Here is a 72,089-nt window from a genome sequence, read left to right as displayed (position 1 = left end):
TGAAGGATCGACGAGTCAGCACAAGTTACATTATCCGACATGTTTCACTTTCTCATGTTGAATGCAGTATTTTTGAAGAATCATTATTCACCATGAAAAAATGTTACGCTTTGATGATTCTAGAAACATTGCACAGGTGTTTGTCAACTTTTGTTATTTTTCCCCTTAGTAGGGGAACAAGATAAGTGCCTCCACGTATGGGAGGTGCTGCTAAGAGTTCACATATGCAATTTATTGCGGGAGTTTCAGATTATTATGTTGATATTGGATCTCTTTTAGTCAAACTCAATAATACCAGAAGGCGGGAGAGGAGAAGGAAAAGGACAAAGAAAGATTACAGGGATAACATGGCCCAACTTTAGGTCTCCCCGATCCCCATCTTCCCCTCCAGTCCGCCAAATGCATAGACAGAACACGTTGGTAAGCAATTGTTTCATCAAACCTCGTTTATAATCTGAGACTAACATGCTAATTTTCACTGACATCACTTGTGTTGTTATTGTGTGGTATGCCGGTTCCCCTGCCCTCCCCTGTCCATGGTACTGTGGCTTCTGTGTGGTTAAACTACTTGTGTGGCTCATTTTGGAGGTCGTGTAATGTAGTGTCCCAGTTAGTGGTGATAGGTATCTTTCAAAGCCCCATGGTGTCTTCCTTGTGTAGTGCAATCAGGAGTGGCCCGTGCAGGTAAGAGCGATGGGGCTGGGCGGGGGGGATTCGACAGATGACGCCAAGGGAAAATGAAATAAATAATTAATTTCCCCTTGTCGCCGTCTATCGAAATCCTTCCCCACCTCGTACCACTGCCCCCACCGCTCTTACCCGCACAGGCCACAGCTGAGTGCAATGCTCTCGGCTTTGGTCCATACCAACATCAGTTGTCTCCAGGCCACCAGTGGGGGAGGCGCTGGCAATTTCCACTTCCTAGTGATTAGATGTTTTGCCACCGGCATGCCCAGGTCTAAGAAGCGGGTTGTGACCTTTAGTTGTTTACTTCTATGGAAGAGGCCAAAGATGCATACCTCCCAAGGGTGTGTTACTGTACGTTCCGTGCTGTAGGATAGCTGGGTCATGACTCCTCGCCAATAAGGGATGAGGCGTGGGCAGGCCCATATCATGTGTAGGCGGTCATCATCTGGTGTGTGGCATCTGGGGCAAGTGGTGTCTGAATGGTGTGTTCGAAAGTGGGTTATTAGTAGTGATAAATATTTGTCTACCACTGGCAATAAGACCACTAACACAATATAGGGCTCAGTATAGGTCTCTGAAAACAATTCCCTTGCTCAACCCTTGGTAGCTTTGCTGCGAGCAGACAGGCTTAACTACAAAGACAGGTATGTAAAGCATTTAAAAACACCGATTCAGTAAATAGTAAAGACCCAGCACACAGTAAAAAACCAACACCAATTTATAAAAATGGGAAATATATTTATCGTGAAATTGACCCCAAAACGAAAAGAATCCAATGTAGGGAACTAGAGATATGAATTTTTAAAGATTAAACACTTTTTAGTGCTTAGAAACCAATATTGCCACTTCTGGACATTTGGTAGCCTCTGACTGGGACAAAGTCAAAGTTTGATGCCGACCACGATGGAGCCCTGGTCAGACACACTTAGCGAGAAGCCCAGGTCAAGATTTTTCCTTCACACTTAGAAACGTTTCTGGAGGTTTTTTCACCAGACGTCGTGTAGCCTCTTTCAGCAGGCCTTATTCTTTTCCCTGCGCAAGGGCTCTCTCTTTTGCTACGGCAGTTTGAACCGCTGTCAGAATTTTTTCTGTTGAAGTGAATTTCATTACAGCTTGTGCGTACAAGTATAATTTGTAAGCTATTGGTACCTTTTCACCTTCATTAAATGTTAGGTATGTGAATTTGCCTCTCCATGGGATGATTCGGATTACAAGGTTGCATTCGTTTACGCGTGTCTACAGATGTGTTGTTGCTAACATGTCTGTTTGCACTGAAAGCAAAATTTCTGTGTGTTTTTTAGTCCAATTAGTTGGTTTGAAATCAGGTTTGATTAATTCGTAGAGAGGTTTAACCCTTTCTGCGTAGTTTAGAATGTAAGTTCTTCTGAAATTCAGGAAACCTAGAATTGACTGTAAGTTTTTCAGCGTTTTTGAAGGTTGGAGCAGCGCACATTTTTCTAAAAAGTTTGCTGCCAGGCTTTTGCCTTCACTTGAAAGTTCGTATCCCAAGAATAGGACGTTGAGGTGGGCAATTCTTGATTTCTTAAAATTGAATTTGTACCCTTCAGAGGCGAAACCAAGTATTATGGTGTTCACCCTGTTCAAGTGCCTGTCCAAGTCATCGTCTGTAAGATAGATGTCATCGACATATGATAATGCCTCATCATCATACATTTGTAGTAACTCTGTTACTCTGGCTGAAAATAATCCTGGACTAGTCGACAGAAGTGATGCTGTATCCCCATAATTGAGAAAGCGGTCAAGTACCTGCTTTCAGGTGCGATATTTTGACAGAAAAACCGTTTGAAATATCTAATGTAGTTTTATATTTTTTGCGCACGATGTTGTTCATCAGTGCTGCACTATGTGCATTTTGTGCTGCAAAGGTTTCGCACAAGAATTTAAATGTCTGTAGTCCAAAACTAGACGATATATTTTTTTTTCATTCTGGATGGGGAACATGGCGGCAGCAGGCTAGCTGCCGCGATACCCCGCTCTGGGCTCTCGCGGAGCGTTTGGCTTTTCTTTTCCTGATGAGGGCTTTATTCATGCACCAGCTTGTTTAATATGCTGTCGTTTTTCTATGGCCTCCTTTTTCTAAAAAATCTACTTTTGAGCCGAAGGTATTTACCAAGCTTTGGAGCCATTAGGCTCGTTCTCCTTCCACCTTTCATGCTCGTGATTGCTGGGGGCGTGTTTCACTCTGACTCGGCGTTTGCTATCCTGGACGCCACTCTCCCGCTGCCGGCTCGCTCTATACTGCAGGCACAGATCCTCTCGTTGACGGTGCCTTGGAAGTGGCACCGGGCCGCCCTGTAGCATCGTCGCGGGAGGCAAGCCCGCTCCCTCTGCAGAGACATTCTTCCTGCGGTCGCTGGCGGAGAAGGACGGGCGGCGGTGGCGGAAGTGGTGGCGGAAAGCAGGACCACGAACGTGAACACCTTGGCGTCGGCTCCCGCTCCGCTGGAGGTAGCAGGAGACTCCGTGGTATCTGATCTGAAGACAAACGAGGTGAAGGGGGGCCAAGGGGTGTAGGAGGCAGTGGCTGCTCAATTTTTGCAAGAGCCGCGTGAGACTCGGTTTGTGGGTCAGTTTGTGGGTCCCGCAGTGGGTCCTGCTGGACTCAAGCAAGATTTAAACCCTGCGGCAGGGACCTCAAAGCAGAGTATTAGCACTGTTAAAATCCCATATTCACTAAGAAGTCAAAACTCGACTCAACCTGAGTCAACTGTAAAATCGACCCCAGTAATATTTAGAAAGGGTCGTAGAGGAAGGAAAACAGTTAAGACAGGGAGTGTATATCATAACTGTGGGGGGGAAGTCAAATTTAGATAAACCTAACTTGTTTTCCGCCTCAGTTCCCACGCAGGTTACTGGACAGGACTGTGATAATACTGTTGGAGGTCCCAAATTAGTCAATTCTATCAGTGGAGTATCCACTAAATCCAGTGGTGTTATCTGTGGTTCTAATAACACGCCCGTTAAGCCCTCTTCTTACCTCTCTGCAGAGGCTAAGCCTAAACGTTCTAAGAAATCCAAGACAATAAAATCAGTTTTGGATTCGGGCTCCAAGATAACACCCTCTCTGCGATCTTACTTTAAGGCAATACCTCAGGTACTGAGCCTTGCACATAGTAGTCATTACTCCATCAGAGTACCCTCAGAGTACCCTCAGAGACAATCTCTGGTCCAACAATTACTGCTGGTATGGCCTCTGTATCTCTAAACTTGGAAGGGGGGACTTGTAATGTCAATCAAACAGATGAGAAGGGAAGAGGTAAACCCATGGAAAACATGCAGCCAGGTACTATACCAGAAAATGCTGACATTAACGGCAGTGATAGTGTGAACACCTCTTTAAACCTCGATAAGATTCTTGCCGTCCCTTACAGTATCACAGGATTGGAGGACTCTAGTCTCCCTGGTAGATGCATCAATTTTGAAGCTAACGCAAGTCTGGAATTGATAAATTCAGAGTCAGAAAATCAACTTCAACTACTTGAGGTTTCTTTAATTCCAGACCAGAATACTCAGAGTACTATACCTTAATTAGCTCAGACCCCTCTGCTTCTTAGTTCTGATACACAACTGCCACCAGACACCACTGTTTCTACCTCACCTTTAGATCTCTCTTTGGTTCTAACTATGTTTTCCAACTTGACAGCTGACATTAAATGAGGTTTTGAGGAGTCATCTGAAATCCAGAGAGAGATTAGGTCATACTGTGAATCACTGGATAGCAAAATTGACGGGCTTTTTTCAAGAACGGGTGCCTTGGAAGAAACAACAGCGGTAATGTCTATAGAGCTAGACAATGCTAAAGAGGAAATAGGGAAACTTAGAAGAGAGGATACTTTATTGGCTGAAAGAATGGAGGTCCTGGAGAATAATGCGAGGCGCTGTAATATTCGCATCCTGAATGTACCAGAAGCAAATGAAGGTTCCAACATTAAGGCCTATATTATCCAACTCCTAATAAAATCTTTAAACTTAAAATATACAGAGGAGGAGCTCAATCTAGACATTCAACTGATCCATAGGGATCCCTTCAGGCGTAATCCGCAGCGTGCAAAGCCCCACAAGATTTTAGTGAATTTTCAAACGTTCTAACTGAAGGATCAGATTCTAAATCTGGCCCTAAAACAAAATCTCTGACTGGTGAAGGCTTTTCCTTTCAAGTACGTTCTGACCTGTCAAGGGCGACCCTTGATAGATAGTGGGAGCTGGGTCGTAGAATGGAGGCATTCAGAAACTTGGGAGCATCAGTCCAGCTGAGTTTTCCTGCAGCACTGAAGATCATGTTTAACAACAAAATGTTTAATGTACGCACAGTCAAAGCTGCAGATGAACTATTGTTAAGTATCGGCACCTCCAAAAACTGATGGTAGTTTAGTTCCAGGCCGAGAAGTTTGTGGGTTATCCTTATAGGGTTGCCTATAGAGTTTATCTATGAATGAATATACAAAATCTTAGCTCGGCACAACCTTTCCTAGTAGAAGACAAATAAAATAGAAAGTTAGTCAATTTAGAAAAAAATAAAAAATACATTTGGAAGTATATAAAACAAGAAAACACTTTAATTTCACATAAATTTCTGCTAAAGAAAAAAAAAACAATAATAATAAAACTGCAATAGTAAATCACAAAGAGCACGAATACACGCATACTACCTCTAAAAAACCTCTACAGAGATATCAGTTAATGTTACTTAATCAATTTGGAGCATGACCATAAAGGGCTTGTCTGTAATTAGATATTTTTAGCCCTCCAATACTCTAGTCATTAGCGCCTCGCCTGAGCCTGGACAGAGTATCAGGGGTATCACAATCGGACCTGCTCCGGCTGATTAATCAGGGGTTCCTCAGGGGGGGGGGGTTGTTTCACGTGGGGAAGGGTTAGGGTAAAAAATAAAATGTTTCTCATCTCTAAAATGGCGGTCGATAACTTTATAAATGAACAAAGGACGAATTTTGCTTTTTTTAGTAGTACTAAGGGGTGTGAGTTAGCTGGACTCTATATCTTTATCATTAGATATGTCATTAGATATGTCAACTATGACTATCATTAAGATTCTCTCCTGGAATGTTAATGGCCTGGGCACCAAACCTAGATCCAACACAATTTTAGAAATACATCCGTGACTTTGATGCGCAGGTCATTATTCTCCAGGAGACACACCTGGTTGAAGCTGAAGTATTGGACCTGGTAAAAAAGAACAGATGGATAGATTTAACAGTCACTACCTCTCAAACAGCTAACACTAGAGGGGTTGCCATTCTTTTAAAAAAAAACATCGCAACAAGACTTTTGAAGCAGAAGGTTGATCCTTTTGGTAGGTGGGCAATTGCGGCTGTCATGATTGGGGGAACATGCGTTACGTTGGTTGGTTATTATGGGCCTAACCGCGATGACCCATCTGCCCTGGCTACGCTGTTCTCCGAGCTTTTACATTTCCCAGAACCTATGATAATAGCGGGTGATTTTAATATTGTACTCAATCCGCTGCTGGATAAGTCTTCTTTTGGTCGACAACTTGCACACTCTAAATCTAGAGATCTTCTAATCAAATACATGTATCAATATGGATTTATTGATATTTGGAGGGCAAGGTCGGGTCAGAAAACTGGCTTTTCCTTCAGAAACTACAAGTACCGCCATAGATCCAGGATAGATTTTATTTTGGTAAACAAAGGTTTGGATAAATCGGTTAGGAGTGTAACTTATCTACCATCTCACCTGTCCGATCATTCGGCGATACTCTTAGACTTCGAATTGCAGTCTGAACGCCCAACCAGGTCTTGGTCAATCGACAGATCTTTTCTTACATCTCCCGAAGATTTGGAGTATGTTAAATTGGAGACTCAAGAATTTTTTTAAATTAACATCGGTTCTGCATGTTCTAGCACAATATGGGACGCTTTTAAATGTTCTTTGAGAGGGGTTATTAAGAATAAGACTTTGTTTCGTAAGAAACAGTATACCCAAGCGGTTACACTGATAGAGGCCAATATATCATCAGCCCAATCAGAATTAGAAAATCTCAACAATCCCCCAGATCATGCCATACATGGTAAACAGGAGGAGCTGATTAAGCTTAAAGGGCAACTGGCTTCGGTATTAAACCAAAGTATTTTGCAAAGGTGGGAAGCCAGTAAATTAGCCAATTTTGAATTTGGTGAAGGGGCGGGCAAATTACTGGCCTGGAAGTCTAGAACAGACCAGACACGAAATAACATTGACTCTATAATTACTGGCTCCGGTACAGTATCTTCGGACCCAGAAATAAGGTCAGCCTTCAAAGATTTCTTCCAGGCTATATATCGAGAGGACAATAACATCACCCCTATTGATGTAGGAAATTGGCTTAATAAAATTTCACTACCAGTACTCTCTACAGAACAAGTGGCTTTGTTAGATCACCCTATAACGGTTGAAGAGGTATCAACTGCCATACTAAATAGTAAATCTGGAAAGGCGGCGGGCCCGGATGGCCTACCGGCGGAGATATACAAACATATTGCAGCTGATATCGCTCCCTTTCTCACCAAGTTATTTAATCAAGTTCTGATAGATGGCGATCTACCCCCCACATCATGGAACAAAGCTTCCATCACGCTTATTCTGAAACCAGGTAAGGCGTCCACCGCCTGCGTCTCCTATCGCCCAATTTCAGTTCTTAACGCTGACTATAAGATCTTCGCATCACTACTAGCCAAGAGATTGAGGCAGGTAGCCCCCTCAGTCCTACATTCTAACCAAAAGGGCTTTGTCAAAGGTCGCCAACTTTATGAGCTGATATATGACCTAATAGGAGCGATTGATATGGCAACTAGCTCATCACTACCCTTGGCTATTCTCACCTTGGACGCAGACAAGGCCTTCGACAGGGTTAATTGGGTATACTTGTCGGGGGCCTTGGAAAAATTCGGTGTAGGCCGGGCCTTTCGCAGAGCGGTGGAATTACTGTACCATAATCCTTCGGCCTCGGTCTTGGTTAATGGCGGACTGTCGGAACCATTTACCATCACAAGGGGCACTCGGCAGGGTTGCCCGCTTTCCCCCCTACTCTTCGATATCTATATAGAGCCATTTGCTCAAACAATTCGTGAGGATATTAACATGTTCCATTTAGATATAGAGATTGGGAAAAAAAGTATCTTTGTATGCTGATGATCTTATGATCATAACTTCAGATATCAGCACAGCGTTTCCGACAGTTATAAATTTAGCACAACAATTTGGTAACATTTCAGGCTACGAAGTTAACGCCACAAAGTCCGAGAATATGGCATGGAACAGTATAACAGCGCGACTTCCAGTACAACCCTGTGATAGCATGAGATATCTAGGCATAAAAATTGTAAAGGATATTAATCTGAACGCCCACTTAAATTTTACATTGGTGGCTAAAGAATGTAGGAAACTAATGAGTTCTTGGAGTCACCTTCCATTAACGCTCCTAGGTCGATCAAACTTAGTTAAGATGTCTATCTTACCTAGGCTGACCTTTATTTTTAACAGCTTACCACTTTACTTTGACAAAAAATTGATAGCTAAAATGCAGAGCGACATCACCTCATTTGTATGGAGGAACAAGACTGCAAGAATTTCTTGGAATAAATTAAGGCGTCGTAGGGAGAAGGGTGGTTTGGCCGGCCCTGACATTCAGATGTATGCTTGGGCCTTTCAGCTGACACACGTCTGAATGCTACTTAAAACTCCATCAGATCAGGGTATTGGTTTAATGTTTTCAACATTACTACAATGTGAAGGTCTAAATCAGTTGGGATTTCTATTTAAGTTTGGAGACCCCAAATTTTTTAAGAAAATCAAGCTGAAGGTATTGCAGGGCCTAGCAAGAACTTGGTATAATCTTAGAACCATTACCAAAATAGGCTACCACTCTAACGGTTCTCCTATATGGGATCTTCCTGCTCCTCCGGGCTGGACTAAAGATGCATTGACAAGCCCACTAAAAGACGCTGGAATTTTATCATGGGGAGATCTGTTTTTCGAAGGGGAAATGCTTTCCTGGGAACATCTAGTGAGTAAGGTAGGCCCCAATCTCTCCAGACTTAAATTCTTGCAAATCTCTAGTTGGGCACAAGCACAAAAATCTGGTCCCACACGCCGTCAACAACGACCTTTGGGAGGAAGTAGCCAACTAGAATCTTGCTTACTTGACAACGCACCAAAGTCTAAAGAGGTTTCTTACTTTTACAATTTAATCTTAGAGGAGATTGACGGAGTATTCAACCTTCCGGACCAGCTGTGGGGTTCTCTATTGCCTGCAGCAAATGTCAATGAACTTTGGATAACATCTTGTAACGTCCTCTGGGATATTGTTAAACCTGCCTGGCTACGCAGAAACCATTTCTTCACCCTTCGTAGGGCTTACTATTCTCCCCAGAGGTTGTCTAAATTTTCAACAGGTACACCAGTGGCTTGTCCCCGATGTGGTCAAGTCGCAGCCTCAGATGCTCATATGTTTTATTATTGCCCACACTTATCATCTTTCTGGCACTCAATAGGCTATAAATTAACATCATCAATAGGCTCTACTGTGAATATAGATCTCTGCCTGGTAAATTTTGGAGTAATGGACAAAAAACGCAGTACTAATAACAACCTCTTGTTCTACTCAATGCTGGTGGCCAGACGTGAGATCTGTAGGCGCTGGAAGGAGGCCTCTCCTCCGATGTTGCACGATTGGAGTTCTTCCATGCTTCATATATCGAAATTGGATCTTTCCAGGGCTGGAAAATCTGACAAAAGAGCTTTTTGGTTGAAACTCGATTGGTCTCTATTGGTCTCAATAACTAGAGCTGGGTCCCCCCCCCCCCAGTTCCAATGATTATGATGCCATGACGCACTCCCTTCGCTCTATCACTTTCGTCCTTTCTTTAAGGTCAATTTGTGGTAACAGCAATGGTGGAATCTGGCTAATGGCAAGCACCATCCAAATAGTACACAAGGGTTTGTGATTGACTGTGAATCTGACATGGCTGTAGGGTCCTGGCGCTTCTTCACTACGATCGACCCCTACCAGTCTTGCACTGATACAGTATGTCTTTTTCTCAAATCACATTTTTCCCAGTCCTCGGTACTTATGGGCCAGCCATGGTTGAGATGAGGAACAAAAAAAAAAAAAAGAATGTCTGTAGTCCAAAACTAGACGATATGTATTGTCTGGTTTGGAGACAGGAAACAAAGGATTGTTCATGGACGAGGTGCATGTTTCAATCACCCCTTGGTATTCAAGTTGATCTAGGATCTCCCTGACCTGTTTTTTAGATTCTTGTTTAACTGGATACTGCTTCTGAGCAGTTGGTTGATTTTTTAACTGGATCTTATAGTGAGGAGAATCCTCATCCCATCCCACATGTTTTTTATATAATGCTGGAGCCTGGGCTACAGCCCATTTTCTGGCATAGGTTTTTATGAATAGGAATATGATTTGAGAAGGCCAGCATAATGATCTCTTAACCATGTTGGCACTCCCTGACAAATTCAGGTGGCCAGTCTTTTTCAGCCAGAAGAATGTCATAACCCTTAGATATTTTTTCCCAAAAGAGTGCTTTTTTCCTAGTTATGTCCCCTCTATTCGGAGTGTTACTTCATATAACTTATGGGGTACACTAACCCTGGTATCTGCAGTTTCAACCTGAATAACTTCATTCAGGTCCACTGTCTCCAGATGATCCTTCAGGATCTTGCGAGTTATGGTAACTTCTGCTGCGCTGTCCAGCATTGTCTGGGCCCACTCCCCGTTCTTGAGTTGTGTCCTCAAGATCATCGGCATGTCTGATTATAACACTTGCTAACTTCTTTTTGGTGAATTGAGTTTTCTTATTTTTCTGAACGTGTTGATCATCTTTGGACTTCACGCGTTCTTCCTTGTGTTCTGATCGTCCTCTTCTTTCGGATTTCTGCAAGGAAGTCTGAAAGGTACGAGATGAACGTGTATCAGTATCTTGATATCTATCAGGTTTTCTCAAATTATCCCTGTTTCTGAGGTTAAACCTTTTTTCAGAGGGCTCCTTTTGAGGAGACCTACCGCTAGATTGAGGATGCTTTTCTTTAGGAAGTGTCTGTCTAGTATTTTCCCACTTTTTCCTAGGAGAAGTGAGTGTGGTTTTAATAAAAACTTTTTCATGATTTTCTGTTAGTTTGGGTTTTACTGGTTTCCCTCCCAAACTATCTCTTCCTAGTTCTTCATAGGATTTTTCTATTATTCTGGCCAGTTCATATGGTTGCTCAGTTACATCAAGTTCTTTTAGTTTTAGGCGGATTGCCACGGATGCTGCTTCACCTTTAATATTAGCTAATATTATAGCTGAGACCTGTTTTCAATCTTTCATTAACTTCATACTGAGATTTAAACCAGGCTCTGGCCCGTATTCATTTTGGATCTGTTTCAGGGCGTCTGGTATTACCGTCATAGACGGAACACCATGTGTTTTTGTGTAGATTGCAGCAAAGACTGTTCCCCAAGTGTCACAGTCCTCCAGGTGTGGTGCTATCCCCATTGGTAAACAGATTGTAAGAATCCTGTGTTTCTCATGAGGTGTACTATCGGGAAATACTGCCTCGCTCTGAGTAATTTTTTGAGCTAACCAGAATGGAATGTGTTCCCTTTTTGTGGGTAATCTACCAATGACCGATTGTATGGTCTGTGGTGTTATTTTGTTTGTGTTCCCTTGAGGAAGGGTAGGCTGTGGAATTCTTATAGCAGGTTGGACTGTTAGAGTCCGCATGACATATTGTACCAATTGTCTATGTATTTTAATTGATTGTTTTAGCAGAGCTAACAGTTCTACGTCTGTCATTCTTTCAATGTCAGGATGTGGTGTAAAGCTGGCTAGTACCGCCCATGTTGCTCCTGGTCTGCCTAGTGGACCGAGCCTGGTAATGTGATTTTGATGTTGTAGGGCGCCTTTAAACCAGAGCTGATGCTCATGGTACGTTAGTGGAATTTCAATGTCCTCGAAAGGAACGTATTCTGCTGGATGTTCCTCTATCTTATAGAAGTGTTGTTGGATTTGCTTGTGGAAAGATAATCCATGAATAGAATACCTCTGTCTGTGGATACTCATGTGCCTCTATGACAAATATAACCCTACCACCTCTCGGTGATAGGCCATTTTCTATGAGCTTTATAGCAATGGTTTTCCTTACATTTTCCGGGATGATTATAGCATCCGGGTCATTTTGTTGGAAACCTGTAACGTCTAAACCCGGTCGGGTTGTAGATGCTGCAGTTCCACTGGCCCCGGGATTATCATCGTCGGCCATTTTGTTAAAAAGTTTTGTAGAGCAAGTTTCAAGGAGACAAAGATAAGGTGTACAATATTTTGGAACACTGTATCCTTCAACATTGAACAAAACCAAAAACGAATACAGAGGAATTTTCGTCCTACTCAGTTATGGCGGATATTTTATCCTTTTACCCACTCCAGACATCTATTGGAGTATTTTACGGGAAAAAGGGGTCTCTGTGAAAAGCACGACTGAGTTACTCTAGTATCTAGCGTTAAATTAGTGCCTTACCAAATGTTGGGCGCCATGTAGTTTAGTTCCTTTATTCCCAATAGGCTTTGCGCATTGGAATAATATATCCTATAGATGTGACATAGGACTTATGTCTACTAGGTCTCTATCAAATATATTAGACTTAATTGTGAGTGCCAGCTAGCTCAGAGGTCACTAGAAACTTTCTCGAATTCACAAGAAGGGATTTCATTTCTGACAACCGCATAAACATGTATCACAAGGTGAAGGACTAGGGGCAAGTTTAACGAGGTCCAGCGTACGTACCCCGGTTGGCTGTATTCTCACAATTGGTACGGAGTTCCTCTGAAGCAGTAAAGAATTAGGTTATAAGAACCAATGGAGAGGTCCCAAATGAGACCGAAGGTGTGTGTAGGAAGGAGGGGGGAGGAGGGGGAATCCTCCTTGTGGAACTAGTACTCTCACACACCTAGCAAGCTAGGTGTCATGCTTCATCATTTGAGTATGCCCCTCGTCAAGTCGGCGCTGCAATACCTGACGGGCACCCGGAACCGGGCTCTTTGTCGGGGATCTTCTGTTCCTGCTGGTTGGTGCAGTGGGGGTGAGGGGCCTAGTATGTGTAGATGTAAGGGGAAGTGAGTTAAAATAGGTCAGTTTTTCCTATCCAAACTTTATTCCGTAGGTAAACTGCCTAGTTAAAAGTGGGTGGAGAGGGGCCTTGCCTAGTCGCAATGTGTCTAGTTGTGAGGGCCCTACTCTCAAAGGATTAACATGTTTCGTGTCTGTATAGTCAAAGAGATCTGGACACTTCTTCAGGATCAGAATGTCATACTATCTACACTGGTAGGTAAGTGTAAAACTACATACCCCCTTGTTTTCATAGTAGACCTATAAGTGAGATAAAAAACAAGATATAAAACAGGATGTAAGGGAGTGTCTAGTACATTTCATGGAAATACCCTTAACTGAGGTCACCAGTGGTATCTTGTGTGACATAAATCTATTCGTTCATGTATAGGATCTATTAAATTAAATATTCCTTCAAGCATACACCCAGGTGGATTCCTTTAGACAACGTATATTACTGCAGCTCTATAATTATAGCTCGAAACCGCATAAACATGACAACTTTTTTTCCCCGAGATAAAACTGATCTTCAGAGTCGTGGAAACAATAGATAGATATTTTACTCAGTCATTCGTGCATGCTTCGTTTTACCAGAGGTGTAGAGAAATAGAGAGACGGGCATTTTCAATAAAAAGTATTTATTGAACAGTCTTCTTTCTCATGCAGAAGAAATGAACTGCTACAATCGTAAGACTGGCTGTAAAGTATAATGCGTACAGCAGGAAGAGTATTATAAAATAGTTCTGTAAAAGCATGGTGTGGTTTTTAATCCATAAAATACATACATAAATAAATAAAGACTAAAAAGTACTCAACTGGTGCTTCTAAAATACGCCTACCCAGATGTACCTAACCTCAGTCTAGTACGAGGGAAGAAGTAAGTGTGGTGTAGCATAAGTTTAGTGTTTTGTTTGCCAAGAATCTATCCAAGATTTCTCTTAGGGTCTAATCAGCTCCGTACCTTGGTTTAGAATGAAGGAGGTCAGCCTCAGGATTCGATTTCCCAACACCCCGCAAGGGGAGTTTGGAAACACCGGAGCTGGATTTCTCGGCAAGAGAAAAGACAGCGTCTCTCTCAGTGGGTCAGCTTCCTTCGGCACTTGCTTTAGCAGGATGCGTCGGGCAAGTAGATAGTCGAACTGCTCCAAACCACTGTGTGTTTGCTATGGCAAGTGTGGGCATATTTATACCTTGAAGGTGCCGAGTTTGACGTAAAGGTGGACATAATAACGTCATCAAAGAGTCTCAGTTCTTTGAAAACTCCATGAGTTCTTGGACAAATCAATATTCATGCAAGGGCAAGTCCCTAACTGCAGAAGCCGAGTTTTCCAAGAAATCATTGTGGATTTTCGGAACTAGTGGAACTAGCCATGCCGTATTTGGGCTGCATGAGCTATGTCTAAACATGGTTATGATTGGTATGCCTATATAAGGACAAGGTGATTTATACCTATATATGGGCATGAATCTGGAAAATGACACTAGGGTCCTAAAATGCTAAACAACACCACTAGGGCCTAATTTATAAATAGGGGGTTGCAATATGCCACTACTTATAACACCGCAGCAGACCAGCTGCACACGATACCCAGTGTTATATGTCACAAACAGCATTCTTATGATACACGAAATAACACACTCTTCATTTGGGCAGCCCACTTAGGTCTTAATTGATAAATATGGGATTGCAATACACTACTGCTTATAACACCTGAGCAGACCAGCTGCACATGATACCCAATGTTATATGTCACAAGCAGAATTCTTATGGCACACAAAATAATACACTTTTTCATTTGGGCAGCCCATGAATCGTATTTGGAAATGTATATGAATATCAAAAGTATGCTCTATGATTGTTGTTTTATTAAAGGGCTTAATACTAAAAGAATGTTAAAGTACATATGTAACTTTTTCTCTGAGATGGCACACATATTTTTTGCTTCACAAATCCTTTTTTATTTCAATGTTTTAGTATAAATGTACGTATAGCACAAAGACACTCTTTACACGTAATAAAGGCTGTATGCTTTGTGGGTTGGAGTGGCACAGAATAGACAACACCGCTTGTTAGTTCCTGAGTGAGCGTGAGCATTTATAACTTTGAGATGAGCGATTTGACAGCCGTCAACTCTGATCCAACAATGAGCTACACACCTGCATGGTATTAGGTATTACAGCAGAATGGGGAGGAGTACGTTTTAAAAAATAAATTAAATATTAAAATAACTTATGTTAACATTATTTCTTATGGTGTGTTAAATCCCTGTTTCCTTTATTGTCTATGGGAGTATATTGCAGTACTTGTGGGTGCCCATGTGTGGTGCTGGACTTATTCCAAGACTGAGCTGAAGTACATTTATACCTATTTTCAGTCTTTTTGACTGCAGTTATTTTAGAAGAGTACTTTGTAAATAGCAAAACTTACTCTTTTGTGGGTGTGTATTTGTATTTACTTATCCCACACTAAACCCCTTCTTACCGTTCCCTAATATTATTATTATTATTATTATTATTTGGAATCTTATATAGCGCGTGGTTACCCTCGGGCATCCCAGCGCTCGTTCATAGCTCAGAGGGATGGAACTGAGAGAAAGACATCATTAGGCGGGGAATAGGTGAGTTTTTAGCAGCTTTCGGAACCGAATGATACCGGTCTCTGTCCGCAGATTCAAGGGCAACGCGTTCCATAACTTGGCCACATTCACCGAGAATCTTCTCCCGCCCGTCCGGGCTCTTTTAACTCTGGCCACTTTTACCAGGGATTTATGGTCCGAGCGAAGTGCTCTAGTAGCCTTGTAGGGGAGAACCATATTGTGCAGGATGGGAGGGCCTTCCCCTCTTAGGATTTTATGAGCCGTGCAGAGCGATTTGAATTTTATCCTCTCCCGTACTGGGAGCCAATGCAGCGCTCTTAATGCTGGTTTTGCCGATTGTCTCCTAGGAATATTCAACAACAGTCTTGCTGCCGCGTTCTGCACTTGTTGAAGTTTAGTGAGCGTTGCCTCCGGGGCACCCAAAAAAAGCACATTGCTGTAGTCCAGCCTCGAGACTATCAGCCCCTGAATAAGGAGTTTCCTGGAGGTCGGAGGGAGAAGGGGTAAGATCTTGCGGGCCGATCGAAGCAAGGAAAAGCAGACTCCGGCAGTTTTCTTTGCATGAGTTTTAAATGACAAATTTTGTTCCAGCCACACACCCAAACGTTTAATCTCTTTTTTGGGAGTTGGAGGATGGCCAAGGCAAGTCGGCCAGCTACCAGGCGGTAACAAAGGCCCCGCCTGTCCCAGCAACATCAGCTCTGTTGTAGCGCCGTTCAATTTTAATGCTGAGTTGCCCATCCAAGTATACACCTTGGACAGGCAGGAGTGCAAAGGGTCAGGGTGGTCCCCCAATTGGGAGAGGGCCACCACCAACTGAGTATCATCAGCATAGCTGATTATTTTGATGCCCAGTAGTGCCACCACATCCTCTAACGGAGCCATATAGACATTAAACAATGTGGGGCTCAGGGAGGAGCCCTGAGGCACACCACATTGAAGGGGAAGGGGGACAGATTGAGCACTACCTTCCCAGACTTGAAAGGTTCGTTGGTGAAGGAACGACGCGAGCCACTTCAAGGCCGTTCCAGTCAGACCCACGTCAGACAGTCGTTGGAGCAGTACCTGATACCTAATACCTTACCATTTAGTATTAAGTATTTCCCATTTTCCAGCCACTTCCCCAAGTTCCTTCTCCACTTAATACCAAAATTATTCCACTGCTTGAAGAGACCGACACTATCAGAGCAGATATCTCTGCATTGAAAAGGAAGGAAAAGCAGAGGCAGAGGTCTCCACACATAGATTTGTGTAGTATGTGCACAGAACTAGTACTACTAAACGTACTACAAGGTACAGTTTCTGAATAGGCCAGAAAAGTGAGTGCTTCAAACAGGGCACAGTCCTTCATAAACCCCACTTGGCAGTCAGCAAAGAAATGATTTTGGCTTGCCTGATTCTCAAGCTTTCCTTGTTGCATGGTCCTGTATACTGTATGAAGAATGAAGGCACTTTATATGAAAATTAAGTTCTGCAAGATTGAACAGTTAGATGGCCCATGATAAATTGATGCTCTTACACAGAGATCGAGAATACCATTCACTAAGTGGACTAATGCATTTTTAAAGGCAGAGCCATAAGAGTTTAGGGCCATATGCATGAATACATTTTACCATCGACACAGAATAGGCAAAACCCTTTGATGCATCTGACCCTTAGTATTTATCATTACGTGCAATGTATTTATATTTATGGATGTATTGTAATAGACTAGTAAGACCAAAAACAATCTTTTTTAAAAACGTTCTCAGGTCTTTATGTGTGTGTTTAAAAAAGGAAGTTAGATTAATTGTCCGAAAATTGTAGAATGAAGGCTGTCTGCTAGGGCTTTGACTCAAGATTGTCATCAAGATATTACTTTTCCAAGACCCAGGCTTCTTCTACATGAAAAGATGGATTGTATAGCTGAGGTACAAGTTGATTCTACCAGAGCATTTGAGATATCCTAGATTAGGATCAATTTATAGACCTTAATTTCTACAATATTGTGGCACGTTTTGAATATTTATATTTATGCCATTGATTGCTGAATGACCAGAACTTTACTCCCGTTTTACCCGTGATGCAAAGAGTTTTGGAGTATGTCAAGAACATTCATAATGCAGGATCACTAAGGCTCTCTTAAGGAGGCAAGTGCACAGATCCTTGTTCTCCAAGTACCAAAAATGACCGGGGTCTTTTATTTTATTTTTACTGTCTCTAAGAATTCCGTTATGTGCATTGCTCAAATATGATATTATATAAAACCCTCAAATGGCAAAGGAAGTTTCCCCAGCAATCAATAACTGAGACACAATCTCAAACAATAGACAGTGCTTTAAAAGTGCACAGAGGCTGACACAGTAAATCACGTAAATCCCACATAAGCTGAGAATTACAAATCCTCTGAGAGGGACAGTTACATTTGACTGAATGTAATTATAGGAATGAGTGTGCAAATTATTGTAGCTGTTTTGAGTCTAAATGGTGAAACAAAGTTTTGAAATGCTGCTTTCGGGAACCTCCAGTTGCATTAGAGGACCAAGCAGCCTCATCACACTGCTGCAAATAAAGTAGGGTTTATAGTTCAACGGAAAGCACATCACAGTCCTCCAGCTATTTGGTCAGAAAGAGTATATGTTATATGGGAAATTGGCATTAATCTTAACATACACAATGTACATTTGGACAAACTTGAACACTGACTATAAACACAATGAGACTCAACTTCTATCAAGAAATATATGGCTCTGTCTCTGGTTTGACAGAATGCAGCTGCAAGACTACGACTCCTACATGCTGCAATACAAAGATTCTCATAGAGGAGACCAGAAATCAAGGGAAGTGATCCCCTGCAAATCGTTGTTTTTGGGTGCTCAACATGGTTAGTGAATGAGCACTCATTCATGGCATGGATGTCAATTCACCCCTATGTCAGCAGTAGCAGAAGTGACATCAAACACCCTTTGACTACCCCACACAATGACATCCCAGGAAGTGATGTGATATGACCATTGACCATGATGACATTAATAGTGTTTTAAAAATATACAATAAGTATCAGAGAAACAAAATAGCAGGAAAGTTAACAACATAGATAAAATCTAGTTTAGTTACCACCCATATATTACTAGAGTACGTCTATGATATGTTTTGGTGCACCCATTACCTGGTGATGCTTTTAACACACAGGGCAGATAGATATAAGAATAAATATGTGTATGTGAATTGTGAATATAGCTGTGGTATATTTATAAGAAAACAGATTGTCAAAGCAGCAAAATAATTGTTTAAAACATAAACTCTACTAGCTACATAAACGGTACTTATTCTTTTGATCTCACTAGGTCTGACTCACATGTGCAAATAACTTTAACAATGAAGTACAAAATCTTTCCTACATGGGTGGATGTTCATGTTATTTGGAAATGTAGCGCCTTGCTGGCTAAGTGTTTTAAATTGGGAGGGGATTTATTCCACACCAGACTGCAGTAGGACCTTCTTTTTTATAATCCTTTTTTATTTTTGCTTTACTATAAGTTACTATGTACAGAGCTCTACTACATAGCCCTGACTAGATAGTAACTTTCAGTGAGTCCTATTTCTTCGTGTTTTGCGGTGTCATATTTCATAACTCTCATCTCCTGGTCGGGTTGCCATCTGGCCGGTTTGTTTACCAGGATGACCAGTATTTTAATGTCTCAGCCCGTCCGAAAATTAGGAAAATCACTTAAAGCTTGTATTTTTTTCATTATTAGTGCATACTTAAAACAGTAAATATATAGAAGAAAACATTTTATAATGGTCTATAGATCAACCTTTCTTATCACTGACTGATAATTAAATTAAACTGACAGACAGGCCATGTTAAAAATGCAAACAGTTCTACTTGAGTATAATGTCTGGGCCTTTGTTGTCTTTTAAAACATGAACATGTGGCTGATATTTTCCTCTAGGAAAGGAGTCAATCCTTCCTCCTAGACTAACCCTTAACTGCTCCACCCCACCATAGAGCTAAGCGGAAAATCTGGCACCTCATTGTGAAGTACAATAGTACAATATCACACAGGACACTTAGAGCCTGACTTAGACTTTGGCAGATGGGATACTACGTCACAAATGTGACGGTTTCCCTCCAACTTTATTACCAGTGATATAGGATATAGTGAACTTGTAATACAGCCCACAGGATCAATGTCACGTTTTTGATGGAATGTCCCATCTGCAAAACTGTACATCAAGCCCTTAGATAGAAGAACTAAACTAAGTTGCCACTGACCTCGCCAGGAACTGAATAGGAAGCCTTGCACGGATCCAAATAGTCAGCCATTCTACGACACCTCTTGTAACTCAGAACTGGGGCTCACACAATGCTCACCTTACACTTTAATATTTAATTGTAACACTTTTAAACACTGGGAGCACATAACTTTACAAATGCCCTTCTAGAGTTAAAATATGATTCCATGTCAAAAGGACACTTTGACCCAGATGTACTAACAATTTGAGTGTGGTTTGCATCACAAAAGTGACACAAACTTAGCACAAATCGTAGTTAGATTTATGTTCCAACGTAACAAAAAGTAGTGCAACTTCATCTCAAAGGGGCATACTGTGTGTGATAAATGGGCATTACCATTAATCCACCCATAGGGTTTGATGAACATCACTATCTCCTAACATTTGTGAATGGATTTGTGTACAAACAAAATTACACCTCCTAGAGGCAGGTGTAGTAATGAAGTAACTTTTAAAAGTCACCACATTTCTCCAGCATTTCATGTGAGCTACATTGTTTAGCACATATAAAAAGTGTGAAAAGTATTAAAGCATATTTGTTGTACTGTACAGTACAAAATCTGTGCTTGACAGAGCGCACAAGCCCTTGCACTATGTTGCAAGGGTGTGTGCAGTGATGCATGGCATTGTAAAGTTTACTAGCGCTGGAGAGAGAAAAGCAACACCATATTTTAATAATTATGGCGCCGTTTTCCTTTCGCCCTTTGTTGCAACGCTGCACAGCAACTTTGGTTGCTTCACTGCACCAAAACATAATACATTTCCCCCTTGCCTCCAGTCCTGAGCTTTCGTTTACTACTATATTACACTCTGTGGCATACAACATTAGTATCAAGTTCAAGTGATCACATTAAACTGTCACTGTTAGGACACAATGATTTATGGAAAGAAAATCCAGGGCTGGAGAAGTTATGTATTTGCAACTTGGAATCACTTGATTACCCTATGCAACTTATTCCTGGTCTCCCTCACTTACACAGGACAGAGCCTTAATGGGGTTGATTCTGTCCTAACCCATTGCTTTTCCTTATGTTCTGGAACTGAGGACCTCACATAGCTCTGCTCTCCCACTTTAGTTTGGAGCATATTTATATTTACAAATGTAAATATCCCTGAAATCACCACTTACCTTTCCCATTGGCTCAGTAAAATAGATGTCACTCCTGCAACACATTCACTTCAGGTGTTGAGCGCGTTGGATGCCTTTCTAATCAGAAATGTATATAATGTAACACAAGGGGTCTAAAACACATCCCATTGGAGCCTGGAAAACATGTTTTCTTCAGATCCTGGGAAAAGCTGATCATGGTTAGTCATACCTAGGCCTACCCTGTTAAAAATGTTGTTTATGATAAACAACTTCTTCCTGGCATTTACAAGTCAAACGGGTCGCCAGCGGGCCCAAATCTGCTGATGCTCAGTCGGTAGGCCGGGTCAGACACACAGCTCCTTATGCCGACTTCAGCTGTGGGGAGAAGCTGCGCTGCAGTGCCAGAGAGGAGGTGGGGCGGCAGGCTGCCTGAACCTGACGGAGTATCGGTGGAGGCCTTCATTGCAGTAGGTGCCCCCCAGTGTTAGGCGCTCCCAGATTACTGCCCTCTGCAATAGAGGGACCGCCACGATGCCGAGAGGAGAAGGGTGGAGCTGACGTGCCGACCCAGGCCAGAGGACAGTAAGGCTTCAGAAGCCCGTGCAGTGCTAGTCCTAGCCGAAGTGTGACAACTGGTAACATGTGGCCTGGTGGCCTGGTGGAGGAGGAGGCAAGGCCTGCATAGACCAGCAGCCTAGCTACAAAGGTGGGCCAGCAAAGCTTTCTTAATGGAGCAGACAGAGGCCTGCTTGATGAGAGATTCTCCTCCCGTTCTCTTCCTTATATACAAACAATATCACTGGTACTTCATCCCCTTCCCCCACACAATAGAAGGAGCACACACATTACGGGGGGACCCCCCACAAGACTAGATCCTCGATGGAGGTGGTGGACTCCTTGTATCCTGAGTACTCTGGGGCCCTCTTTGGTCGCACTGAAGACTGTGTAGGGTCCTGTTGGAAACAATGTGGAGCCCGCAGTTGGTAGACACTGCAACAGTCTGAAATAGAAGGTTGATGGTGATTTGAAGAAGAAAGCACAACTACGGAGGGATCTGGTGGCGGATTCTACCTATGCTCCAATATGGCACGAGATAAGCTCACACCGGCTGCTGTTAAGCAAAAAATTAACAAATATGCCAAACATAAAGCCCCTGCAGGAAAGGCCAAGGTGGTAGGAGAGGAACCTGTGAAGAAGGAAAGTGCCCAGATGTCAACCATATTGCAAGCTATTCAAGACCTCAACATTACCATGGAGGGAACAATGAGGAAATTGGAGGTGCACCTGGCACTGATCCGCCAAAATCTCTGCAATACAACACAACTCACAGAGTCACTGAAGTGGAAAATTGGCTCTCAGAAATGGAGGACACTGTCAAGACCCATGGATAATGTCCGGCGATGCTGCAATGACTGGTGAATCATTTGAAGGCAGGATAGCCTAAGAGTGGTGGGCATTCCTCAGGGAGGGAAGGGAGCTACACCTATCAAGTTCATGTGGGACTTGGCTGGTGAGCTGGGTTCCCAAAGATGAAATATCAGTGTGTTTCATTGTTGAACTGGTCCACAGGGCTCTGACTGTGAAGCCACCAATGAGGGCCCCACCTAGACCATTCTTGGGGCTGATGCTTAACTATGCTGACAGAGACGTGATACTAAGGGCGGCCCGGAAGATGGACCGTGTGATGTACCAATCTACCCCAGTTCTTATTTTCCCTGACTACACTTTGAGGGTGCAGCAACAATGTTGCTCTTTACAGGAGGTAGAAAGCAAGCTCACGTGCATGCTTTTATTTCTGGCCCGCCTAAAGGTTGTGTTTCAGGGTAAAACCTAGTTGGGGGGATTGTTTTTACCTTTTTCACACAGGTGGGGTGGTTTATTACAGTCACACTGCAGATATACATGAGTGGTGGACAAGTTATTCTAACATATCGTACCTATGGCGCCCACTACCTCCATAGAACTTGAAGATGTGGCCTCCATAAGCCTAACACATTTTAGAATAGTGTTTGGAATGGAATATTGGACAAGATCAAGAGAGGGGCAGTCCACAGGGAGGCTCGGAGGATAAAGGCAGATATTGTCCTCCTTCAAGAAACCCATCTCCTGGGTAATGGATACCATTTCCTGGCTAGTAAGGGACGTTCCTAAGTCTATCATGTGGGCTTGCATAGGGACTCTACGGGTACAGCTGTTTTGGTCAGGTGACGTACTTCCCTGGTGACCTCCAAGATGTGGCAGGACAGGTCGGGTCGCCATGTGGCGCTAACGGGGGCGTTGCAGGGTCTCCCCCTTATCCCTAATATGTGTTAAGCTCCACCTCTACTTTCAGTTTAATTTCTCAATTAGCAATAGTCCTGCGCACTCATACAAAATAATACATCATGTAGATGAATGTTGATAGTAATGGGACCAATCCAACGTTGCAATCTTGTTTTTTCTTTAATTGGTCATCAAATACAAGTTACACACAGCCAGCAGACACGTGTTTCGTCGGAGAAACAATGTTCTCCAACTCTTCAGGGCTCTGTGGCTGAATCCAAACTTGGAATAACCCAAAGCCAGTGATACTTCCAACCCAGTAGGGTATATAAAGTCTCGGTACGCCGAATATTACATTAGTAGTAGAGTACAAGCCGATTGAAATATCAGTCAGGTGTGACGCCAGTCATAGTACATCAATCTTAGTACAAGTCAAATTACTTCAAATGTCACGTGAGACAGGAGAGTAGGAACACGACCGGATAAGTCCAGGTAGAACACGTGTGCGTGCTCTTGAGAGATTTTTGTTTGTGAACAGTGCCCGCTTTCTGTCGTCTTCAAACAATCACGGGGTGGAAGTTCACGTGACACTTGAAGTAATTTGACTTTATACACCCTACATGCCGGCCACTACTGAACACAGAGCCTTGATGTCATATCATTTTCAGAAGGCATTCCACTTGGTTTATTGGGCCAATATATTTGCTCTCCTTGCCCGAGTGGGCTGTGGTCCTAAGTTCATCACGTATATTTGTCTTTTGCACACCAACCTCTGAGCTAGGGTGCGTGTGAGGGGTGGTCTCGGACTGGTTCCCAGTGATGAAGGGTACCCATCAAGGGGGCCCCTTGTCCCCCTTATTATTTGCAGTAGTAATTGAACCTTTGGCAGTTTGGTTACGAATAGATGCATTGTACAGAGGCTCTGAGTGGAGTGCTGCATTGAGTGGCATAATCTCTTTATATGCAGATGATGTGCTTCTGTATTTGGGGGACCTGGCTATATCAGGACCGAGGGCAATCCAGATGCGAGATATATTTGGCATGTACTCAGGCCTTCGGATCAACCCCTGGAAATCGGTGATCTACCCCATAACTCCATGCTCGGTTGATATGCTTTGGCCACTGCCAGATACAGATTCAATCTTCAGGATTCCAATACTTGGGAGTCTTCGTCCCTGGGAGTGGGGAGCGTTTGTTTAATGGCAACTTGGTACCACAGATGGAACGGCTGTCGAGGGATATTAAGTTCTGGAATGCACTTCCATTGTCTTTAATGGAATGCTCAGCCATCTTTAAGATGGTTGCACTGCCGTCGCTTTTATACCAGTTGCAGAATTACCCCTTCCCGATTGCCCCCTCTTTTTTTTGTGAAAATCAATGTAGTGTTGCAGAGACCACTCTGGGCGGGTGGAATACCTTGCATCTCCTTAGAAAGGTGTTGCAGTACATTGTTTGAAGGGAGAGTGGCCACACCGGATGCTCGCTTATATTACTGGGCAGCCCATCTTCTTATAAATGACTGGTGGTTTGGGGGTTCGGGGACCTGGCATATGCCTTTGAGGGGAGCTATGGGTATGTAGGGTCTCCTAAACCTGCTATAGGGGGGGCGGTGTGCCAGAATCTCTTCCACCAGCTACGAGGGTGGTACTTGGGATATGGGTGTCAGCTAACAAAGCTAACAGCTGGTCTGGAAGGCTAACACTAGAAACGCTGTTGTGGAGAAGTGAATCTCAACTTTGGCGATGTTCGACACAATGGTGTGCTGAAATCCTTTCAAGAGATACAGGAGGAACATTATCTACACTACTTGCAGTTTATTTAGGTATTTGCAACTCCGGCACGCGCTGCTGCTGGCACTTCAGGGCACAATTAAGGTGCCAGAATTCTCACCACTTCAAGCTAAGCTTCTCCTCACAAACATAAAAGAGCATAAGCTATCACAGATATATAAGATGTTACCGAGGAATGTCACAGACCCTAATTTGGTGGTAGGCATGGCATGGGAACAAGAAAGACGAGCACTTGATAATAATGATTGGAGAGAGGCCCAAGAAACTCCCAGCGAGGCAGTTATAGCTTTGTAGACTATACAGCTGAACCTGCTTTGCCGGGTATATTATACCAGGGCCAGACTCTGCCACAAGGGATGAATATCAGATGAAGGGTGCTTAAGACGAGAGAGCTCCCCGTGGAACTTGTGTGGAAAAGTAAATTTTGCCATGTTCTGTGTCCCTACGCCTCATCCATCATATGTTATGTGTGCATGATCAATATGCATATGTTATTCCCCATTTCTGATTAAAGACGCAATTACAGTTGTGTCCACCTCTAGTATGTTAGTTTCCAGTCCTCGTGAATACTACGAATATCAGGCCTATGTAAGAAATGTTGCCACGTTTCTCAGTGTGCACGTTATTCAATTATAAAGTCCCCGTTTCCAGGCCTCAAAAGGGCCCGGATCACAGATTCAGCTCCTGTCTCCTGAAAGCCTCGCTGAGGAGCGATACAGCCCCCACCTGTATCCTCGACCCTTCACTTACTTCCTGCCTTGCAGTGCCCGGTGCACCCCGGCTCTGCCTCTGAGTCTGCCAAAAGTATGTTATAGTTCCAGTTATCAGTTCAGTCCTCCTCTTCTGCATTCCTAAGCTACTGAACTGCATCAATAGTTTCCGTCATTGTCTAGCCTTCTCGTCTCCATGTTAGAGAAATACTGTATTTAATGGTCATTTAGTATTCTTCATCACGCACTACATGTAGAATAATGCATGGTCCAGTCTTAGAATCAAGTTAGCTTTTCCCCTCATGACTTCTAGTTTATATCAACATGTTCCCTAAACATTAGATACCAGATAGGGTTTAGGTACATGTCGCTCCGACCCTCCAGACTCTAGTCTCTGCTCCTAGCACAGAGTTCGTAGCCCCCAGCTTCTCCTAGTAACACGTCATTGCCAGTTTTCGCGCACCATTAGGTTAGAGGTCCCGGCTCCTTAGGTAGCCCCCTCCAAAGTTTCCGCCCATTCATGACATATTCTGTTACGTTTTGCATCACATGTCTATGTATACTCCCAGTTACACCTCTTATTTTTCTTATCTCTCGCGACTGCTACGCGTCACGCCTTCTACTCCACCCACTGTTACGCCTACTGCAATGTAATGCTATGTGTTTGCGCTATGTATATAAGTCAATGTTTTGTTATTAAATGTTAGCGCGCTCATCCCAGACCTAGCCCCAGCAGCTGCTGGGCCTCTTTTCTCCTGCTGGGCCCTGTCATCCTATTCCCATGCAGGTTGTCCTGATCCTGTCCTTATGCTGTAATAAACCTGCAGAAACTCCTACTACCTCGAATCTTGACTCTTATTTATTGAGCTATCTGTTATGCTATAAGTCTAGTCAAAAATAGGGTATTATTTATTTATTTACCACATAATGGCGCCCGAATAGGGACTTGCCCTTTCCCCACGCGTCGGTGAAGCCACGCCGACCCCCTGACCCTCTGCAGTCGTGACGGAACCATACTGGCCAAGTGCAGATATTTCTGCTTCAAGTATCCCTCAGGCCCACGGAGGAGACGGAGGAGGCGGTCCAGCATCCGAACGAGACGGTGGAGGAACGCGGCGAGTCCCGACCAGAGCCCAAGCCGAGAGTCCAAGGTCCGAGGTATCCGGAGGCCCACCCGTAACTGAAGTCCGAAGTCCGAAGTCCGAAGTTCGTCGTCGTAGTCCAGTCCCGTCCGAGGCCTTCCGTTCCGTGCTGCCCGGTGAGTACCATTGCTGGGGTAGTGTCTAGACAGGGTCAGTCTAAATTGACTCCTGGTCCGTGGGTTGGTGGTACCCAAGCCCACAAACGAAGTGTTCACCTAGGTGGATACGGGTCTTGATGCGTTCCTTTATGGGACCGGTATGTTCCGTACTGTTACAGCAGTGCATCCAGTAACTCTAGTCTGTTCCGTTCTCGAGAATTCTGTTCTGTTTCTGTTTTCAGTATTTTCAGGTAGTATTCTGTTCGAACTGTTATGATATGATATTGTTTAATGTATTTCCAATGTCGTGGTATGCCTGAATTGTTTTCCCAATTGTTATTGTTTTTCGTGTATTGTATTGTGTTCCGATTCAAGTTTAGAATGCCGCTCTTTTCCAAGTTACGTCAGTTAAAAACTAGAAAGGGTCTGCTGGAAGCAGCAGTTCCTGTTCCGCCTAGGGACAGTCCAGGTCACTTTATGTATCAGAAACATGGCATAAGCGCCATATTGTATCTAGATTTATGGGTAGAGTATACCAAACAGTTAGAAGAAAAGTATAGATGGCCCGTATCGGGTACATGGGATGCCGAATGTATCATGCGAGTAGAAGAAGCATTATGGAAAAAGAAAGCCAGACAGTCACAGAAAGATGCCATCGAGTTATGGCGTAAGGAAGCGCATAGAAGAACGGAAAAGGAAGTCAGAAAGTCAGAGTTAAGTAGAGAATCCCAAGAACGAGCCCAAGAAAGAGAATTAATCGAGATAGGTGAACAAGTCAAAGCCGAACAGTCAGACAGACAGAGGCATGCCCTTATTAAGGGTATGTATCCTCTCCTTGCCGAAGGTTTGCCAAAAGCGACCCCAGAGGCACCCAGTAATTTCCCGCCACCATTAGTTCCGACCAAGCTACGTCACCAACCGACCGCAGCTGATATTTTTATTTCGTCCTATTTGGACGACACAGTTCCAGAATATGCCAATCCTGTTCGCGCTCCGCCTGTCCCTGTAAATCAGGCACTTCCCGTTCCTCCAGACACCGGAGTACCTGTTACGGTACCCCCGGGTCAGCCTGCCATACAAGTTCAGCCCACGTTACAATTACCGACCCTGCAAGCACGAAGAATGTCAGTCGACGATTCTAGTATAGGGGCCGCAGGAGGAGGTCCTCCTCAAACCCCGCCGCCACACAAACGTTTATCAGCACTCGAATTACATGCTCAAGCATCACAGCGTACTCCTAAAAGTAATAAGTCTGTCACAGAAATCAGACAAGCCCTTGCCGAATGTGTCTATGACGCAGTCCCAGGCGAGTATAATATGGTTTTATATTCCGTACGTGTAAGGAGGGTGACCGAGTATCTAGTCACCTTACCAAATATGAAAGAAGATCTAGACAGAATATATCGTTTCATCCGTACAGGGGATGATCCAGAAAGTATTGGCGAGATTATGTCTCAAAGGAAAGCCGAGATTCAGCTCATGATATTAAAGTTCCTGATCAATTGTTTAATAAGAGAACAAGATTACCCGTCTAAAGATCCCGCCGAAATGAGAATCTTAACAAGGTGGAGTGATAATATAGCCGAGGGTAAGCACAAGACCATTAGTGCCATGGAAAGTATGTACAAGAAAATTCGTAAAGAAATAATAAGGTTACACGAACAGCGTAAAGCAGCACAAATAAGCGAGAAAGAAAGTATCTCTGATCCTGAAGAGGAAGACGAGAATCCCGCCAGAATAGCGTATGTAGGAAAATCCAGATTTCCAGATCGCCATTTACGTCCAGAACCTAAGTCTATTTTTCATCATCCAGCACCAGAACAAGGCTCCCTAGAACAAGTATTTCAAGCTACCGATCACATTCTGAAATCACGAGTCGGATATAGCGAATTAAGTACCATGCACGAACAAGAACTAGCCCGATCAGCAGTCCGATGGATTACTGATTCTACCACTTTTCCAGACGAAATAGTGGCACAAATGTTTCTGAAACTGCCCCCAGCCGAGCAACGACTGGTGGGTATGTATATGATCCAGCACCTCATTACCCTGTATGAGGGTCAACATTCTGATCCAGGCCCGTTACATGATATCCTGAACGAGTTACTCCAGTACAGATGGAGAGGTCTAGGTACCGATTTAATTAGTGTCATTCTAGAACAGCGCCACAAGTATAGAACGTTCCTGAACCCGCATTTTGTTCATGTCTCACCCCCAGAAAGTAAACCATTCTACATAGACAGACAGAATCCGCTACGAGAAGTCCACCCAGTCCAAGGGGCGGGTGGCGTAATGCAACGAGTGTTTGTATACACTCCAATATCAAAGATGGAACTTCTTGAAATGAAGAAATTAATCCCCTGTCATGACAAAGATCCAGCAGGGTTCCATAGAGAATTAAAAGACATGCTCCGTATGGGAGAATACACTTACCCAGATATCATTAAAATGTTAAAGGTCCTGCTACCCGCAGGGGTGTATGAAAAGTTAAAGGAAAAAGAATGGGAGGTGGGAGAGAAAAAGATCGATTGGACAGCTCTAGAAGCTGAAGACAAGGCACGAGTACCAGGTACCGGTCTTGGAGATAAATGTAAAGATTTACCAGAATTATTGATTCAAGTTTTACCCAGATTATTGACAACTAGGAAAGAAGACTGGGATGCAATCTCAGCCTGTAAACAGAAACAAGAAGAGGATATTAGTGATTTTTATTCTAGATTTGAGAAATGTTTCAGTATTAACAGTGGTCTCAAGACAAGTAGTGAGTCATACCCTCATCTTTTCGTTACCAAATTAGTCGAGAATTCAAGTCCACAAATTAAAAACCGAGTTTTGAAAGTCGAAAGCACCTGGCAAGCAAATACTCCGTCCCAGATGCTCCAGATGCTTCAGTATCACCAGAATAGAATTAGAGAAGAGCAAGAACATGAAAGAAAACGTATGAAAGACACGAAAATGAAAGTGCTAATTGCACAATCTATTCCTCAAGACAGTCAGAAGAGGGGTCCGAATCAAGCCAGTCACCCTGCGGCTCCCGTTAAAGGGAACTGCAATTATTGTAAACAGCCAGGTCATTTTATAAACGAGTGTGCAGTTCTGAAACACAACATAGCTACTGGTAAGACTAAAGAAAGACCACGTCCGCCGAGACAAGAACAAGTTTCACAGACTCCTCAGCCACAGAATGCACAACAGACCGTTACAGTACCGCAGCCCATTGCTGCAACACAGCATGTTACATCGCAGATGTACCAGTATGCACAGTCTGAGTATCCAGAGTACCAGTCATATTCATGAAACAGCCTAGAGAGGGAGGTAGGCTTGCCTCTCATCGAGATACCTGTAGATCAAGAAGGTCCCTATGTTCACAGTCAAGTATTAGGGAAAGACAGAAAGTTTTTGATCGATACAGGGGCAAGTAGGACCACAATTAGTCATGCCGAAGTTCCAGGGGCTCCGCTCTCAGGCTCAAGAAATGTTTCCCTTGGATTTTCAGGAAAACCCATAGTTAATGAAATATCTAAGCCAGTTACTCTAGAAGTAGGTCCATTGTCCCGTACTACTGATCTGTTACTTACTAAGTCATGTCCAGAAAATCTATTAGGTATTAAGACACTGAAAGAATTAGGTGCAGTTATTTGCTGTTCCCCAGAGGGAATACGTCTGTTCCTACGTGACTTTAAGGGTCACTATGTATTACGAGATTTTGATTCAAGATTGTCTAATGTTCCGCAGCATTTATGGGCGCAAGGTCCAACTGATGTAGGTTACATGCAAATCACACCCTATCGTGTGACTCTCAAACCAGGTGTAGTGTTACCACGAATCAGGCAGTACAGATTGCCACCTGAGGCTGTAGCAGCCTTATCCAAAATTATTGACGAGCTCATGGCTCAAGGAGTAGTTGTAGAAACTGACTCCAATGTATGCAATTCTCCGATCATTCCAGTCATGAAACGTACTGATCCGAATGCACCCCCAGTATATCGATTAGTGATTGATTTACGAGAGCTTAATAAATGTATTATTCCTCAGTACCCAGTTGTCCCAGACATTTCTTCCCTGTTAACAGCCATTGATTCCGAAGCCATGTTTTTCACTGTCATAGACCTCAAGAATGCATTTTTTAGTGTTCCAATTCATCCAGATAGCCAGTTTCTTTTCGGATTCTGTTTAAATGGAAGGAGCTATATGTTTACACGCGCTCCTCAAGGTTTCACAGAAAGCCCTAGTATTTACAGTCAAGCACTCAAGAGACAACTAGACAACATTCACATGCCAACTGACACTGCCCTGCTCCAGTATGTCGATGATCTACTGATCACAGCCCGTTCTGAACGTGCTTGCGAGCGAGCATCACTTACAGTTCTGTATTTTCTAGCCGAGATGGGGCACAAGGTGTCACCTTCGAAGCTTCAATTCTGTGTCCAGCAAGTGGTATACTTAGGACACTTGCTGTCCAAGAGGGGTAGGCAGTTGACACCCGACCGTATCCAGTTAATAGCGAGTCTTCCCCAGCCAAGAACCCAGAAGGAGGTACGTGCCTTTATCGGCCTTACTTCTTATTGTAGACAATGGATTCCCCAGTATGCATTTCTAGCCAAGCCACTGATACAGTTAACGACACAGGAGGCAGCCGTATCGACTGTCCTCCCTTGGACATCTGACCATACACTTAGTTTTAACGAGTTAAAGAAAGCCCTATGTCAAGCTCCAGTTCTAGCTACACCGAACTACAGTAAGCCTTTTACACTTTTCGTTACTGAACGCGAAGGTACAGCATTATCTGTCCTCACACAAGATCAAGCAGGTCAATACAAGCCCTGTGCTTATTTTTCGAGCACATTAGATCCAGTCGCCCAGGCGTTGCCTGCGTGCCTCAAGTCAGTTGCAGCCACAGCACTAGCTATCAGACAAAGTGATTCTATAGTTCTAGGACATTCCCTGACAGTACAAGTCCCACATTCAGTAGAAGTTCTTTTAAACCGAACACAAACTCAGCACTTGACAATTGCACGTTTAACAGGTTATGAATTGACACTGTTCCAGCCACACATAGAAATTAGACGCTGCAACGTCCTGAATCCTGCTATACTGTTACCATCAGTTAGTTCAAATCCAGACACACATGATTGTGTGGAAGTAGTTAACATTACGACAAAGCCAAGACAAGACCTGACAGACATTCCGTTACCAGATCCTGACCTGACACTTTATGTGGATGGTTCATGTATGAGAACTAGTACAGGAGAACTAGTCGCCGCGTATGCAGTGACTACTGACACTGAAGTTATTGAAACACACCGTATTGATACCCTGTCCGCTCAAGCAGCAGAGCTAGTCGCTCTGACACAAGCCTGTATACATGCCAAGAACCTGAAGGTTAATGTTTACACAGATTCACGTTACGCATTCGGAGTTGTACACGACTTCGGAGTGCTCTGGCAGGAGAGAGGTTTCATGACTTCTCATGGAACCAAGATTCAGCATGGTTTCCTTATTCAAGCCCTGTTAGATGCCATACATTTACCGACATCTATTGCTATCATGAAGTGCAAAGCACATACGAAAGTCACTGACATTATTTCCCAAGGTAATGATTTAGCAGACCGCACAGCCAAGCTTACAGCACAGACTCCAGACATTCCAATTAATCAGACACATATTCCAGATCTGACTACATGCATGACAGTTAAGGACCCTACTCAAGATGTCATAGATATCCAGTCACATGCTACTCCTGATGAAATCAAGAAATGGTCTGTACAAAGAGGGGTCCAGACAGATCAAGGATGGTTAACGAAGGGTAGAGCCACATGGTTTCTCCCCGATTCTATGGTTCAAGTCATTATCAATACCGCACATAGTCCAGCACATTTAGGAGAAAAAGCTATGTTAGACAGTATCCAGAACATTTGGTTCAACAAGCATTTACGAGCTGCAGCCAAGCAGAAAGTCCGTACCTGTATGATATGTTGCCAGTTTAATCCAGGTAAAAGTGTCCCGGTGGAACAAGGTGGTTTCCAGCCCCCTGACCACCCTTTTGAGGTCCTCCAGATGGATTATATTCAAATGGAGCGATGTCGAGGTTTCAAGTATGTCCTTGTAGTTGTATGCGCCTTGTCCAGATGGACAGAAGCATATCCAGTCCCAGATTACACAGCCGCGACCACTGCCAAGCAGTTGGTTCGTGAATTCTTCCCTAGATATGGACTCCCTAGAGTCGTATATTCTGATAACGGCCAGCCATTCTCATCTGAACTCATGAAACACGTTTCCCTTTTGTTAGGGTACCAGTGGAAGTTCCATTGTGTACGCCATCCAGAAGCAGCTGGACTAGTCGAAAGGCATAATCAGACTCTGAAAATCCGTATAGCAAAAGTCTGTAAAGACAAGGGTGTGGACTGGTTAGTAGCTTTGCCAGTCGCTCTGTTTTACATGCGCATGGTCGCACATTCCAGATCAGGTCTGTCCCCGTATGAGGTCGTTTTCGGCCGCCCCCCTAATATGTGGGGTACTCCTAGACCCCGAAGTATTACCGATGTTTCATGTAATATGCTGACAGATTACCTAGCTTCCTTGATGTCTGCCCTCAACTCATGTCGTTCACAGGTTGCCGCCGCATTTCCAGACAATACCGAGGTGGCACCGCACGAGATCGTTCCAGGCTCCCTAGTGATGATCAGAAATTTCGACAGATCAAGTCAGCTGGAACCACGTTGGAAGGAGCCACGTCAGGTCCTCTTGACCACCCGAACTGCCGTCAAGTTGGAAGGCAGGAAGGGGTGGGTCCACCTTTCTCATGTAAAACTTTTCAAAGGATCGAAACCAGTCTTCAAAAACATTTCCAAGAACATTTCCCAGGATTCGAAGGATTGCCAGAACATTGTTTTAAAGGACTGTCCCGCACAAGACATTATTACAACCCCTCCCTTGTTAGAGAAAACTCCGCAACAAGAGTATAAGTTAAAGCTCAGGTCTAATAAGTCAGCCAGTTTGATTGTATAAGTCCTCCCCTAGGTGAAACGGTTAGACTGTTTCTGACATGTATAAAATAGACCCCCATAGTGAGAGAGTCAGTCAAAGCTCAATCAAATGTATCGTTTTTCTGAGTTTCATATTATTTCTCAGCATAATGATTTCCTGCACCAGCTATGCTTTCTATCTGTGTTTTTCAGTTCCTCATGTAAATATGTCTGCTCATGCTACAGTAGAGCACACGTTTAGTGATCTGCCTCCTCACGAATATGCATACCGCCTCGCCATGCGTAATAACACATTTATCCGTATGTTACATTATTCACACCAGACCAGCAATGCCACTAATTGTTGGGTGTGTGGTCGACTCCCCCCTTTTCAGACACCGAAGGGAGTTCTGCCACTCTTTCCTTATCCATTCTCACACAATGGTTCGTGTGGAGCATGGTCCACGTTAACGTCATCCTCAACAGATATGTCTTTTCTTAACAGTACATGTTTCCCAGACAAGCAAGGTCTCCCCCACAGAACAGGTTTAGATTTAGAAAATGAAGTATATAATTTAGGAAATTATTCGTCGAATTTCATGGTTCTGAATGTTCAGTCTGATACTACTCCAGACTCACCCGCTATTTCAGTACTACCAGTCAAAGGCGAATTATGTGTCCGTAGTTATGGTTCTGTACACATAGGTCATAGTGAATGTACTACTGTTATCCAGTATAGTGACAGTGGGAAATCTATTTTCAAAGCTTCACGTCATTCTTATTTTATTTGTGGTCAAACTGCATATGTCCGTCTGCCCCTCGATTGGGAGGGAACCTGTTACATTGCTTTCCTACTGCCACCTGTTTTCCTAGCCCCACCTGACTATCATAGGAATTCTTTCTTAGTACACACTAGACACAAGAGAAATCTCCCGATTGTCGATTATACTGAAACTGCCGCAGAGCAATTCATTGATATAGATAAAGGTGTTTTCCCTTACTTAGGTACAGTTGTAAATAGTAAGCTCATCCGTAGGTTAACAAGAACCCTTGAAGCAGTAGTAGATGAGACTACCTCCGCTCTAGGTAACTTAACTGAAGAGCAATCCTTTATGAGAATTGTCGTTTTACAGAATCGTCTCGTCCTTGACGTCATACTGGCCGATAGGGGCGGGGCCTGTAGAATTCTCGGATCCAGTTGTTGTATTTTCATTCCTAATAACGCGCCGTCTGTTTATTCAGCTATAACCAGACTCCATAAAATTGCCCATCTGTTACACCAAGATCCAGGCACCTGGACATGGTCCGGTTGGTTCTGGAATATAATTTCCGCATGGGGTTGGAAAGTCCTGTCCTTTTTAGGTATTGCAGTAGCGATCATATTTAGCTGCTGCCTCTGTATACAATGTGGCCCTGCGATTTGCAGCATGTGTGCTACCTCTTGTATTCCTAGTCCCAAGCCCCGTTCTAAATCTCGTTCCAAGACAATTCGAGACGAGCAAATGGTACTGTATGAAATGATAGACGGTATCATGAATATTGATGTTTCCTGATGGAAACGTAGTGACAAGGAGGGAATGTGGAAAAGTAAATTTTGCCATGTTCTGTGTCCCTACGCCTCATCCATCATATGTTATGTGTGCATGATCAATATGCATATGTTATTCCCCATTTCTGATTAAAGACGCAATTACAGTTGTGTCCACCTCTAGTATGTTAGTTTCCAGTCCTCGTGAATACTACGAATATCAGGCCTATGTAAGAAATGTTGCCACGTTTCTCAGTGTGCACGTTATTCAATTATAAAGTCCCCGTTTCCAGGCCTCAAAAGGGCCCGGATCACAGATTCAGCTCCTGTCTCCTGAAAGCCTCGCTGAGGAGCGATACAGCCCCCACCTGTATCCTCGACCCTTCACTTACTTCCTGCCTTGCAGTGCCCGGTGCACCCCGGCTCTGCCTCTGAGTCTGCCAAAAGTATGTTATAGTTCCAGTTATCAGTTCAGTCCTCCTCTTCTGCATTCCTAAGCTACTGAACTGCATCAATAGTTTCCGTCATTGTCTAGCCTTCTCGTCTCCATGTTAGAGAAATACTGTATTTAATGGTCATTTAGTATTCTTCATCACGCACTACATGTAGAATAATGCATGGTCCAGTCTTAGAATCAAGTTAGCTTTTCCCCTCATGACTTCTAGTTTATATCAACATGTTCCCTAAACATTAGATACCAGATAGGGTTTAGGTACATGTCGCTCCGACCCTCCAGACTCTAGTCTCTGCTCCTAGCACAGAGTTCGTAGCCCCCAGCTTCTCCTAGTAACACGTCATTGCCAGTTTTCGCGCACCATTAGGTTAGAGGTCCCGGCTCCTTAGGTAGCCCCCTCCAAAGTTTCCGCCCATTCATGACATATTCTGTTACGTTTTGCATCACATGTCTATGTATACTCCCAGTTACACCTCTTATTTTTCTTATCTCTCGCGACTGCTACGCGTCACGCCTTCTACTCCACCCACTGTTACGCCTACTGCAATGTAATGCTATGTGTTTGCGCTATGTATATAAGTCAATGTTTTGTTATTAAATGTTAGCGCGCTCATCCCAGACCTAGCCCCAGCAGCTGCTGGGCCTCTTTTCTCCTGCTGGGCCCTGTCATCCTATTCCCATGCAGGTTGTCCTGATCCTGTCCTTATGCTGTAATAAACCTGCAGAAACTCCTACTACCTCGAATCTTGACTCTTATTTATTGAGCTATCTGTTATGCTATAAGTCTAGTCAAAAATAGGGTATTATTTATTTATTTACCACACTTGTCCCATACTTTTTGGTACTGCCCTGTACTTTCTCATTTCTTGGAGGGGGTTTGGGAGAAATTAGAGAGAGTTCTGGGCATGAGCATTCAGAGAGATCCCAGATTGATATTACTTCATGTAACATATGGTTGGGTGACACACGATATCGGAAGGCACTCCTTTGGCTGAGTCTCATAGTATGGAGCTTCAATACGCCAGCGGGACTCGGTATCGGCGACGTGAATGAGTGCAGTCACTCATTATACACGTGTCCGGTTGGCGCGTGTGCCTTGAAGAGGTGGTTGCAGGTATAAGGAATATTCACAAACACTCGGTCTGGTGTTAATCTCAAGTGAAGTGAAGACTGGTAACCCCTGTAGCCCGGATGAACTTGCGCAAACTGTTGGCAACAAAACATGTTGGCTCTTCGGAATTGAAAATGGTCTCATTTAAACCATTTTTTAATTGAGGACGCTTAAAGCACTGAATAAAGTTATGTCTAGCCAGTGAGCAGTACCTCATTTTAAACGCTGGAAACTGCATTTCTTTTCTCCTGGGGTCCAGTGGGCACTTTAGTGACACTCAGCACTGACAGTGCATTTATATTTGTTTCTTCACTGTCTTTTTTTCCTTCATTGTTTGAGAACTTCACGATGGAACACACACTTTTTGTTTACAGAAAGAAAGCAACCGATGATGAGAAGTGGGTGTGCTAGTGAGTACCATCAAGCAACCCCCCTTGGTGTTACGACTGTGAGGTGCTTCCATTCCTTCCTCACATTTTTTCATGTATTTGTTTGGGAGACTTTCCTGTGGTTCATTGACATTTTAGTTATAGATATAATGCATAGACACTTGGATCAGCAACAGTGAGTCGTTCCTGTGAGGGAGTGTTTGAAATTTTTTTATAGACCCCTCTAGTGTCTTGAATACAATGGTTGGTGTTCATTTTGAGTCAGCCCTTCTTCTGTTGATAGCTTGTTGAGTGGGGGCGGCCTGACTGTTTCTTTCCCCCTTGTGCTCCTTTAGTAGTGATGGGTCTCATAGTAGCCAAGAGGGACATTGCAAATGGCTGGGAAAAGGTAGCTGCCCTATCAGGCCGAGGTATGGGCCAAAGGCATAGACTTTTGTATGGGTATGGAATGGACAATATACAAGGCGAGAGGCAGTCCCCAAAAACCCTACAAGATATGGAAGGGGTGAGCCAAGGCTAGGCGTATACATCTGGAACCCTGCCCAGGCTCCCCATGGTCTAACAATGGTATGGGAAGCCGACAAGGAAGAGAGGAGCTGGATATGGGAGAGAGGAGGGGCTATGTGGGCACAGACTGAACAAATATTTTTGTCCTACCTATGTGATGATTATGGTCAAAGTGTCAATATACAGTGCCGTTATGCTTGATGTTATAAGTTATATGTACTGAGTGTTACTGACTCACTTTGGTTAATAATTCAAATAAACAGGGGGCATGGCTTGGAGCTCGAAGGAAGTGGCGCCATGAGCAAGTGGCTCTGCCTTCGAGGAATGCCATTTCAGTTACAACGTATATACGCAGCAGAATCAAGAAGATCAAAAACCAGGGAAAACACCGTAAACGAAGGGAGACAGGCATACGCTAATCAAAAATGTGTACCTTGTGCCCTGGAAGCTGAGAACGCAGTGAGGCCCGATCTGAAGCCAGTGACGAGATCACCGGAACAGCAGTGAGCCCTGAGTTACACAGGGCAGGCCGGAGTGCCACGTGTGCTGTGTGTGTTACGGACCCCTTCTGCAGCACCGAAGAATATCTGCAGAATATCATGAAGCGCTGCGGGGCATAGTGGAACTTGCGCCAGCTCCAAGACTGGAATCGGAGAGCAGAGAGTGGAGGAGAGGGGGTCCGGAGGAGGAGGACGCAGAGACTCTCTATCTTCCGCCGACAGTGGGAGGCAGATAAACGGCGGGCTGGGACCTGAATACATGTGGTAAGTTGAGAATACCACGATTGCTGCCACGGCTAATATAATTAAGAACAAGCATTTGCAATGCAATAGGTCTCGCATTAGAAAAGTTTGAGCTATTGGTATTGTAAATGACACATTTTGTATTTATGTGTTGGTTTTGAAAATAGCGAAATTAATAGCTTTGTCATTTACAATGCTAATAGGTATAGCTTTCGCAAATGTGACACCTATAGCATTTGTAATGCAATATGTGTTTTATTTACGTGACTTACATGTATTGATATTACAAATAAATGGCTTTTATTTATTTTTTAATAATTAATACTTAAATAAAAGTTATTGTAATTTATAATGGCAATAGCTTAAAGTTTTGTAAATAACTTTTGTGAAGATTATGTTCAGTGTATTTTATTGTGATGAAAATCCAAGAATAGATGTGAAATATTAACATATTTTTTGTGACATTTATAATAAAGCTTGAAACATTGAGAGAACATATTTGAACTAGTTGTTGTTGAATGGTTGCACAGATTGATGCTGTGGTGGCGCGGAGTGATGTTGTGGTGCCCCTGAGTGATGCTGTGGTGGTGCGGAGTGATGCTGTGGTGATGTGATATATAGAGTGAGGGCGATAGATAGATAGAGAAAGGACGATAGAGTGGGGGCGATGGATAGAGTGGGGGCGATAGATAAATAGAGTGAGGGTGATAGATAGATAGATAGATAGATTGATAGAGTGAGGGCGATATATAGATATAATTATGTGGCACTGAGTGGTATTGTGTGGAGTGTGTGTGTTGCATTCAGTAAAGTGTAATTATGGGGCGTGAAATTATGTAGCACTGAGTGGTATTTGGAGTGCATGTTGCATTGAGTGCAGTGTAATTATGTGGCGTGTAATTATGTGGCACTGAGTTGTATTTGGAGTGTATGTTGCATTGAGTGCAGTGTAATTATGTGGCGTGTAACTATGTTGCACTGAGTGGTATTTGGAGTGTATTGTTGCATCGAGTGCAGTGTAATTATGTGGCGTGTAATTATGTGGCACTGAGTGGTATTTGGAGTGTATGTAGCATTGAGTGCAGTGTAATTATGTGGCACTGAGTGGTATTTGGAGTGTATGTTGCATTGCGTGCAGTGTAATTATGTGGCGTGTAATTATGTGGCACTGAGTGGTATTTGGAGTGTATGTTGCATTGAGTGCAGTGTAATTATGTGGCACTGAGTGGTATTTGGAGTGTATGTTGCATTGCATGCAGTGTAATTATGTGGCGTGTAATTATGTGGCACTGAGTGGTATTTGGAGTGTATGTTGCATTGAGTGCAGTGTAATTATGTGGCGTGTAATTATGTGGCACTGAGTGGTATTTGGAGTGTATTGTTGCATTGAGTGCAGTGTAATTATGTGGTGTGTAATTATGTGGCACTGAGTGATATTTGGAGTGTATGTTGCATTGCGTGCAGTGTAATTATGTGGCGTGTAATAATGTGCAATGAGTAGTATTTGGAGTGTATGTTGCATTGAGCGCAGTGTAATTATGTAGCATATAATTATGTGGCACTGAGTGGTATTGTCTGGAGTGTATGTTGTATTTAGTAGAGTGTAATTATGTGGCGTGTAATTATGTGGCACTGAGTGGTATTTGGAGTGTATGTCGCATTTAGTGCAGTGTAATTATGTGGCATTGAGTGGTATTTGGAGTGTATGCTGTGGTGTTTCAGAGTGATGCTGTGGTCTTTCAGAGTGATGCTGTGGTGTTTCAGAGTGATGCTGTGGTGTTTCAGAGTGATGCTGTGGTGTTTCAGAGTGATGCTGTGGTGTTTCAGAGTGATGCTGTCATTAACTTAATGGTCTGTCCGACAGACCATGAAAGCAAAATCTGCAGTGCACGGGGGTCTGTACATGCGATATGATATTTATGTATTTTAATCCTGAGGGGCATTTTGTAATTGTATTATGATGGGTGGTAGACACAATGTGGTCTGTGGATATTAACGATCAGGCACAATCCCTGCACATCCTCCCAGGCTGGCAGCCCCCACAGAGATAAGCCCAGCAAAAACATTAATTAACAATTGTGGACTGGCAGTCTATGCTGAGTGCTACAGAATAATTACTACTATTGGGTGTTGTCAGCGGGTGAAGAATGGTAGATACAGGAGGGTGGGACCAGTGAAAGGATGGATGTTGTTAGTGAATGCGGTCTATGGGTACCAAAGATTATCGATATGTCCAGCCTACTCACCCAGGCCAGAAGTCTGTAGAGCATCCCCTTAATGTTGACTGTGGTTAATAGTTTGTTTTCAATGGGTGCAGGATACAGGATGACTCATGACATTAGTGATGAATGGAGGATGCCATCTTTGGATGCTGGGTGATGTAAGTAAGTGTTTTGGTATCTCCAAGTGATGTGATTAGGTATGCTATGGTTAGTGAGTGCCAGGTAAAGGGTTCAATCTGTAACATGCAGGATGCTGTGAGAAGGTACTGGTGGTCTATGAAGGTGATGGGGAATAGGAAGGGACGGTTGTTTATGGAGACGAACAACAATGCAGGATGATGATGCATTATCTCTGATGGCATAGAGTACAGTAACTCAATCAATGATTGCTGCCCTTAAGTGAAGTCTATGATTCAGTTTGGTCAGTGCGCCCTGATACACGGCGATGCCGGTTTGGTGTTGTATTCTGTTGCCAGTGATTGATGCCTGCTGCATTGTGTGGTCTGTGGGGGCTGGATACAGGGTGCTGTCAATGATGATACAGCAAGTAGTTTCTGTGAGTCGAAAGTGGGAATGGGCAATGTCTGGAGTGTTGGGTAGCAAATGGAGCGAGGACAGTAGTTTCTCGATAGAGGGTGACTGTGTAGTGGGCAGTTGGTGCTGGGAGCGAGAAGCTCTGAGGCAGGATGCGTTGGATGCTGGAAGTTGTCAGTGACTGACGCCTGTATCTAAAATGTGAAGCAAAGTTTGCGAGCAGGATGGTGGATGACACTTGCGAGGTTGTGCTGGCTTTGGCAGCTGGGCGAAGTCCGTGGGTTTGTTTGTTATAGTTGGTGACACATGTTTTTTGGTGGGTGGAAGCTAAAGGCTGGTGTTGCCAGGGTCGGACCTCAGTAGAAAGGGAGGGGTTCAGCGCACTCACCCGGGCTGGTAGCCCCCGCAGGAGCCCCCGTGGGCTGACCGTGGCCCGCACTGTCTCTTCCTCGCCCTCCACCAGCTCTATGGCGGTCCGCAGGCTGCGTTGCTTGCTAGAGCGCCGGTGCTTCCAGCACAGATAGCCCAGCAGGCCGCTTAGGACCACAACCAGGCTGATGTTGTAGTAGCCAGCCATGTAAACGGGTGCCAGCAGTGCCAACAAAGCTCTGCGCAGCTGCAGGAAGCACGGGTGGAAGGAAGCAGGGGGGGCATGGCAGTCTGAGGACAAGGGGGGGGGGGCATTGTGGAGAGACTGGGAGAAGAGACACAGGGGGGGCTGTGTGGGATTCAGTGCCGCCGGGGCAGCTGGTGAGACAGGAAGTATGAGACAAGGGGGCCCCGGGCTGCAGGGGAGGGGGGGCTTGAGGGAGCGGTGATATTTCACCCACAGCACGGACATTACCCAGAGGCCTTAGAGCGCTTTACAGGACAAACAACTGCAAACAAGAGCTATAAGCGACACGCAGGGCGCCGCTCGCAGCCAGGGGGTGCCTCAAGAGTTGATCGTTTTTCAGTATCGATCAATTTCCCCCTCTCTCTGGGCCTGATCGCCGCATCTGCGTGAGGAACGCAGCGATCAGACAGGTAATCAAGGAGCCCTCCCCTGTGGAGTGCGCCCGACCCTGTGAGAATGAAGAGCAGAGTCACCCGCAGGGCGCAAGACAAAAGAGAGAATGAGGGCTCAGATCACCCAGGGTGAGGGGAAGGCACCGAGGTGAATGAAAGGGGCACGAGAGCGGCAGGTGTGAGCACAGCAGCCAAACACGTGGTGCACGAAGAGGAGCACAGCTTATTTATTTATTAATTTTATGCGTTTTTATACAGCGCGGACTTTACCCGAAGGTGTCAGAGGCTTCACAATAGGAACAGGAATGAAACATGAGGAGAAAATTACAAGTGAGCAAATTACAAGAGCAAACGTTAAGTTACATGAGGCAAAAGTGACAATTAAGAGCAAAAAAAATACACGAGGTAGCAAACGGTGCATTACAAGAGGAAAAAGTGACGTGTGCATGTTACAGAAGCGAACAAAGTACAATTAGAGGTAATATACTGCAATTTTCTGTGGAGGAGAGTGGCTTTAGTGGAGAGACGTCTATAATAGCAACATTGGTGTAAACGTGGACAAGAATATTCCGTGATGGGAGATTAATCACGGACTTCAAAACCTGTACCGGACACTCAAGAAGGAGAATGTGCCTAGAAGCAAAGATGTCAAAGCCAAAGCAAAGCTTTTCATGGACACAGAGATAACCATAATGGATCCAAAAGGCTCACCAGAGCCTGTAGTTGCAAACACTGTGAGCCTGTCATTTTGAAGCAGCTGGATAAACCGAGCGGGCTGCTTAAGCAAAAAAAACGGAAGTCAGGCACTTTTGCCTGAGACGGAGGCGGGGCCTGCAATCCGGCAGGAAGTCCCGCCCGCCGCCGCCGAGGAAGAAGTGGAGCCGGCCGACTGATGGCCTCTCCGCAGCCCGAGGCTCCCAGGTGCTGGAGGGAGCCCCGGAAGTGAAGTCCTGCCCCCTGGTCCCGCGACGAGACGAGACTGCCGCAGAGAGGAGCCCGATCCCCAGCAACAGCCTGGTGAGTGCCCAACCAGCGCTGCAGAGGAGACACGGTAAGGGGGAGGAGGGGGGGTGTACGCTCGTGTGTACGCTTGTGTGTCTGTTCGAATGTGTCTGTGCGTGTGTCTGTGCGTGTGCGCGTGGGTCTGCGTGTGTGTATGCAGTGTGTGTGTGCCTGTGTATGGCTGTGTATGTGCGCATGCGTGAGTGTGGAGTGTGTTTGCGCAAGGGAATGAGGCACAAGAGGGGCACGGCGCCGTGCACGCTCACAAGGTCAAAACTGAGCAAATCGGCGCTCGTGCACCCTCTTGTGTCCACATTCCCAAAAACGGGTGACATTAGTTGTCGAAGCAGACTGCAATCAATGCTTACGCATTGAATGCAGGTCGTGCTTCGACCTAAAAAGGGGGCTGACCGGTAGACACTTAACCACTACAGAGCAGTGCAGTGTGAGCTTACAGACAGCGCAGCATCATTTTGAGCCATTGGGCCATGAAATAGACGACCGGCTGGGGATACACAGCGAGAAGCACGCCATATTGACAGTAAAATACCAAACACCAAGGGCATACAGGAATAAAGGAGAAAGGAGGAAGCTCATAAGGGAACAGGTGTAAAGGAGATTACAATAAGATCGCTATCTGCACCTTAGGGGCTGTACAGAGTCCTGACTGCACATGTCTGACAGATAAGGGGGATCTGCAATCAAGGATTAGCCTCAAGCAACCGAATGACAAGAGAAATAAAATGAAAAGGAAGGAAGATAGACAAAGTAAGGATCACATTCTCTACTTCTCCTAATACGTTAAGTTTTTCTGTGACTAGCCTGACCTCAAAATTGCACCTAAGCTCTCCTAATGCTGTAACCCTATTGCTGGCCTGCCTGACCTTAAGATGGCTGCTACTAAAGTAACATATATAATTGTAGAAGCACTGACTTAAGCCAGGATAAATAAACAGGCATCAAGGTCAGGTACAATCACAGATGCTACATTATTAATCTGTCATCTGAAAAATCAATCAAGTGTAATGTAAAGTCACTACAAGATAATTATAGGAAAATAAGAATGGAGTAACTAAAGAGGCTACGAGCAGATCAAAACGATATATACTACAACAGAATACAATGATATATCCACATAATCTACCGGATTCTACATGTATGGAATACTCTGAGGCAGCCTAAAGATGCATATATACGAAGTCACCCAGGCAAGACCTAGTCCCCAACACAGATCTAAGTACACATATCCGCTAAGCTGCCTAGGTAAGGTGGAGTAACCTTATACAACACGTAAAACACTGGCTAATAGCGAACCATTTGGAAAAGTCCGAATTTTCCAATAACGCCGAATCACCACTAAAAACTACGTGTGTAAAGCAGCATTGGAGTGTCACCAGACTAAAGAAAATAATCCTGTTTAAATATCCAGCAAATGTGTTTATGCCATCCCCTGGACGCGGAAAGATCACTGGTGCTACGATGGTGGAAAAAGAAAATAAATCGACTCTCAAAAGAGTTCAATCAGACCCTCAAAATCCAGATTCACTGGTCAAGAGTAAACAAGGCATTAATGCAACAATGGAATCGATACTGATGAAACTTGCAGAAGTCCACGGCCTTGCAAAACCCGCTAATGAAAATATTGATTCTATGCAAGCAGAAATCTCAGCAATCCGCAAAGACATTAAAGAAACTAACAGTAAACTGGTCAAAGCAGAAAACAGAATAAGCCAACTGGAAGAAATTATGTCCTCCACACAAAAGTCAGTAACCAAGCCGGTTTCCTGTACAGGTACACTTGCCAAGCAACTGTCCGAGTTGGAAGATAGAAACCGGATAGGGAGTTTATGCACTTTTGGCCTACCAGAAGGCCTAGAGGATGAGGAAGCATCATGTAGGTCATTCTTAGAAAAGTGGCTACAGCAGGTAACTAAAATAAACTTTGACAAGCCCTTAGAATTCGACAGAGCACATAAAGTCAGTGAAAAAAGAAAGGTGAACCAAGCTCAACCAAGACAGATAGTCTGCAAACTGCTAAGGTACCAGAATATGGAAATCATACTGTCATATACGAGGAAACATGGCCACATTATATGGGAGGGCAAAAGGATCTTCATTGCACAAGACTACTCCAAAAAGACAGTAGAAACAAGGAAGTGCTTTCTGGCACTCAAACCCAGAATGAAGGAACTCGGATATCCGTTCTTGTTTGAAGGCCCAGTAAAGCAAGGAAATCATTGGCCTCATACGTCAAATTCAAGATTAAACAAGCATGTGCAATGCAATAGGTCTCACATTATTAAAGTTTGAGCTATTGTTGTTGCATTATTTAGCAATGCCATTAGCTCAAACTTTAATAATGCGAGACCTCTTGCATTGCAAATGCTTGTTACTTTGTGTTTTTGAGACAGAACACTTTTTTTTTACAATATGTATCAATGATTTATTGTGCTGTTCACAGGCCACTTCAATGTGCCACATCAAACGCCTTGAAGAGATGGACTGCTGCGAATCTGAAGAGAACGTAGGACCTGTTAGTATAGGGTACCCAAGGCCCGGAGAGATCTGAGTAGCTAGAGCGATGGACATCTGAGGAGATCAGAGAGATGAGCAAAAGAGAAAGGTAGAGTGCAGCACTTCACCAAAGCCTAAAGAAATTGACAGAAACAGCACACAAAGTACTCCAGGAAGGGCAAGAAACTGCAATCCAGAATCTGCAGGCACACCACAGCACTACCTATCACAAAGCAGCATAGAGCACAACGTATCACACAGTACAAGGAGAAACATCACTGTGCATCATACACCGCAAACAGCACTACCCATCAGACAGCACCCGACGGACTGTTCTTTATTCTTTCTATCACATTATCAAAGAGTACAGCCTATCACAGAGCGTAAATAGCACTACCCATTATATTATCAAACACTATATATAGTTCACTCTAACAGTATGGTGCACAATTCAACACAACACGAGCAGTAATAGTAATGTGCATCACACAGCTCAAACACCACATCAACATCACAGCCCGACGCAGGACACACTGCATCGTTCATCACTCTACGAAGAGCACAGTGCACCCACCGCATGATGCACAGAAAGAACTGAGTATCACGCGGCGCAGGCTTAGATCACAGTATCCTTCACAGACACCACGGTGCACTGGACGACACAACCAACAAAGTGTGTCACACCTTAAGTAAAGCAGCACATGCACCACTTGGCACTATTCCCCACAAATTGGCAACAAAAGTGGGCCTCCCTAGTACAAACAACACGGCACGTGCCAGAGCACAAGCAGTATGGCCCACGTTATGTCCCAGGCGCTGGTATCACAAAGTGCAAAGAGCACGGTCGTCCCACAGCACAAACAGCAGTAGGAATCCTACAACACTGCCAATCATGGAGCACACACGAAAATGAGCATCACACTGTACAAGAAACACTGTGCTCATCACTTACGAGCATTCCTGTCTAGCACACACAGCACGGAGCATCACATGATACAAAACACTGGGCATCTTATTACACAGGACATCACAGGGTACAGACAGCATTATGCATCACACTACACAAATCACATGGAGCACCACAAATTATGCACCGCGTTATTCATCACAAGCAGTGAAGGCATCGCACAGAACAAGCATCACTTATCATCTAACAGCGCAAACAGCAATGTGCATCCCCCAATACAAACAGCACAGCACTGTGCATCCCCAAGTACAAATAGCACTGTGCATCCCCCAGTACAAACAGCACTGTGCATCCCCCAGTACAAACAACACTGAGGGCATAGATGAGGTGAAGTGCTCTGTGAATTGTGTGTGGTCAAAGAAGCGCTCAGCCTGCAGAGGAAGGAGTTGTGCAGAGGCAGCGTGAAGCCCCTGTGCAGGCCGGGAAAGAACCGTTGACTGCTGCCAGAAAGGAAATGTAAATGTAAATGCCATTTGTAAAGTGCACAGCTACCTCCAACGGAGGTGTCCCGGCGCTGTCCGTATACCGCTTCGGAACCCTTCCTGGTTTTTCCCTGTGGAATGTCCACTCCTGGGCACCCCCAAGGTGAAGCCAGGCATCCCAGCGCTGTTCGGGTCGTTGTGGAGATTAAGCAAGCTATTGCCCAGAGTTGCAGAGTGGGACCCATGATTAGAATAGGCACCGAGGCGAGAATTATCAGGTCCGAGGAAATTGAGCCCAAGACCCGCCGAGGCGGGTATTGAACCCTGGTCCCGGACCAGACCGCTGCATGAAATGAGGCCACGCAGGCAATGAATATGCATGGCGACTACGGAGGCTGTGGTCAATCTGGAGAAAGAAACGGTGTCCTGCAGGCGGTCTCCAGCTGCATGTTGTCATGTTGTGGGTATCGGCGATGGTGCCCTGCCCGTGGCTGCAGTGAGTTCGTGGCCGGCAGGACTGAGAAAGCAGCCCTGGATGGGCCCGACACTTGGCCTGTACTGGAGATCCAGTCGGCGAGGAGGAGAACCTGGGCATAGCAGTGCTGCGATATTCAGCGGTAGCTGGCCTAGCTCCAGTGGGAGAAGGAAGGCCCGACAAGGAGAGGGTGCTGAGCCAGTGGAAGGCAAGTGTGCCATCTGAAGGTGGCGTGGGGCACCGCGACAGGCTGGGAAAAAAAGGAACACTAAGCATTTCAGTGTAAATGTAAAAAAACACGCCCGCGAGTGGTGCGCGAGTGTGCCACTGCGATCCATATGTTTTCAATTATCGCGCCCGTGCCTGGGCACGATCATTGAAAACATATGGGCTTTGGTGTGTGTAACAGACACCAATAGGCCATGGGGAAGCAATGCGCTCGCCTTTGGCCTATTGTGTGCTCTGTTTAAAAAAAAAACACGCCAACAAAACCCAATAGCGGAATCCACAAGGAAAAGCACACGCATGAGCGTGTGCGATTCCAGGGTCCGTTTTCAAACCCCAGAAAAAAGGGTTCTCGCCTGTGCGAGCAGTGCTGTGTACTGCAGCGCAGGGGGCGAGCACTAAAAACAGTCCATTAATGCCATTTAAGATGAAAACGGTTCCATGCAAACTAAACCACACAAAATTGCTGACACATTCAAAAATTTCTATACAAAACCTTACGAAACAAACCCCAACATACAACATAAATATAATAAAAAATACCTCAATGGTATATAGCTTAAGACTCTGACAGATCAAGAAATGAGTTTGATTAATGGGTCAATCACTGTACAAGAAATCTACAAGAAATCGACAGTGCCATTAAGAAATTCAAATCTGGGAAAGCCCCAGGGCCAGATGGCTCTAAAGCCTCCTTTTTCAAAACCTTCACAGACACATTAAGACAGCTGCTACTAAATCATTACGATGAGTTGGCCTCCACTGGTCAGATGTTGGGCACCCCAGCAAAAGCCATAATAACGGTAATTCCGAAAGTAGGCAAATACCCCTTTCTCACCAAAAACTATAGACCCATCTCTCTAATAAATATCAACCATAAGCTATACGCAATGATACTTGCTAAAAGGATAGAAAAGCATATTTCTAAGCTTATCCACCCATCCCAAGTAGGATTCCTCAAACACAGATTATCAAGTGACAACACAAGGGCCTTCTGCCATGCAATTGATAAAGCAAAACTATCTAACACCCCAACAGTGGCCATTACACTTGCCGCTGTAAAAGTGTTAGATAAATTGGAGTGGGTTTTTCTACGCATGCCGCTAGAAAAATTTAATCTGGGCAGCCAGCTAATAAACATGGTCATGGAACTGTACAAGGAGCCTTCTGCGAAGGTGAGGGCAGGAGGTGCGATCTCGTCAAGCTTTTCACTCAAACAAGGAACGGGACAGGGATGCCCTCTCTCACCCTATCTTTTCCTACTTGTAATAGAGCCGTGTCTACAACTCCTAAGAGAAAACAATGACATTGCAGGCCTATCATTTGGGGACTCGGTGATTAAAGTAGCTGCTTATGAGGATGACATCCTAGTTATTTCAGAGAATAAAGAGGTGGCAATTCCAGCACTTATGAAGTCAATACAGGAGTTTTCAGAGGTCTGAGGGTACTCTGAACTACTGGACGGATGCTCTCCTAAATTTCTTTCCTGATGGGGCAGAATAGAAACAATCAAAATGATGATTACCCCTCTTATTAATTACCTAGTCAGCATGCTCTTGATGAGACTTTCGTAAACCTTCCTCCGGAAGATAGACAAGACAATAAATAACGTTCTCTGATGGGGTAAGAAATCAAGAATCTCTTTAATTAAACTTAAATAAGCTAAAGACAAAGGAGGGGTGGGCCTCCCAAACTTTAAAGCTTACCAAACTGCGCTCCTATGCAAACAATGAACAGCTTGATTCATCAAAAATCCTGCTTACCGACCTCTATGGTTAGAGGTGGAAAGTAATCTAAATATGCATATCCCTCTACCCGCAGTCATGACAATGACTACCTCTTCTCTCCCCCACTCAAAATACCTTATGCAAAACACAAAGCAGGCTCTCTTCGAATTAGAAAAACACACCAAATGTAAATCCTCTAACATGACAACACTATGGCACAACCCCAAAATATGGATAGACGGTCTGACACTATATTGGCAGGACTTGTCTCAAAAAGGCATTAATTTTTATAAAGGATCTGTACGACAACACTGACCCAAAACCCTTCTCCAAACTGAGGATGGAAAAATATTTGAAATCAATAGAGCTATATAAATTCTTGAAGCTCAAAGTTCAGGTTGCCAAATTATCCATAAAACCGGTATCCCACTCACTTCCCGCCAAATTAGCTCAATATAATGAATTGGGACATATGGTATCGTGAATCCCACAAAGAAAATGAGAGGAAATGGGAAAAAGAAGGTAACGCTAGCAGGATCAAACTTGATTGGGAGCCAATCTACAGGCACCTTTCAGAAACAAAATCTCACCTACACTCTCCCAGACAAAATTTATGATCATTAATATAACATACTGGACACCAAACAGACTGCACAAGCTTAACCTTATAGAGTCCCCCCTATGCTGGAAATGTAATAAACAGACCGGTGACCTTGCACACATGCTATTCCACTCCCCCCTGCTCCAAACATTCTGGGACAAAATCCTCGATTGTAAAAGAGAAACCTTTCACATCAATCCAAATAGAGAATTCTCCTACATTCTTCTGGGACTCCTAGACCCCTGACTACAAAATGAAAATGACCATGATCTGTACTTAATGCTGACTCGGGCATGCAAAGTTATCTTATGTTATTGGAAGAATTACAAAGGCATTTCATACAAGATATGGAAGGAGTGGTTAATCTTTCTTAGAGGCGCACATAACTTAACTCTACAACTCACTACATGGCGCTTCCCCCACACTCAATTATGGAACGCATTAGACACTTCCACCTTAGTGTATGAACCCCCATGAACAAAAGGTGAGATATCAGTGATACTAGGCCTACCCCTCAGTGAAGGATATCACAATAACCAGGTCAGATCTATGTTATAAGAGATCCCCTCTAATGCATCCGAGCGTTGTGATGTTCCACTGGTGGCTTCCTCTTAGTTTCCCTACTGATTTATATTTTACTTATTTTCCCCTTCCCCTATTCTTCTCTTTAGAAGAAAGACAATTACAGAACCCCCACAAGTGCCTTAATAAGGGACTACTAAAAATTAAACTAGAGAATAAATAGTTCAATAATGATGTGACCTCTAACCATTGACCACTACCGAGTATGGAAATTTGACTTGTGTAACCACCACGATTTGAATATGTAAACTGGTTATTGGGGTCCTACTACCATGAAGGAAATACAAAGCCTCCTGGCTCAAACTGTACTAGAACTCGATCAGTGGGAGGGTACAGAATTTCTACAACTAGAACACCTTATTAAAAAAATTGTTGGATTTGCCAAGAAAAAGGGAAACTCTAAAAGACCACATTTTTCACCTAGTCCTCTATTTTTCCTGAATAGGGAGATAAATGCACTAATCAGGAAACAATATCTTAATAGATCTGAGGAAAATGAGTCTCTACTAGCACTATTAAAACGTAGAAGAGTTAGATTGAGAATCAAATTGAAAAGAGAAAAAGAAGACTCTCTTTGGATTAGTTTGAGGGAGGCCATAACCTTTAATCGATCCAGAGAATTTTGGTCTATAATAAGGAAAGGTTGTGGTACCATAGTAGCTCCCCGTCCTATAGCCATCTGTGAAGAAGATTGGACAGTATTTGTAACTGCTTTATATGCTCCAAATGAAGTATTGGAGGATATAGGTATGTTGGAGTTAAATGATATGCAAAAAAGCATTCTCCCTACAGAAAAAACAATAGTAGTTGCAATAAAGAGTATGCGCTCTTCTGGAGCCATGGGTCCAGACGAACTTCCCATGACAATCATTAAGCAGGATATCGCTACCTGGAGTAGGATTCTTCTTCCTATATTTCAGGCTTGCTTTTTAACAAGAACTGTCCCTGACTCCTGGAAGGGTAGTATATTAATTCCTATATTTAAAAAGGGGGATCGGGAGCTGCCATCTAATTATCGTCTAATAGCTCTGTTAGATGCCATAGGAAAAATATTCGCTAAATGTGTATTAATGTTAATTATGGAATGGGCAGAAACCAATAAGATTTTGCCAATGGAACAAACTGGTTTCCGTGAAGAGCACGGAACGCTAGATAACCTGACATTATTGCAGGTGATCTGTGATAAGTATGTATGTATCCGTGATGGTGGCTTATATGCCGCATTTATTGATTTCTCCACGGCATTTGACAAAGTGGACCGTCCATTGCTGTGGAGGAAATTGGCGGCATTGGGTATGCCAGGATGCTTACTCGCATTGGTTCGTTCTTTGCATATGAATACATGGTGTAAGGTGTTACAAGGCGGTGAAGAGGGTCTTACTTCATCTATTCCCTCCCAGAATGGCCTTAAACAAGGGTGTATACTGGCGCCTATATTATTTTCTTTATATATGGCCGACCTCCCAATTTCTATTTCATCTTGTGAGGGAGTGGCACCGAAAATTGGAGGGTCTGCCATATCTATTCTAATGTATGCAGACGATATTCTTGTTTTGGATCTGACACCAAAGGGTTTATCTAATCGTCTGCTTGCACTGAATGAATTTGCTGTAGCACACCATATGAAAATTAACACATCAAAAAGTAAAATCATGTGTATTTTTGGCAAAAGAAAATGCAGATCGAGCAATTATAAGTGGCTTATTGGGGGGCAAAAACTCGACGTGGTTAAATCTTACCCTTTTTTAGGCAAAATAATATCAGCGAACCTTAGTGAGATTCCCCATATCGAACATAGCTCTCGCAAAGCATTGACCCATGGTATGGGGTTATGTTCGTTATATAATGCCACTGGGAAGAGACACTTCTCACTGTTTCTGGAAGTGTTTAAAGCAAAAGTGCCAGCCACTCTTCTATATGGAATAGAATTAGTGGAGCTGAAATATTGGGGATTCCTTCAAAAAATGAAAGGACGGGTACTTCGGAAAATTACATCACTTAGTAACGCATGTTCTACCTCCTCATGCAGATTAGAATTCGGACTCCGAAGTTGCTGGACACAGGGATTGGTGGCCCTGGTAAGATGGGTAGCATGCTTGGCTAGAGGAAAACCTGGTACCCTAAGAGAGCTTATTAAAAAGGAGTTACTGGGTAATCTTAACGATTTTTCCTCTTTACTAAAAAATTTTAGGAAAGCTGTGGCCCTGTTAGAGCTGGATGAGAGTACCCTATTCTTACTTACTCCGTCTGAACTTAAAGCTTCATTAAAAAGAGCTTCGTGGGAGTTATGTTATAAGTTGGATACCCTTGCCCAACCCAGACTATATGACAGGGAACCTCTGCTAGAGACATACACCCCCAAGCTGCCCCAACAATATTTGACCTGGAATATTCCTCATGGAGTCCGAAGGTTATGGTACCTCCTACGACATGACTTGCTCCCTCTTAAATCACTTTTAGCAAAATGGTACGGGGGTTCCCCTACATGTAACTTCTGTAATGCCGCTGTTCAAAACCGTAACCACGTCTTGTTTATTTGTCCTGCTTTACGTACCCTGCGACTTAAGTGGATTAAACCTATTTGTTTACAATTGGGAATCTCAAATGCTAAAGTGTTTGTACATGCTCTTTACTGCCCTCCTAACGAACTGTTTTGTTGTAGAATTTTTAAATTTTTTAAAGGGTTTTTAAATATTTATTGAGGTTGCTGGGATGTTGCCGTGGTTCACTTTAAGAGACGATAACTGTAGTGTTTTGTTTATTCATTATTAATTATGTATGTTCATATATCCTTTTCCTTTTATCATTGTATCATGCTATGTTTAATTTTTATGTGGCCCTCAGTGAGAGCCAAAACATAATAAATTTTGACTTGACTTGACTTGAAACTGGTTATTTAAAAATGTATGACTAGTGCTATGTATCCATCACGTGGATGATACCCATGTCTATGGGGATTTTAATACCTGATGTTGTTTTGTATTTTTGTTATACTTTCCTTTTCAAATTTTCTCAATAAAAACTATTTAAAATTTAAAAATATCAATTAAAAAGTTGTTAATAACAAAAATGATACTGTCGCTGTTTAACAGCGTGCCCCTCTGAATTCCAAGAGGAGGGGCTGTGTGGAGAATGTACAAGTTAAACAGAACTCTGACAGCCATGTTTTCCCTCTACTAGCAATGCTCCTGCATCCTCTGAGGTTAGGGGCAAGGTGCAAGCGCAACCCATAAATGTTGTTCCTGATTCATGGATTGTCTAGAGTAAAGAAAACTAGAGAACTCCTTATTTCACAGTATGGATTAGTTCCCCTGTTTTTACTAAGCTGATATTTGCTTTCATTTAGGGCTGAATGGTGATTATACTACTCTTGAATTTCTTCTGTCCTGTAGAGGAGTCTGGAGAATCATGCTAACATTAAAATGTCAATTAACCTTAATCTTATTGTTATACTCGGAAAGAAATCTCCGAACCCTCTTTCAGTGGCTCCACAACTGTTAGGTTCAGTCCTTTATCTGGAAATAGCATTGTTGTGAACTCACCAATTTGATCCCTAAACTTTCACATGATGCACTGTGCTGCCTACAGTCTTAGATAACTGTCGATTGCCACCACTCAAACCGCATTATTCTATACATCACCTGACTGGCTCGGGTAACTGCAGGTTTCCCATTCGTTTGGAGTTAGATGATGTTCACATAACCCTCTTTGTTTCACATTATAATTTGACTCCAATGGTCAAATAATTCCAGGGAGAAGATAGTTCTGTGAGTTGCATCTTAGCGAGCCACTACTATCTTTAAAAATATTTCATTCTCTGGCAACGATTCAGAAAATTAATCAGCTTTGTTTGATCGCACTGACTCCAAATTTTCCAACAAATGTCACTTAGTTAGTTTCATAACCCTCCATCTTAGTCAAAAAGTTATTTTTTTGCATATGGAATAGTCATTACTGAAACGAAACGCCATAACTTATGTACAAGTCTGTCAGTAGTAGAAGGGCTATTTTAAATCACCGCAGACTGTTGCGGCATGTGAGCATTGGGTATATGACAATCAGAGTTAGTGTCAGAAGGATAATACACTTCTTGTGCCAGAACGGTCATTGTTAATTATTTTGATGGAAACAGTCAAACTTTTTTTTTTAAGTTCAAAATAAGTTTATTGAAGAAAATACAGAAACATAACATAACACAAAAGAAAAAAAATAGAAATAACATATGATCAATACTTAATATACTTATAAATTCTATGTGATCATAAGGGTAAAAATGGTTCGAAATGCAGAGAATACAATAATGAAATAACATGAAATAGTAGTATACAAAGGAGAATAAAAATACACAGGAATGTGAAAGGAAGTATAACACGAAATAAGATATTGCATATAATCAGAAATAGGGACAATATCATGGAGGTTTAGCTACTTCTTGCTGAAGAGGAGGTGTGGTTGGGGAGCGACGAGCACTGATATCAATAAAGAGAGTGACGGGTGACCATAAGTGCCATGTGTAACGGGTAAACAAAGGAAGTGTCTAATCTGTGATTGTAACAAACTGCATACCACCATGCCTGGAGTGACAACTTAGTAGAATCTTTCCAGTTTTTTGTGATCTGCTGGAAGGCCACTGCTATTAATAGGTCAACAATTTTCACAGTGGACTCACAGTTCTCCCAAATAGGAGAACGACAACCCATAAAAATGTGTAGGGGGGCAAAAGGGTGATTAGTATTGAAGATAGAATTTATTTGAGCCCAAACCTTACTCCAAACAGTCAAACTTAAGCAAAGCAGATCCGGAGTGTTGAGCTAAGTACATATATAATGAATCCACAATCAAGCACATGGTATGCACATCCATGAAGACCTTTCAGTGGAGGGCAAAGACATTTTGTAATTTTTGTAGCTAAACTGACAATGTGCTACATTACCCATTTGTAGATACCGCACTGCCGCAGATATCCTTGCAAGATAAGATGTCTGGGAAATGCACTCATTGTAGCCTGCTTCTCATTGTTCTTTTCTATGTGCAGCTTTTTATATTGCTGGAGGTGCAGTGAGAGCAGAGAAATGATGCAGATCCTAATGCTACCAATTAAAACTAAGCAACATATTATTGGTTAACATAATTTGTCCACCCCGTATATAAAAGGAATAATGCACAGATGACATGAACATCGCATCTTCACCATGTCTATTTTACACGTCTTTTAATTCAAGGGCACATGGGGATTCTGTAGGACGCAATGCCGTTCTCTCTGAAGGTTGATGTGGTAACCTCGAGCTTTTTATAGTCCAATTTCCTTAGTAGGTTCTCAATCTCCAGTTATAATAAATGGTAGATTGTTATTAACAAGCTTCGGATTTGGACTCAACAGAAAAGCATTCTGATGAATATTCAGTGTAAGATCAATCGGACGTGCTCATTTTCCATGTGGCAACCTTCCCCACCTTCTATCATTCTTGAAGACCTGGTATGATTTCTTGTGCAAGACACGTGTCACAAGTTCCCAGAAAAGTGCTATACATGATGGTTTGTTGTGTTACTCACCAAAAAAGTGCTAGAGACTGTTGGGTGAAAGGAGCACAAGCTAACCGAACTTCTTTTGACATGGGTGGCTCACCCCTTATGATCAGCCCTTGGTAGCACTAACAGAAGCTGATTATGAGGAGAGGACGGGCCATTTTACTTGAACCTCAGTGGGGAGATCGCCTACTAGCTCTCCCTGGTAAATCTGTATAGGGTCATGACTAGGCCACGTCACTCTCCAATTAAGGATGAAGTGTGCAGGACGTTGTTAGTACACGAGGAGCATCCATTCTGGGCGCGTGGCCTGATTATCTGTAGCCCCTATTGTTCTGGGGTGTTTTATAGCATTGGTGGTTGTTAGTGATGCGGTCTCTGCTCATCCTGCATGCTCCTCTGTGGTTTTACTTCCTTCTAGATCTCTTTGGGAAGCCATGTGGAAATGTCTGGCTTGAATTATCATCTCGGAGAAAGGCACTGCAAGGACGTTTTGGTGCATTCAAGGAGGTCAGCCTATCACCCGGCCATGACAGCATCTGAACAACGAAATGCCCAAAACCCATGGGCAAACCTGAATTAAAATATTTGTGACACACCTACTGCTTAAACTAGACATTCTGCCCCAAATCACCTTCTGACTCTTGACTACTCAACTTCACTGCTCCCTAAAAGTCAAATCCTTAAGAGGGGGTGCCTTACATTTCAGTGAGCTCACAATAGTGTGTGGCTCTTGTGTTTCCAAGGACAGCAGCAGTACTTGCTACAAGGATTGGCTAATTACTCGCGAGTCACAGAGGCACCAGAGAATGGGTGTGAGCTTCAGTGTGAATTAATATCAGGGCTGGGAACGAAGGAGCAATGGTTGAAGCTATACTTGGATCAAAGAACACCGTGTCCCAGAAAGGTACATTGCACTTAGCGTTTATGGATTTAACATCTACATGAAAGCCCAAGCTGTAGTCTTTGCTGGTGGCAGTAACAGCACATTAAACAAAATCAACTTTTAACTACATTAGCAAGCAAGAGATCAGATGGTTATTGAATAAAGTGATTGCACTCATCCAAACAGATTAAAGCATGGATGAATCCTTGCGCCCTTTCTTTTTAAAGTGTGCTTAATTAGAGAATAACTTGAGTAAGAAATGGCAGACCTTCCCTAAATTTAAACTTTCATGCATCTAGGTATTGCTGTATGGAGATGCCACATTGATATCAGGAAATGGCCTGCAACTATTAAATGTTCTCTATAATACATTTTATATAGCACAATATAACTGTGAACATTGTAAAATCCGAGGTCATCTAGGTGGGCATGTGTAGCATTAAGTAAAACATTATGTGCATTAAGGCACAGAAGCTGCAATGTATTGAAACATTTCCTTGTGTAGGTATTGAATCAGATAGTAAACTAAACTGATAAAACTAGATGACAAATAGACACACTCACATGACGCTCTCAATGGCTCTATATTTCGCCAAAACCGAATGATCAGGTATGGATAAAATGAAGATTTCAAATATATAAGGATAAGACATATATGGTTATCTTAAATCCATACCGAGCCTAGTTGAGGATAATCAACTTTGTAGAATGCTGTTAGTTCTCCTGCAATCAATTTCTGCTTATAACATCAAGAGGTGTCCAGCAATTGGTATAGTCTCACATATTACCCCTTAAAAGGTCTAATGTACATTGAGTTGATTTTTTTAATATAGTAAAACTATTTTCAATCAATTACTAATCCTTTGTATGCAAGATATATTACTGGTGAAGGATGTTAAACCCGTGAGGGGAAAAGAAAGAAAATACGATGCAGCTGCACTGTAGAACCTAAACATGTTTTACACTGCATAATTATTAAGCTATTCAAACAACCTTTCTGTATAACATTCGTGGCTGAGCCTCAATCTCCTTGTTTGAACTTCGGCAATGTGCTAAATGGGGGATACTAAATAGGTGAGGTTTAGAGGGGGCTAAGGAAGGGTTTAGGGTGGGCTGAGGAGGTTTTTAGGGACAGACATGCACTCACCCAGAAAAAAGTCAGCCCATTCTTATTCACATACTGCACTTCTAAAACTACGACAGCCAAAAGGGTCACAAAACAGTTGTAAATGTACTTCAGCTCAGACCTGCGTGAAGATCAGCACCACGAAATGCGAACCAATAGTGCTGCAATACCCTCCCATTGAAAATAATGGTGACAGGGTCTTAAAATAACACCCCATAGGAAATGATGCTGAACCAAATTATTATAGTGGAACTTTTTGAAAATCTATATAAAAACATATATAAATTGAATGTTTAATTTAATTTAATTTAATTGCGGGTTTATATAGCGCTAGGAATCGACTCCCGGAGGAGTATCTCCACGCTTCGACCGCTGGGGAACCCGTCCTGGCTCACCCTGAGAGATGGTCCCTGATGGGTATCTCTAAGGTGCGACCAAGCATCCCCGGCGGTCTGGGGGGGCCGTTGTGAAGATGAGGCAAGCTGATGCCCAGAGTTGCCGAGTGTGGTTTCTGACTAGAGTAGGCACCGAGGCGAGAATTATCGAGTCCGCTGACCCTGGTCCACGACCCTGCCGCGTCGGGAATCGAACCCTGGTCCCGGGCAGTTCTCTGCTTACGGGTCTGCCGCCTCTAACCAGTGAGCCACACTTCTCCAGTAGTCTCTCTTAAAAGGGGGCGTGGCCTGACGTCGATGGGCTGAACGCGGATTGAGAAGCTTCCGGTGGGGCTCTCCCATCCAGCCCCATTCTGCAGAATCCTGGAGCCCCTGTCGCTGAAGGTTGAGGCAGTGTCTGGTACCCCTCCCTACGCATTGTTCTCGCCAGGCCCACAGAGCTGGATAGGTAGAAAGGACTGTCAGGCCGGACTGGAGCAATCAGGGAGTGATGCAATCTCCTGGTGGGACTGAGGGGATTTGCATGTTTCACCTGTTGATGTGCGCTACCTGGAGCTTGTATTTGACCCCTGGCTGTGGAAGTGAGACCTGGGCCATTTGACTGGTGCAGCAGAGACTATTCCTGGGGCCTAATGGTGTGGCCGTGGCCTGCGGCCTATATACTCTGAAATGAAGGATAGCTGGTGGTGTTGGAGGGCCCTATGGTTTCCTACTGAGGAGCACTTTTGCAGCTGGTGGATGCCGATAGCAGCCAGTCCTAGTGCATAGCAGAGATGCTTTTCCTGTGCGATTGAATGGGGTACTGTGCCACTTGCCTGGTGTCGGAGCTGGAGCTTCGGACCCACTGTGATCTCCCTGGGACTGTCAATTGCCCTAAAGGCCACAGGACCCTACTTTTACACACGGGGCAGAGTCCCCGCCTGCTGTCTGTGGGACCTGGGGTGGGAGCCAAATGCAGGGACCACGTTCACTTTGCTCCTGCCACTATCTGCTGCTGTTTTCTACTTGGGAACCTTTGCCTCTTTGGTGCAAAGTTGGTGGTGGCTTCTGGGGCCTGTGTAGCTTCCCTGAACTGTGTTTGCCCCCTGGCCTTAAGGTTGGGGATTAGGTGTGTCCCATGTGCACTACACCGCTGGGGCCATATGGTGCCTGGAAAGAAGTGCTCCCGGGATTGGTGACAGAGCCCACCCCGGTAGGTGAGGGTGATGTTGGCCCCTCTTGGGGTCCGCTGGCAGTCCCAGAGGACAAACTGGACTCCATTCGCTTGGACATCAGAGACATGAAGGAGTTGCTGGAGCATAAGATGTCCATCTTATGCTGGAACATAAGATGGACACAGTGGTGGTGGATCTGGGCCTTCTCTGTACTGACCAGCATAAACTGGCTGAGAGCCACGTGACCAAGGAGCTCACACAGCAGGAGATCATCACAGTGAGTGGTGATCTCAAGATCCAACTGCCCGGGTGTAGGAAAGTGGGTTTCTGTTGCAGTCCCCCCCCCCACACTTTTTGCCAGACACTTGATGCACTTTGAATGGATGTGCTCATGTGCCAATCAGGGTCCCAGGGCCTGTGTCCTTTCCCAAAACATGACCTCTGTATTCACAATTGGCACATCTCTGACCATAGGTAAGCCCCTTGTACAAGGTACCATGGGCACCAAGGGCAATGTGACCAGTGTTGGCCTCTCAGGGCTGCAGCACCTATTGTGCCACCCTTAGCGACCCTGCACCTTAACATTGAAGGTTGCGTGTTTTGGTGCAGAGAAACGTGAAGAGTCGACATCGCACACATCCCTGTGTGCCATGTCTGCAACCCATTGCCTGTGGCCTAGAAAAGTCCCCCCTCTAGCAGGGGGTACAAGGTACCATGGGCACCAAGGGCAATGTGACCAGGGATGGCCTCTCAGGGCTGCAGCACCTATTGTGCCACCCTTAGCGACCCTGCACCTTAACATTGCAGGTGCCGTGTTTTGGTGCAGAGAAACGCGTAGAGTCGACATGGCACACATCCCTGTGTGCCATGTCTGCAACCCACTGCCTGTGGCCTAGAAAAGTCCCCCCTCTAGCAGGGGGCACTAGCCAACTGGTGAGGGTTCAGTCGCATGAGCACTGTACCCTTACAGTGTCTAAGTCCATTGTTATACATTTTTAAGTGCAGTAACACCATAAAGAGTATACAGTCTGAGAGTTGGTCATTACAAACTCCACAGCTCCATAATGGCTTTACTGAAATCTTGGAAGTTTGGTAGCAACATTCTCAGCACATTAAACCCACACTGATGCCAGTGTGGGTTTTAATGTAAAATGCACTCAGAGGCATCTTAGAGATGCCCTCTGAAAATCTACCAGCCCTGGTGTGGTTACTGAATGGCTACCCACCATTTGCCACCACCAGGCAAGTTTCTGGACACCTGGGTTGAGGGCCTCCACTTTCTGAGTCCAGAAACAAAGCGCATCTTGGGCAGAGGTGTCATGCCTCCTCCCCCAGAATGGGCTGGGTCCACGAAGGAGAAGCTTCAATGGCCAGCCGCCTTTGTTAGCTGACCCTACCTTTTGCTGCCCCCAACAACTGGCTTAGACCGGTTCTGACCACCACTTTGGGTGGGAGAATCGGCGGGTAAACCAAGTTAGGAGGAGAAGGGTGCCAACCTTTGCCAAGGTGAAGCACACATCTCAGTCCACTTCATATTGAAGATGAGGAGACCCAGCCAACCAGAGAGAGGCTCATGCCCCCCTCCTACCAGAGGGTGACATAATAGGGGGTGTACTCACCCCAAGAAAGGAACCCTGCACACCCCTGTAACGCCCCTAAATGTTGTACTTAGGGGCGACCCTGAACCATGCCTCCTAAGATTCCTGCACCCTATGAAGAAGAAGGATGGAAAAAGTCACACAGCAGAGGAGACTGTAGAAAAGAACTGACTTGGCCCCAGCCCTACCGGCCCGTCTGCAGTTTTCAGAGTGTCAGGTCCGTTCTGGATGCTCCTCAGGATTGGGTCGATGCTATAAGGGGGCCCACCTCTAGATCAACCCAAGTCTGACTGGAAATGTGCCCAGACTGTTAAGGTGATCAAGCGGGGGAAAAGTTGGGTCCGGAGGAGAACAGCTGGGCTCGTGGCACCGACACCTGTAACCACAAAAGCAATGGATAAGGAATACAGAACCCTAAACTGGGACATATGCTATGTAACAAAACACCTGTTACCTCACCTGGATAACCCACAGGTATGCCTGTATGCAGGAAGGATCTAAGGGCGGCTTCTATATCCCCTGGTTATAGTACTGGAAAATATAACATAGAGAGCATTAGCAAACCCCCTGGTTCCCTCCCTTCCTTAGTTCTGAATGATGTAGTCAGCAATGAACACCTACCCTTATGGAGGAAATAGACAACCTATAATTGCCCCAGAGCACCAATCGATGAAAACAATTAGCGATCACATTCCTGGTCACAGTGGTAAATAACAAAAGGTTCTTCTCCTTCGAGGAAATGATTAGAAGAACGACCTCCGGGTGTGCAAGACGCGACAACCCCAGGATCTCTCCTCCCAATATTCCCTTTCTAATAAAAGTTAGCAAAAGAAATCATAAGCCCAGCATAAAGTATATGTATAGCGTCTCTACAGATCCTGCTCTGTAAGCGCTTCCAAGTGGATAACGAGTAATGTACAGGTAAGGCGGCACCTATGCCAAGGTGTCCTGCGCAAACCAGAGCAAGACGCTCTCTGCCTAAACACAACAAACAGTTATAGCGTCTCTACAGATCCTGCTCTGTAAGCGCTTCGATATGGACAAAGAGTACAGAACAGGTAATGCGGCACCTATGCCCAGGTGTCCTGCACTAACCAGAGCGAGACGCTCCCCGCAAGTACTCAGCAAACGGACCCTGTAATGCACTGTGAAATGTATGTGCCCCTCTCGATTCCAAGAAAAAACCTGTTGCTAGAAATGAAGGAAGAACGCGGGCGCTTCCTAAGCCCCTCCTGGATAATCCAACAACGAGAAGCACCACACCAGGGAACACCACGTTGTAGGCGCTTCCGAAGCCTCACCAGTAATCCACACGCAGACAGCGGCGTGACCCTTCTGCGAGAACCAAAAGCTTGCCTCCGCCGATATCCACGAACCTCCACAGTAAACGAACCAAGACAAAAGCAGGAATAATCGGCAGCGCGTCTTGCACACGACTTCCTGATAATCCCTAGAAGCGTCGCGTCATAGGAGCGCGCGGCGCCAAGGATCATGGGATATGTAGTTTCCCATTCCGTTTCTCAGGACCGGGCAGGCAGTGATTTACCAGAGGTCGGGGAGGGTGAATCGTGACAGTACACCCCCTCTCACAACACTCGCTGACTGCCACCAGGTTTATCCGGATGTGACAAATGGAACCTCCGCACCAGCCTAGGCGCATGTACCGCACCCACAGGTTCCCATGAATCTTCCTCGGGACCATAACCCTTCCAAGACACCAGGTACTGGAGCCTCCCCCTTACTCTACGAGAGTCCAAGATGCGCCGCACTTCGTATTCCACATCCTGTTCTACCCTCACAGGCGCAGGGGCTGTATGACTCGGACCCTGAGCAGGCTTGATCAGAGAGACATGGAACACAGGGTGTATTCTGAAGTGTGAGGGGAGCTTAAGTTTCACCGCTACGGGGTTGACATGACGAACCACCTGGTAAGGACCAATGAATCGGGGATTGAAAACACTGAACCTTTTGAAACGAATGTTCCTAGTGGACAGCCACACCCAATCCCCTTTCTTGTACCCAGGACAAGGCCTACGATGTCTATCGGCCTGTGCTTTGTACCTAAGCTTAGCTTTTACAAGGCTGTTTCTGGCCTGCATAATAGTCTTCCGTAACTGTACCAATCTTGTCTGTAACTGAGGAATCGGGGCTTCAACAATTGGCACACTCAATGGGACAAATCTGGGATGGAACCCATAAGTACAGTAAAACGGGGTACACAAGGTGGAGGAATGAATCGCGTCGTTATACGCCACCTCAGCCGACCATAACCATTCCACCCATGCTTCCGTAGATGCATCTACAAAACACCTCAGGTATTGTTTGAGGGTCTGGTTTAACCTTTCGGTCTGCCCATCAGTTTGCGGATGAAAGCTTGTGGACAAGGAGGAGGAAATGCCCAATCGATCACACCAGACCCTCCAAAACTTGGCGGTGAATTGTGCCCCTCTGTCTGAGACAATGACCTTAGGTAAGCCATGTAATCTAACAATGTGTATGAGCAGCAGCTGGGCTAATTGACTAGCTGTGGGTACCCCTCTACAGGCTATGAAGTGGCCCATTTTGGTTAAGTAGTCCACGACTACTATTATAGCCGACATCCCATGATCCTGAGGGAGTCCCACTACAAAATCGACTGAAAAGCTTTCCCAAGGACTCACAGGCGTGGGCATTGTTTGTAACAGCCCTTGCACTGGTCTATGATCGCTTTTGGCTTGCGAGCAGACCTCACATCGTTGAACCCAAGCAAACACATCCGGCCGGATGGTGGGCCACCAGTAAGTGCGTAGCAGCTTTTCCAAAGTCTTCTTCCCTCCGGTGTGTCCAGCGCAAGGTAGATCATGGCACCACTTGAATACTTGCTTTCTTAATGCAAGAGTAGGGAGAAGCAATTGAGACCCCTTCCTTGGCAGTCCTTGACGTATCTTCCATTCCGGGTGCAACCGAATCCATGTTTTCCAAGCATAGGTCTGTATGCCTCTCTTGACCTTGTGTAGAAAGTCAGCCGTATGGATCACCCCTATCACCCGTTGCGGTGCGATGATGCTGGTTTCAGGGAACTCCTTCAAGGCGGGGTGACTTTCTTGACGGGTGAGAGCATCTGCTTTCCGGTTGTCACATCCCGGCCGGAAGGTGACCACGAAATGGAACTCCGAAAAGAAGAGCATCCATCTCAGTTGTCTGGGAGTGAGATGGCGTGCGGCTCTCAGAAACTGAAGATTTCGGTGGTCCGTATAGACCGTGATTTGGTGGGTGGCACCCATCAACCAATGCCTCCACTCAGTGAAGGCGTCTTTAATAGCAAGCAATTCCTTCTCTGCAATTGTATAATTGCGTTCTGCCGAATTTAGCTTGCGTGACCTGAAGGCAATGGGATGTAGATGTCCGGTATCTTCACTCCTCTGCGAAAGAACAGCCCCCACTGCTAGGTCAGACGCATCCGCCTCTACCACAAAAGGGAGGTGTGGGTCAGCGTGTATTAGGATCGGAGCAGAAGTGAAAGCGGTTTTCAACCGATCGAACGCTGTTTGCTCTTCGGTTCCCCATATAAAAGGGGTGTTCTTCCGGGTTAATTTCGTGAGAGGCGCCACCAGATCCGAAAAGTGAGAGATAAACCTCCGATAGAAGTTAGAAAAACCCAGAAGTTTCTGGATATCCTTGACGGTGGCGGGTGGTGGCCACTCCACAATGGCTCGTACCTTCCTTTCAGCCATTAACTGCCCTGATGGAGTGAGCATGACTCCCAGGAATTCCACGGTTGTGACATGAAACTCACATTTTGTCAGTTTGCAGTATAGTTGGTTTTGTTGAAGAGCTTCCAGTACTTGTTTCACATGCTGGATGTGTTCTGGTTCGTCGTTAGAGTAGATTAAAATGTCGTCTATATAGACAACTACAAAGATGTCCAGATAGTCTCGCAACACCTCGTTAAGAAAAAACTGGAAGGAGGCTGGGGCGTTGCATAGCCCAAAGGGCATTACAAGATATTCAAAAAGCCCATACCTGGTTTTAAAAGCGGTTTTCCATTCATCGCCTGAGCGTATGCGTACTAAATGGTAGGCTCCCCTGAGATCCAATTTTGTATAGATCTTGGCTGATCTCACCTGTTCCAGTAATACAGGAATCAACGGAAGAGGGTATTGATTTTTGATGGTGATCGCATTTAATGCCCTATAGTCTATACAGCAGCGTAATTCCCCATTAGCCTTCGGAATAAAAAAAAGGGGGGAGGCTGCTGGGGACCGTGATGGTCGGATGAATCCCAAAGCGAGTAGCTCGTCCAAATATTCCCATAGGTGTTTCGTTTCGGGCTGAGATAATGCATAAATACGACCACATGGAACCACTGACCCTGGTGTTAAGTCTATGCGGCAGTCGTATTCCCTATGTGGGGGAAGCATTTCTGCTTTAGTTTTATTGAACACTCCTTCATACTCCTGGTAACACTGAGGCAGTTCCACCTCTTTTTCCGCTGCTGTGGAAATGGTGTGAGCAACAGCCAATACCATTGATGGTCGGGGTTTTTCCTGGATGCAGTGGTTTTGGCAATAAGAAGAGGAGAACTCCAAGGATTGTTCTTTCCATTTGATATCGGGTTCATGTTTTTTCAGCCAAGGGAGTCCCAATATTATACCGTAATTAGGGGCCTGGATGAGGTTAAACGACAGCTGTTCCTTATGGTAACCCCCATACCATATCTCATACTCCGGAGTATGTTGTGTAACAGGACCGGATTCCAACACATGACCGTCTACTGCGAACACTTCTTCCATGATGGGTTTCTCTACTGGGGTCACACCCAACTTCCGTGCTTCTGCCAAATCCATGAAGCAACCTGTTGCTCCGGAATCTACCATTGCACGTACATACTTAGGGTCTTGATCAATCCATAATTCAATGTCTATAAAGAACAATCGGTTTCCCACTCGGTTTTCTTCGGTTATTGAAGGGATGAAATGTACACTTGAGTCCCTCCCTTCCTTGGGACTCAAGCCTCGGAGTTTTCCGAACCCTTGTCGACAGTGGATAAGGCTCCTTGACCCGTTCGATAGCGTCCTCCTTTCGGTTTCACCGGACATTCTCGTAAAAAGTGGCCTTTTTTCCCACAGTACAAACACAGCCCGAATTTGCGACGATGCTCTCTTTCACTGGTTGTGAGAGATGCTCTCACCACACCAACCTCCATAGGTTCGGGTTTGCCTTCTGCTTTTTCCCCGCTAGTTGTTTTCTCCCCGAACACCAGAGGTCTGTCTCTTCTTCCGGTCTCTCCTTTTCTCTCTCTTAATCTGTGATCCAAGCGTAACGCCAAATCGATAAAGGCTGCACATGTGGTAGGCTGGGGTTCAACTTGTGCTATTACATCTTTGAGATTGTCTGTGAGTCCTTGGTAAAACAGAACCATCTGTTTGGCTTCAGGCCAGTCTGTTTCAGCAATCAATCTCCTGAAATGATTTAGGTAGGTCACTATATCCGAATTGCCTTGTTTAAGAACAAGCAACTCTTTATCAGCTGAGAAAGTCTCAGCTCTCCTATCAAACGTCTTCTCAAATTCGGCTCTAAACAGGTCCCAATCATAAAGGAGACCATCATTATTCCTGACTATAGGTACAGCCCACTGGGCTGCCTCTCCTCCCAAATAAGAGATGAGAAAAGAAACCCGTGATTGATTAGTCAAAAAACATTTGGGTTTACAGGTGAAGTGCAACATCACCTGGGTCATAAACACCTGCACTTTCTTTCTATCTCCCATAAACCTTTCTGGGGGAGCCAAAGGAACCGGAGAAGGCATTTCTACTACCAACGAGGTTGGTTGAGGGGCAGGATTCCCTGCATCAAACGGGTTCCGCTGCATAGCATCCATGCGTGCTTGCAACGCAGCCGTTTCCTGGCGGGAGGCGGCCAACTCAGCCTGAACTAAGCCTAAGGCTGTCGCAACCTCCTCTAAGTCCATGCCTAGTATCAACCCAACCAGGAGGAGCAGAACTTTTAGGCCGATTATTCTGTCAGGTCCGTTCTGGATGCTCCTCAGGATTGGGTCGATGCTATAAGGGGGCCCACCTCTAGATCAACCCAAGTCTGACTGGAAATGTGCCCAGACTGTTAAGGTGATCAAGCGGGGGAAAAGTTGGGTCCGGAGGAGAACAGCTGGGCTCGTGGCACCGACACCTGTAACCACAAAAGCAATGGATAAGGAATACAGAACCCTAAACTGGGACATATGCTATGTAACAAAACACCTGTTACCTCACCTGGATAACCCACAGGTATGCCTGTATGCAGGAAGGATCTAAGGGCGGCTTCTATATCCCCTGGTTATAGTACTGGAAAATATAACATAGAGAGCATTAGCAAACCCCCTGGTTCCCTCCCTTCCTTAGTTCTGAATGATGTAGTCAGCAATGAACACCTACCCTTATGGAGGAAATAGACAACCTATAATTGCCCCAGAGCACCAATCGATGAAAACAATTAGCGATCACATTCCTGGTCACAGTGGTAAATAACAAAAGGTTCTTCTCCTTCGAGGAAATGATTAGAAGAACGACCTCCGGGTGTGCAAGACGCGACAACCCCAGGATCTCTCCTCCCAATATTCCCTTTCTAATAAAAGTTAGCAAAAGAAATCATAAGCCCAGCATAAAGTATATGTATAGCGTCTCTACAGATCCTGCTCTGTAAGCGCTTCCAAGTGGATAACGAGTAATGTACAGGTAAGGCGGCACCTATGCCAAGGTGTCCTGCGCAAACCAGAGCAAGACGCTCTCTGCCTAAACACAACAAACAGTTATAGCGTCTCTACAGATCCTGCTCTGTAAGCGCTTCGATATGGACAAAGAGTACAGAACAGGTAATGCGGCACCTATGCCCAGGTGTCCTGCACTAACCAGAGCGAGACGCTCCCCGCAAGTACTCAGCAAACGGACCCTGTAATGCACTGTGAAATGTATGTGCCCCTCTCGATTCCAAGAAAAAACCTGTTGCTGGAAATGAAGGAAGAACGCGGGCGCTTCCTAAGCCCCTCCTGGATAATCCAACAACGAGAAGCACCACACCAGGGAACACCACGTTGTAGGCGCTTCCGAAGCCTCACCAGTAATCCACACGCAGACAGCGGCGTGACCCTTCTGCGAGAACCAAAAGCTTGCCTCCGCCGATATCCACGAACCTCCACAGTAAACAAACCAAGACAAAAGCAGGAATAATCGGCAGCGCGTCTTGCACACGACTTCCTGATAATCCCTAGAAGCGTTGCGTCATAGGAGCGCGCGGCGCCAAGGATCATGGGATATGTAGTTTCCCATTCCGTTTCTCAGGACCGGGCAGGCAGTGATTTACCAGAGGTCGGGGAGGGTGAATCGTGACACAGAGTTCCTGCACCAAAAGTTGACTTGTCCTGCAGGCAGTGACATCTAGAATCCCTGGGGGGATTGACTAATTTCAACAAAAACTGTATCTCCTGCGCACAGCAGCTCTGTTAAAAGAAACTCCAAAGTAAGATTTTGAGCCTGCTGAGGACGAAGAAACTTTTGTATGGCACAAAAGAAACTGTGCTTTGAAAAGTAAATTGTCTTACTTACCTTTGAAATGTAGGACCCGTGTGACATCTATGTTTTAGAAAAACAATGGCTCTTATGTGGCCAAAAAGGTCCAAGGAAGGAAGCGCTGTCAGAATTAGTGAAAATGCGCTTGAGTCGAGATTGATAATAAATATCTCAGGGAGCAATAAATAATATGATCAGGGACATGTAAGTGGAGCTCCACCTCGAATAATTGTTCACTGGGAGCACCAATTCACTATTTTAAGTAATTACTTTATGTAAATGATTTACCAGGGACCCTACTATAACATATGTAATATATTTTATAGATTCAGCTTGCTCACAATTGCTACGTCCTGAAGATGATCTCGAATAGCTGAGATCGCAACTTCGTTGACCCCCTACAACAAGAACCCTGTACACTTTGTATAATTTATTCTTGACGAATTCTCCTACGTGTTGTCGATGCGATCTTTATATTTTAAAGTCACCCCCACTTAGCACGTCACGCTTGTTGTCACTTTACTGTCTGAGCACCTGAGTTTTTTCTTGCATTATTTCATAAAATAAATAGCAAACGTTATTTTGACTTACATGTCCCTGTTCATAAACTTTTCGCTCCATGAGATATTTATTATCTATCTTGAGTCTAGCGTATTGTCACTAATTATGACACCGCTTCCATCCTTGGACCTTTTTGGCCACATAAGAACCATTGTTTTTCTAAAACATTAGTCTACCCCAGGTCCACTTATTGGGGTCCCCATGTTTTCCTTACTACCGTGTGACATCTAGGCATATCACCCCGAATAGTCAATCCAAAGTACTTTTCATGTATTCTGCAGTGTTTTGAAAGCAAATACAAACCTGTACCGGTTCCAATTCCATCTACAATTGCATTTCTGTGTACATTCTTGCATTTGAAAGTATACTTACCTATCTGTACCAGGTTCTGCTTGGTTCTAGAAATAAAACTTAAGTATACTTTTTTTATACTTACCTAATTGGTCTGAATTCAGTCTCTGAGTGTGTGCCATCAGTTCTTGTCTGAGTGAACACAATAAATGCTTAACACACACTCTGATAAGCCTAATTACTCGACCACACTACCACAAATAGAGCTGTTAGTGATTATCTAATGTAGCCTCTGCTATACCTCTGAGGATCTACTGGACTCTGTGCACACTATATCTTACTTTGGTATAGTATATAAGGAGCCGCTTCCTACACCAGGGTACTGGCCGGGGTACTGGACTGAGGAGACCCGAGCTAACAGGCAGTTGGTAGTGTGCAGGGCCCACTATAATGTGCCTACAGAAATACTTTGTGTCACTGCATGTATTTAATTACTTCAATTTGGGATGTATTTCTGTATGCCCACTCCACAGCAGTGTACTTGTGTATTGTTCTTTAATGGAGGCACTAACACAAGCCTCTTTTAACATTCAACAGGATCTAACTGCAGGCATTGTGACGTCAGACGTCAACTGCATACATTCTGACAGTACAGTAGTTATGTTATTTTTTATTACAGGTATAGTAGTGACGGCAAGTTTAGACCACAGTAAAAGTAGCCTTCTCCATTGTATTATATTTAAAGAATTCTAATTTTGCCATCATTAGTCATCTGTAATAAGAAAATTACATCACTGCAGATCACTACTCTATTGTTATAGTTTGTTATAGCTCAGTTATGACATTACAAAACATCACCCAAAGCCAGCAGTGAGGAAAGCAGCTCCCAAACACATCAACTGCAGATGTCACTTAAATAGTTAATTATAATAAATGAGAAGTATTCCATCCGTATATTAAAATTATATTGCAATTTACCTTGAAGTTCAGTATCCCTGCAGAGGAGCTAGACCTTTGGCCCTATTCTCCTGAAAATAACTCATATCTCTTCAGTGGCGTACAATATGCGTATATTCCAGGTCAGCACAACATTAAGACGGCTGTAAGGTGCCACAGTTTCATAGTTTAGTTTAGTTTATTATGCATAGTTAATTAAAACCAGTGCAAAACGTTATACAAAAAGTATTAAAATGTCATAAAAAATTAGTTTGTTGTAGTCATTTTAGAAAAGCTTACAGTAAAAGACCCAGTGTAATTGTCCAGGAGCATTTTTACTCGGGCCAGGGCAGCATGTTCCCTTGCGTCCTGATGTCCGCCTACTTGTTGCCTGTGTCGATGATCGCCGATTTAGGAAGTTTTAGCAGTCTTTGCTCGATCATCGCAAGGAACTTGACGTATCTGCAGTTCAATAAAGTGTTTACAGGATTCAAGCAGGCGAGCACCGCTTGCCTTCTCGTGCTAGTCCCTATCTGCTTGAACTGGTCCTTTAAGAGCTGTTGGCGGACTTGCCGAAGCTCTTGGCAAAGACGGGTCATATGGAGGATGTCGCCCTTATCTGAGTTGCAGAGCGGACATGCTTCATGGCCGATGCTCCTGCGCCATGGTGGAAGATGCTCTCTGTGGGGCAGAATCCCTAGTCTGTATTTCAGAAACCTCAGTTTTGTGGCTTTTGGATAGCCCTGACTAAAATATGGTTGTGATGTCAGGGATTTGTACGAGTTTAGTGTCATCCATGCGTGGTTTCTTTTAGCAAAGGCGGCCTTGTCCTCTAGTAAGGAAAGAGATTTAAAGTTTTTCCAGACTAGTTTTTTGAACGAGGTATGCCCAAGTTGCATGTCCCAGATCGCAGATAGTTTGATGGTCCCCATTGCTGCCTGCAGGTAAGTTCTTGCCTGAGATACGTCCCTGCTTTGTATGTCTTGCCATAACAGCGAATTTAGTGCGTCAGTACTGGCAGAGCGAAGTTTGTGGCAGCAAATGATATAGGCTTCCTGTCTAGCAAGATCTTGTTTTTGCAAGCCAAACTCCAGCCTTATTTGGGCGGGCGAGGTGTAGGGTGGGAGCGAAAAAATTGTTCTGTAGGCTTTTACCTGAATACAATCCAGGTTCTTAGAGTCTCTTCCTCGTAGTGCCTCACTGCTATAGGAGATCGAGGGGAGTAGCTTAGCCTTAATAACTTTTAAGTAAGGGGTCAAAATTGGCCCCGTCAGTTGATTGGCTAAATTTTTCAACGTGACGGCGAT

Source organism: Lissotriton helveticus, chromosome 1_1, assembly GCF_964261635.1.
Source record: "Lissotriton helveticus chromosome 1_1, aLisHel1.1, whole genome shotgun sequence".
Taxonomy (NCBI): domain Eukaryota; kingdom Metazoa; phylum Chordata; class Amphibia; order Caudata; family Salamandridae; genus Lissotriton; species Lissotriton helveticus.
Note: the sequence above shows the minus strand (reverse complement) of the source record.